The 71,662-nt window shown below is 35.6% G+C and overlaps 5 protein-coding genes and 1 long non-coding RNA gene across 13 annotated transcripts in view; 3 read left to right on the forward strand and 3 right to left on the reverse strand.

Moving 5' to 3' along the window:
* Positions 1-1,703: 1,703 nt before the first annotated feature.
* LOC133857702 (cytochrome P450 71AU50-like) lies at positions 1,704-3,592 on the reverse strand. Its single transcript, XM_062293022.1, has 2 exons — positions 2,496-3,592; positions 1,704-2,425 (listed from the first exon to the last, which is right to left on the reverse strand). The coding sequence occupies exons 1-2, from the start codon at positions 3,372-3,374 to the stop codon at positions 1,811-1,813; spliced, it is 1,494 nt and encodes a 497-aa protein (XP_062149006.1). The 5' UTR covers positions 3,375-3,592; the 3' UTR covers positions 1,704-1,810.
* A 3,855-nt stretch (positions 3,593-7,447) lies between these two features.
* Positions 7,448-9,863, forward strand: LOC133857009 (uncharacterized). The gene is made up of 4 exons (XR_009898280.1): positions 7,448-7,554; positions 7,632-7,697; positions 8,387-8,443; positions 9,727-9,863. It is a non-coding gene; the product is annotated as an uncharacterized LOC133857009 (long non-coding RNA).
* Positions 9,864-32,850: 22,987 nt separating this feature from the next.
* LOC133857308 (cytochrome P450 71AU50-like) lies at positions 32,851-39,110 on the reverse strand. Its single transcript, XM_062292524.1, has 2 exons — positions 38,147-39,110; positions 32,851-33,616 (listed from the first exon to the last, which is right to left on the reverse strand). The coding sequence occupies exons 1-2, from the start codon at positions 39,032-39,034 to the stop codon at positions 33,005-33,007; spliced, it is 1,500 nt and encodes a 499-aa protein (XP_062148508.1). The 5' UTR covers positions 39,035-39,110; the 3' UTR covers positions 32,851-33,004.
* A 2,356-nt stretch (positions 39,111-41,466) lies between these two features.
* LOC133856777 (uncharacterized) lies at positions 41,467-44,705 on the reverse strand. Its single transcript, XM_062291826.1, has 5 exons — positions 44,615-44,705; positions 44,370-44,505; positions 43,912-44,250; positions 42,390-42,424; positions 41,467-41,848 (listed from the first exon to the last, which is right to left on the reverse strand). Exons 2-5 carry the CDS (start codon positions 44,494-44,496, stop codon positions 41,681-41,683), a joined length of 669 nt encoding a protein of 222 aa, XP_062147810.1. The 5' UTR covers positions 44,497-44,505; positions 44,615-44,705; the 3' UTR covers positions 41,467-41,680.
* A 5,362-nt stretch (positions 44,706-50,067) lies between these two features.
* LOC133857710 (glutathione hydrolase 1) lies at positions 50,068-59,009 on the forward strand. 5 transcript variants are annotated; one of them, XM_062293033.1, is made up of 9 exons: positions 50,072-50,495; positions 51,820-52,115; positions 52,592-52,767; positions 54,441-54,787; positions 55,239-55,754; positions 55,893-56,128; positions 56,677-56,941; positions 57,231-57,368; positions 58,401-59,009. In XM_062293033.1, exons 3-9 carry the CDS (start codon positions 52,755-52,757, stop codon positions 58,641-58,643), a joined length of 1,758 nt encoding a protein of 585 aa, XP_062149017.1. In that variant the 5' UTR covers positions 50,072-50,495; positions 51,820-52,115; positions 52,592-52,754; the 3' UTR covers positions 58,644-59,009. The 5 variants fall into 5 exon arrangements, with proteins under 5 accessions (XP_062149016.1, XP_062149017.1, XP_062149018.1 ...); XM_062293034.1 differs by having other exon boundaries at positions 51,820-52,104; XM_062293032.1 differs by lacking the exon at positions 51,820-52,115 and having other exon boundaries at positions 50,068-50,495.
* Positions 59,010-64,799: 5,790 nt separating this feature from the next.
* Positions 64,800-71,662, forward strand: part of LOC133856869 (pentatricopeptide repeat-containing protein At2g22070) — a 7,391-nt gene continuing 528 nt past the window's right edge. The window contains exons 1-4 of one of the 4 annotated variants that reach the window (XM_062291908.1): positions 64,800-65,048; positions 65,415-68,159; positions 70,565-70,740; positions 70,896-71,662. The exon at positions 70,896-71,662 is cut by the window's right edge and continues 528 nt beyond it. In XM_062291908.1, the coding sequence (XP_062147892.1) occupies positions 65,431-67,788 (2,358 nt within the window). In that variant the 5' untranslated portion in view covers positions 64,800-65,048; positions 65,415-65,430 and the 3' untranslated portion in view covers positions 67,789-68,159; positions 70,565-70,740; positions 70,896-71,662. Of the gene's footprint in view, positions 65,049-65,414; positions 68,160-69,739; positions 70,101-70,564; positions 70,741-70,895 lie in introns of those variants that run through there. The other 3 variants (XM_062291909.1, XM_062291911.1, XM_062291910.1) reach the window with 3 other exon arrangements.

The raw sequence follows: 71,662 nt of genomic DNA on the forward strand, positions 1-71,662 counted from the left end.
TTATCATTAAGAGTTCAACTTGTAATAGACTTAAGAGTTGTATAGATAACTTAAGAGTTCAATTTATCTATAAGCCTAAAAATGAACATGATTTTTACTTAAGAATTCCTTTTTGGGTATTACAACTTTTATTATGATTATAACAAATTAGGTTGGGTTGGGTTGGGTTGGGTTGGGTTGGGTTGTTGTAATAAATTATGGTCTAGTTGGGTTGTTATAACATATTGGGCTCTTGGATGGGTGGTCGGCGTGACTCGTGAGGAAGGAAGAGGGAGTGTCGTCGGGTGATGAGAGTCGGACAATGGGGAGAGCGGATGGGAGGCGGATTAAGGGGGAGGGGGGGTTAAGTTTGGGGGGGAAAAAAAAAAACCCTAGGAAGTTACTATAGCTGACGTGGAAAAAATGACACGTGTGTCCTATGTGTACAACCCAAAACCGACGTGTTAAATCAAAATTTTGTGTTAATTTTTTTTTTTTTTAAAAAAATTACACGTGTCGGCCTCTGATTGGTTATGACGGGGCGGGGTAACGGCAACTGTTAAAATGGCTGACGGAAAACACGTTCAGGGACCTATTTGTTATTATGGTTTACTATAGGGATCCCCCATTTAATTTTGTTACCACATGGAGTTATTTGCAATTATAGCCAACCACAGGGACTAATGGTGCAATTTACCCGTCAATTTATGCACAACCCCACTAAATCTCATTGGATTGTAGCAAAACGAGTTTTCGTTATCTCAAAGGTTTAGTCCATCATGGATTATTTTTTGGCAAATGTTCCCTTCTTCTTGATGCATATAGTGACATGCTAAGGGTCTGTCGTTCCTCCCCCATTAGCGTGAGGGGGAATGTTAACACTCATACTACAGATGCTGTAAATCATGGTGCAGTAGCTGTCGAGAATCACGTTACAAATCATGAAGACACTGCAATGACAGCAATGAGTGCCATCCGTGTTGGGAAAGTCTCAACTAATCTAGTAAGGCAATACGCGGGATCATTGCCAGCCACCAATTCGTATACAAAATCGAATTGGATAGCTAGAAAAGGAAATTGATGCATGAAAGGAATTACTTGCAGAGCGTCTCAATCCTTACAACTTCCTTATAACGAGTAATCAGGGCTGGCTCAACAATAAGTTAAGTTAGGTAGTAGCCTAAGGCTCCCAAGTGGAATAAAGCCCTCAAAGACAAGTTTGTTCTGAAAAAAAAAAAAAAAAAAAAAAAAAAAAAAAAAAAAAGGTCATAATCTTAAACGGTTTTTTTCCAAAGGAATAAGGCCCCAAAGACAAGTTTGTTTAAAAAAGAAAAAAGAAAAAAGCCTAATCATAAGTTTGAACGGTTTTTTCCCAATGGAATAAGCCCCCAAATATAGGTTTATTTGAAAAAATTAAAAAAATAAAAGGCCAATCATAATTTGGAATGGTTTTATAAAAGAAAAAAATGAAGAAGCATAATCTATTTTTTGAAGACTCTTTAACTTCAAAAAAAAAAAAAAGTTAGAGGCCCAAGAACACAACAATTAATACCAACAAAAAAACAGTACATTTTTTCTCTTATTAAAAGACTCAATTAAAAATATGTGGACTACGAGGAAGCCAATGAAGAGAGTAAGGCCCACTAAAAAATATCTCGTTTAAAATTCTCGCCTTAAGCCCTAAAATATATCGAGCCAGCCCTGCGAGTAATACAAGCTTTGCCTTGCCAAAATGGGGGGATTATTTGATATAATTCATGAAGGAGTCTGATAAAGTTACCCGGGAAAACAGTATAAGTTTAGACAAGAAAACAAGAAAGAACAATAGTTTTCATTTGCGTAGACGATAAGTAGGAAATGCAAGTAGATGCTTGGCTCTTGGAGTTGTAAGACCAAACTCCTCAGTCATGTCCAATTCAGTTGGCAGCATGTTATCAGGAAGCTCCCAATCAAAGCAATGGACAAGTTGTGCGACTACTAGCCGAACCACAGTGAGACCCAATTGCATCCCCGGGCAGCCTCTTCTACCGGAGCCAAATGGGATAAGTTGGAAGTCGCGTCCCCGGACATCTATGTTACACCCAACAAATCTCTCCGGGAAGAACTTCTCTGCATCACTCCAAACACTTGGGTCTCGCCCAATTGCCCATACGTTTATAATCACTCTAGAATTCTGGGGTATGTGCAAACCATTGACCGTGCAGTCCTCCATGGCTAAATGAGGCAGCAACAATGGTGCTATTGGATGTAGCCTGAAGGTTTCCTTCAAAACCATGTCCAAGTACTCCAAGCTATCCAAGTCCGATTCCTCCACCATCCTCTCCAAGCCCACCACATCTTCCAACTCTTTTTGAACTTTCTTCATTACCCGAGGATGCTTCATTAGTTCTGACAGTGCCCACTCAATTACCGTTGCTGAAGTGTCCATTGATCCTGCAAGCATGTCCTACCAGAAAATGATTGTCAGAAAAAATTAATACTCTATTTGATAGGATGCAAGTTGTATGAATAATTACCAGAATTATGGCTTTGATATTAGAGCGTTCAATACGGTACTCAGATTCTTCAGATCCCATGAAGCTCAACATGACATCAACAAAGTCCTTGGTCTTATTTTCATCCTTGGATTGGACATGCTCATCGATGATCTTCTCAAAAAAGTCATCAAAGATCTTACTAATTGCCTTCATCCGCCGTGTCAGCCCCTGCAGGTCAAGAGGCGCAACGTAAGGAATATAATCACCAATGTTAGGAGTTGCTCCTAGATGCATGCCTTCTTGGATTACAGCCTTGAATCCCCTCTCATCAATATCCTTATCCAAGTACTTCTTCCCAAACACCATACGGCAACTCATATCTGCGCTGAGAGATGAAACCTTGCCACTGAGATCAACAGCAACACAATCACGGGCAGCCTCTCGAATAAACTTTATCAACAGGCCAAGCTCTTCCATTCTCATGGATTTGAAAGAATTGATTTTATGATTGCTAAGCAATTCAAGGGTGCACATCTTACGGATGTTGCGCCAATAAGAGCCATATGGAGAAAATGACAAGTTCTTTTGCTCATAAGAGATGTGCTTTGCGGCCTCGTGAGGTGGTCTACTAGCAAACACCAAGTCATGTGCTTTTAGGAACTGCTCAGCAGCCTGAGGCGATGAGACAACAATGGCAGGCACCAAGCCTAAGCGCAAGTACATGATGGGGCCATGTTTTTGGGCAAGTCGATGTAGATCGCGATGAGGTAATTCCCCTAACATATGAATGTTCCCGAAGATAGGGAACCCTCTTGGACCAGGAGGCAATTTCTTCTTGTTGTTACTTCTTTTCCATGCCCATCCTCGCAGGAGATAAGCAAGCATCACCAGTACGACTATGGTCCATGTCCAAGCCATGGTGGGCTTGTTTCATTCAGAGTATGGCAGGCAGGCAGGCTCAGCTGCGACTAGAGAGAGTATTTATCAATTATCCATGGCATGGGAATTGCCGACGAAATAATTAAAAGAACAAACCAACTTTTGCTGAATTCAATGTGCAAAAGAGAAGGGTGGTAAATGGATTGGCAATAGTCCAAAAAGGCGGCCATCAGCATTTACATGCATGCACCTTGCTAGCTAAAGGTAATTTTTGGTGAAAATTTACTTTGGGAACCTTCATCAGGGGTATGTTAGAGGGGTCTTCATGGAAATTCTGTATGAACAGTAAAGTTTGAAGCTCATTGAGCTTCAACATATATATGTGTGGATCGGAATATGTTGATCAAACTTGTAGCATGATTATATTATTTATTTAAGTTTTCCAACACCGTACGACCAACCGTTTTTGTAGAACAAAGTATAAGCTAAAGACAAAAAGTCACTGCAGGCGGCCATCGTCATGGACGCACAGTTAGCCAACAAACTAAATGGCTCAATTTACAAAAATTGGACATCACGTTATATTTATTATATTCTTTGCCTTGTTGTGGAGGTGGAGATGGAGATGGAGATGGAGACCCATGTGGTTATTGTTTTGCGATTAGAACTTAGCCGCGTAGCCGAGATACCAATATCTGTACAGTGTACACTGTCTATTATCCGCTGGCCTTGGTGCAGTTTTAGGCATCTATTGAGACTCTCAGTTTGGTTCTAATCATTGATGATTTTGATATGTGGGGCTGAATATTTTTACCACAATATCAGTGTATTGTGTTATTAGTAATTTAGTATCTAATGTCTTACCAAGATCTTTTAAAATTGCAGTGAATGAGATTGATTAGCAAGCCAAAAAAGCCCTGAAAAGGCCGAAAAAAAAAAAAAAAAAAAAAAAAAAAAAAGGCAAATAACATCTAAAGGGAGTCCTGTTGGAAATAATTTTGGATGGTGCACAAAGTTCTTGTTAATATAAAATAATACCAATCTGAAAATTAACAATTAAATAATAATTGTTAAACAAATAATTGGTTGAAAATATTATTATTGATACTAGACCATATTAATCCGAAATAATAATAATATAATATATATAATACAAGAGATTAAAATTAAAGTAAGGAAATATGTCACAATGCTATAGAATCACGTAAGAGCATTGTCTTTAAAGGTTGATTTGTACCTCCCAGAGTATATAACTCGGTGTGATCAAATCTTTTGACATGTAACCTCTCAGGATTAAACTATAGCGATCTTCATTAAGGACAGACTTTCAAGAACAAAAATTAAGTAGAACAACCTTTAATCTGATCAAAGTAGGCTAGGGATTTCAAAATATTTTTTTAGAAAAGCTAATGTTATAGAATATAGCTTTATGGCTCGAAAACAAATGTTTTTTTACAACACTTTTTACCCTCTTTTTTTTTTCAAATGCTCTATCCCAAGCCTTTTTTATAGAAGTGGAAGTTTGACTTGGTGAAGATAAGCTAACGTTTTTTTCACATAAAATCTAGGCAGTATCCAAATGTATTGACAGAAATTTATTACCAATAGTAATATGTACCAAACGGTCAAGACAATTAATGAAAAAAAAAAAAAAAAAAAAAAAAAACCTTTAAAGCCCAACTGTCAAAGCCATAAAATCAATTAAAATGTTGAGTGTCTGTTAAATGCTATGACAAAACGTTTGAAGATTAAAAAGTCATAAAACAATTTTTAATAACCAATAGTCACAAAATAAAAACTCATGAATATATTTCAATAAATGGTAAAACAATTAAAAATGACTAACATGGAAATAATGTTTGTAACACATATTACAAACAACCCTTCACATGTTACAAACACTAGAATATAAGGAGATTGAAAGTATGCATCAATGTGGTACCCGAAGGTCTTAACCGCTCTTAGGATAAATAAGTAGGAACTTAATGAATCGTGGTAGAGTTAAACTCTTTTAATCAAATTCAAAAGTTGACCAAACTTATCACCCACATAACTTTCTCCAAAAAAATTAGGTTGTTCTATAGCAGGAATTGGCACCTTATACAGGTCTTGCGCCCCTTGGTTTCATAAGTGTAATGTCCAGGACATTATTTAATACTTAAAGTATACATTTATGTAAATAATTGATTAAACTTAATTAGGAATATTTAAAATGCAAGAGAATGTTTTTAAAGACCAAAATTAATAAAATGAGTTTATTATGATTAAATAAAATAAATTTATTTAGTGTGGTTAAACAAAGTGTTTTATTTTTGTTTTATGAATTTGTAAATGGTAGTCCTGAAAAGAAATTATAAGTGATATTTTTAGGTTCAAAAGAAATTAAAATAGAAAAAAATGAAATAGCAATAGAAAATAGATAAAATATAATAAGAAACTAAATAAAAGAAAATTTTAAAATAATGGAAAATAATAGAAAAGAAAAATTAAACAATAAAAGAGAGAATAACTAAAGTGAAGAATAGTCAAACTAAAAGACAAAGCTAAGTAAAAGTGCATTCCTAGAGAGAGAAACTCTCGAGAGCCTTCTTAGAGAGAGAGCTTCTTCGTTGTGTTTGGTTGCCAGGGGGAGGATTCACGTCTCCCCCTCCCGGTGTTTGGTCTCCCCTAGCCTTTGAAAAAGGGCTAGGATGGTTGTTTTGTTCCTTCCATGGCTTGCTACCAAGGGGTTTTAGCTTTCACTCCCAGCCCTTTAAACTGTGGAGATTTTGTTCCTCCCGGTCTGGTCCAGTGGAGGTTGTGGTTCTCCTATCTTCTAGTTGTGGAGCTTTCATGTTCTTTTTTCTTGTAGTTGTGGAGCTTTCATGTTCTTTTTTCTTGTTTTTTTTTTTCTCTTTGTTCTGTCTTTTCTAGCAGAAGGTGTTTCAGGCTATTGGTTTTGTGGGTTTTGGCCACTCGTGGTGTGTCTCCAGCGAGGCGTTTCTAACTGTGCTTTAACAGTGTGGTTTTATTTGGCGCTAGATCTATGCATTCTGGCACGGATTTCTACGACACACGCCTCCCTGTGGTGGTCGCGGGCCTCCTTCGGTCCGGTAGTCTCAAGCCGTGGCCGTGCGTTCTCTCCCCTATTTGGTGCGTGGCCAGCACGCGCTGGGGAGCTTCCTCCCTGGTCCGGGGCGTGAAGGTCATGTACCTCGTTTCCAGTCTCAGGTGGTGATGTTTTGGACTGCGGAGGGTTGTCTGCTACAAGGAGGGATCCTGAAGTAGGCGCGTGCACAACACGCGCCGACTCCGGCGATGGCTTTCCCGGAGCTGGTGGTTATGGATTTTCTGCTTTGTACATTCCTATGTGTCTACTGTGGATCACAGTTTGTCTAATTGTAATGCACAAATGTTTCATGGGCTTATTTGGTGTCAGTGGTAGACGAGGCCAGTCCTCTTATGTTGTTTTATATGGGCTTTAACTGTAAAGAGGTGTTTTATTTGGTTTCTTGTAATATTTATGTATTGTATTTAGGTAACTGCTTCAAGTCAGACTTGTTTTTGACTTAAGGTTTAGAGGAGTCTTGTACCTCTATCCTTGTACTCGCCCTTGGGGCTTTCAGTAATATATGGTAGCACATGCTATCTTGTTAAAAAAATAAAAATAAAAAAAAAAAAATAAATAAATAAATAAATAAATAAATAAAAAGACAAACATATGTTAAAGGGTAGAATCGGTATGATAGAAAACAAGAAGAAAAGTCAAGAATTCAAGCAAATGGTCCACGTTGAAAAAATGAGTAGTTTTAGATGACTAAAAGACAAAAACAAAATATAAAGGAGAAAAGAAGAATTAGGTAACGAGGAAAAGTCAAATGGAATATCAAATTAGAAAAAGACAAAAAAAAAAAAAAAGAAAGAATGAAGATTGAAGGGCCATGCGGCCCTTCACAAAATGAGCTGGCCGTATGGCCATTAAGAAGGGACCGAATGGTCATTTTGGTTTCAAAGAGTGGGACAACCTTTTCAAAAGAAAAAATAAGACACGGACGGCACCTACATATAGAAGCCAAGTCTTTCTCTCGACAATTCCGGATTTTCTTAGTTTTTATCTTCTCTGTCTTTGGGTTTTAAAGAAAAACCCTTGATGAATGAAAATCTAATCGTCCGAACTCAATTTCAACTTCGAAAACGTGATTTACAAAGTTTGATCTACGTTTTCACCGATCGTTTTGAGGTAAAACATTAAACTCGTGTTTTTGAGATTTTGAATTAAAATCTTAAAATGTGAGTTTAATCTAGTGATTTCTTTAGGTAATGTGTTACTTGAAACTTGCTTGAGGCTACCCAAATCATGGGTTTTGATTTGGTGAAATTTTGGTAAGATCCCTAAAGCTTAACTTTCGGATATTTAATTTTAGTGGTGTTTTTATGTGATTAACTCCTTAGTAAATGTTATTGGGTTAATAATATTGTGTTTAGGGTAGTGTTTTATAATTTTTTGTTTATGTTTAGAAACTCTAATTTGATGGGTTAAATTAATTTAGGGTTTTTAAGTGTTAGAACCTAGATTGTTAATTTGTAAAAATAAGTATTTATGGGTTATGTTCTAATGTTAGTAAAACTAAATAATTATGGGTATTTAGTTTAAATAGTATTTGCAAGGTTAACCTTTAGACTTTCTTGTGGGTTAATATTATTTTAAATGTGTTAATGAATTAAATTAATAAGTTAGTAATTATTGCAAAGAGATTAGTGAAAATAATTTTAGGGCTAATATTATTATAAAAGTTTTAGTGAAAATAATTTATGGGTTAGTGAAATTAATTGCGGGTTAGTGAGTAATAATATGAGTAAATAGTTAAATAGCGATTTTAATATCTAAACCTTAGTAAATACTTCGGGTTAGTATTGTTTGAGTTTTAGTTAGTGTATAGGACTTATGAGTAGACGCTTGGAACCCTTAAAAATATTATGGGTTTTCCAACGGTTTAGCCTTGAGCGATTCAAGTGCTAATTAGGGTATTAATTATTTAAAGTGCTAAATAGTGCAATATGTTATTCCACAGTGATACATTGCAAGGTGGTGTCTAGGAGACCTAGTGCTTAATATCCGCGTAGCCAAGGTGAGTATTCTACTCACTGAGAAGTATTATTTTCATATATGGTGAATTGCAAAATGTATATTATTTTACAAACCTGAACCAACTATATGTTGATTATGACCTGTTTTGGATGATTTGAGTACTTTTGAGTATATTGAAATTATGATGATGTTTTGAAGTATGAATATGATATGTGGAGTTTAAATGAATGGAGTCACTGTATGTTATGGTTGGGAGTTTTGAAAACGGTGCAATGGAATATTAATATGATTTTAGAGTAAGTATAAAATGAGAGATTTAAGTTATGCAAATTGTTTAAGAAATGACATATTGAACTGTTTATATTTTATAAAGAAAGCATGTGTTATAAGCATAATTCATGAAATGAAATTTATTGATTTAAGGCATGAGGCATAAGCATATGAACGCTAAACGTGCATCGAAGTGAGGTTCATAGCCCACGGGAAATTATACATGGGTTAGATTCCTATGAGGTGCCTACTTGGGTTAGATTCCCTTCAGGTACTCACGAGGTACTTGGGTTAGATTCCCTTAAGGTTCTCGACCATGGGTTAGATTCCCATGAGTTGCCTACTTGGGTTAGATTCCCTTGATGTACTAATACTTACTTGGGTTAGATTTCCTTAAAATACTCACGAGGTACTATACTTGGGTTAGATTCCCTTGAGGTCCTCGACCATGGGTTAGATTCCCATGAGGTGCCTACTTGGATTAGATTCCCTTGAGATAATAGTGCTTACTTGGGTTAGATTCCCTTGAAGCACTATACTTGGGTTTGATTCCCAAGGCATAAAACCATTAGCATGAGCATGTATAGCATTGTTTTTATGAGTGATGTTTTTATGTTATGAGTAGTTTTGCTAAACGTATTGGTATGCATAAGAGTCTCAATAGAAACGAGCTTATGTATATTTCTATCGGATGGTTGCATGATTTAAATGCTATTGTTTTCTAAATTTCACTACATCAAAAGTATTATAGTAGGTGAGGATGTATGTAGTTGTTTCCAACAATGGAACTTCTACGTATAAGCCCAGCTGCGTAATATGCTTTGAATATTTTCTATTAGTCGGTGTTTGCTACATCAACTATGGGGGTTTTCAAACAAAAGTTTATAAAATTGGTGGTTGTTATAGTGTACGCATGACTAGAAAAGAAAAGTTGGTTCTTTGCGAAAACTCAGTGAATAGTATACCTCTGAGGTCTTAGTGTATTTATTTATACTAAGGCAGTGGGCTCATAATTCCACCTGTATGGATGCGACAACCCCCGCAACCGTACAGACGTTTATACTTTGGTTGCAGGTTTTGCGAATTTAGATATTGACTCATCCACTTAGCGTATGGGATGTTATGATTGGAGCATATCGCAACAATCATAAGTCACGGACTCATGGATAGTCCATATTTTGGGTATTTCATTTATGGCTCGTGTCCTACGTGACATATGTATTTGTTGAGCCTATATTTTAGTATGTAATTAGTGTAATATGTTTTATAAGCCTTAAATAGATAGACTTGTAAATGGCTCATGTTGTAATTAACTGTTATGTATTAGATGTATTTCCGCTGCACATTGATTATCAGGTGCATGTTATGGGGCATGTGTCATATGTTGGCTGAGCGACATGTAGTCGTGCCACTGTGAAGATCCGTTTGTATGTTTTCAAAAAAAAAAAAAAAAAAAAAAAGGGGTCATCACAATGAGCACTCGAGATACCTACCCTAGTCTTATAGGAGGCGGCACCACCTCCACGCTCACATAAGTAGCATCCATCAAGAGTGTGTTCAAAGTATATCCCATCCGAACATGTAAGGACTATATATGGATCCATTAAGTGTTTTAAACCCATCCTTAACCATTCTGCATCTTGTACTGTCTTACACTATAGGGATGGACTCATCACTATCTTCTCAACAAGATAATGGATAAACATAGAATGACAGTACCTTACCATAATCGCTTGTGACTTCGTTTCCCATTAAACCTCATTCATGGATTCTCCAATCACAAGGGTTGGGTATCAATCATAGTGTCATAATTTGAGTATCAGTCATATCCCCCTCGATGTTTCACTCACCAGCGTTCTTGCTAGTAGCTTGGTCAAAAGATTTGTAAAATTCCTTTTATACCAGTCTCAATAAGCTGCCTCACAATATTGTGCACTTTTCTCATTATAAATCTTGCTCATGCTAGAGCTATGGTAGCCTGTCAATTACAATCAAAACACAAATGGAACTGAATTAGTATACAAAGGCAAATCAATTGATTAATAAGCTCCTTAGCCATTCATCTTCTGGTCCTTCCTTCTACAAGGCAACTAACTCTAACTCCATAGTAAATCTTGCTATGCAAGTTTGTCTTGAAGACCCCCAAGAGATAGTTCATCCAACCAGAGTAAACACATAGCCACATATAGGCTTTAACTCATCTAAATCAGAAACTCAGTTAGAATCACAATATCTTTTTAATAAAGGAGAATAACCACAATATGACAAACCAAAATTAATTGTGTCCTTTAGGTATCTCAAAAATTTAGAGGTAGCATCCCAATGCTCAACACCATGATTATGAGTATATCTACTCAACATGCCAAAAACATATACAATATCAGGGCATATACAGTTTGTCAAACCATAAAGCTACTAATAATTTGTGCATATTTTTTCTTGCGTACACCATCACCGTGATTCTTAACTAAATATATTTTTTAATCATATGGTGCAGACATGGGCAGATAAACAAAGTGCTCAAATCTTTTAAGCATATTTTCAATTGTTTGAGCTAAAATAATGTAATCATTATCTCTAAGAACTTTTAATGTCCAATATGACATTAGTTCTACCCATTCATTTCATATCAAAATTAGATGCAAAAAATTTAGCTTCATGTACAATATCAATGCTAGTTCAAAAAATAAGCAAGTCACCTATATATATAAACAAATTAATGACACTTTCATTATTGTAAAACTTGCTATGCATTTACCTACATCATTAATCAAATATGCATTATACAACATCACCTTTTCAAACTTTTCATGCCATTGTTTAAGCGTTTGCTTTAATCCAACATCGATTTTACCAGTTTAAACACTTTATGTTCTTAACCGAGGATTACAAGTCCCTCAAGCTGCTCCATATTAATCTCTTCACCATTTAGAAAAATTATTGTGACATCTATTTGATGTACATCAAGTTTATATATAGAAGCAATGGAAAATAACATTATACAGATGAAATTCTAATAACCAGAAAATAAGTATTAAATAATCAATATTTGGCATTTACTTATAGCTTTTAGCTACCATACTTGCCTTGTACTTATCTATTGTATCATCCGGTTTAAGTTTCTTCTTAAACACCTAGTTACAACCAAGTGACTTGGCCGTATGAGGTAACTCAATGAGTTCTAAATATGGTTAGCCATAATCAATTCCAATTCATCATTTATAACTTCTAACCAAAACAAATGGCATCAAAAATATTTAATTGCTTCATCATAACATGTTGGATCATCATCAACAATATAAGCAATAAAACATTACCGAAATTCCTTTCTTTTCTAGTTCGCTTGCTTCTTCTCAATTCTTACACATCATCAATGAGTTTATTAGAAGCAACAACAGAAAATTCATGCAATAACTTTTTCTTATTTTTCAAAAGAAAATACATGCTCAAAGAAAATAGCATTTTTAGATTAAATAACAGTATTGTAATCTAAAACATCACTTTTAATAATAAGTAATCGATTGCATGAACTATTGCAACTATAACCAATAAAATCACAATCATAAGTTCTAGAACCAAGTTTCCTCATTTAAGGCTCAGGTAACATAATATTTGTCAAACACCCCCACACTTTGAGGTATTCCAAGCTAGGCTTAATATCTTTCCAAAGTTCATAATAAGTTTTACTAATTTTCTTATGAAGCACTTTATTATGGACGTGACAAGCCAAAAAATGGTTTCCCCCACACATTGGTGGATAACCCAAAACTAACAATTATAGCATTCATAATTTCTTTTCATTTGCTTGATGTAGCCAAGATTTACATGTATAAATCTATTATACTAAATATTAATGAATAAACTAAGTAAGAACAAGAAAATAAATTTTCATTAATAGCACACAAGTGCTCTAAGAAATGTAACTTTCATGAGCCCATCTTTCTCTAAGTATGATCTATAATTTTCTCTTCTTTCTTTTCTCTCAATTGATAGTTTTCTAAAGCATTAATTTTTTTAAAAATATATATATACTAATCACGACTTGTGATTTTCGAAGAAACTTCACCAAAAAAAATTATTATTGTTTATATGAATTTTCCCAAAGTTTTATCAAGATAGTAAACAAAAAAATCTTTTAACTGAAGCCCTAGTAAATATGTAACGTATCAAACTCAACAATATACTAGTCAACTAGTATTGGGTCTCAACCATATAATAATCAACTAGTACTAGCTCTTTGTTTTAAAAACACCATTGGTAACAATCTTACGATATGATAAATTTTCCCAATGTTAAATGAGCTCTAATAATAACATCAATACCAATATATATTTTATTCCTAATCAGCATATTAGGAAAATTGAAGGCTAAATCATATAGATGAAAAATTCGCAAATACTTTTAAAGTATTCATACTAATCTATCATTTCATAGCTAACATAAATGCTAGACGCTATTTAATTTTTCAAATAGATCAATCAACATATGTCGCTTATTAGATAAAATATTCATGTAATTAATTATAAATTTTCTCCAGCTTTAATTCAATCAAGGAGCACCTTCGTCACTTGATTTTTTTTTTTTTTTTTTTTTTAATAAATGAAATTGTATATCATGATGTCTTAAAAAAAAAAAAAAAAATCAAGGCATATGAATAAGAATTTAAAAACTCACAGCAGAGCCAACACTTTTACTTCAAGATCCTTCAAAATAGGCTAAGTCACCACACAACTAAGTGTCATAAAAACCGATCAATTCAGCATGCAATCATGGCTTCCTCCTACCATGTGCTTACCTGTAAGAATCTTCAGCAAAATGGTATTCTTTGCACACAATTAAAAATGTCTATTTTTTTTTTTTTTTTTTTTTTTTTTTACAAATAATCAAAAATTCTTTTAGACAAAATATTTTCAATTCCAATACCTACACATAAAATTAAACTATTCGTGTGATAAACGAATCAATTATCAAATATTTTTTCTACAACAAAGTCTTTATCTTTTCAACCAATAACTAATTTCATCTTTCTTGTATGCAAATTGCATACCGCAAACTCTATTAGTATTTGACTTCTCATAAGTTTAAATAGTACTATTATGGTCTTAATCAAAATATTTGTACAACCATCATGAACATTATCAACCTTTAAGATTGTTAGAAATAATTTTGGATAGTGCACAAAGTTCTTGTTAAAATAAAATAATACTAATCTGAAAATTAATAATTAAATAAATAATTGTTAAACAAATAATTGATTGAAAATATTATGTTGATACTATACCATATTAATCCGAAATAATAATAATATAATAAATACAATACAAGAGATTAAAATTAAAGTAGGAAAGATCTCACAATGCTATAGAATCCCGCAAGAGCGTTGTCTTTAAAGGTTGATTCGTGCCTCCCAAAGTATATAACTCGATGTGATTAAATCTCTTGACACATAACCTCCCAGGATTATACTATAGCGCCTATCTTCATTAAGGACATACTTCTATGAACGAAGATCAAATTGAACAACCCTTAATTTGATCAAAGTGGACGAGAGAATTCAGAATATTTTTTTAGAAAAGCTAATGTTATAGTATATAGCTTTATGGCTTGGAAACAAGTGTTTCTTTACAACATGTTTTACCATTTTTTTTTTTTCAAATGCTCTATGCCATGCCTTTTTTATAGAAGTGGAAGTTTGACTTTGTGAAAATAAGCTAACGTTTTTTTCACATAAAATCTAGGTGGTATCCAAATGTATTGAAAGAAATTTATTACCAATAGTAATATGTACCAAACGGTCAAGACAATTGATGAAAAAAAAAAAAAAAAAAAAAAAAAACAATGAAGACTTAAAGCCCAACGGTCAAAACAATAAAATCAATTAAAAAGTTGAGTGTGTGTTAAATGCTATGATCAAACGTTTAAAGATTAAAAAGTCATAAAACAAATTTTAATAACCAACAGTCAAAAAATAAAAACTCATGAATATATTTTAATAAATCATTTTTTTTTCCTTCGCCATAAAATTTCATGAATATATTTTAATAAATGGTAAAACATTTAAAAATAGCTAAAAAAAAATAATATTTGTAACACATATTACAACAAGTCCAAAGACCATGCCCAACACCCGTAATAACATAGGCGGTCTCTTCAAGGGCCAATAAGGACACGACTCTGATAAAAAAACACAGAAGAAAAAAAAAAAAACAAAAAACAAAACAAAACAAAAAAAAAAAAAATTTAATGTTTGCAGCTTTGGCCCCACCACTCAAGTCAATCAAACTTGTACAGGCTATTGAAAATCTTTTTTTTCTTCATAAAACCATACTTCTATGTGCTGCCATTGCTACGCATTAGCCTACTACTAGTCACTAGTGTCAGTGTATCAACCATCAAGAGTCCATCATGACATACTGACATTATCATTGCATATTTACATGGGAAAATAAAATGAAGAAGAAACAAACTTCTTAAAGACAAAAACTCAATCAATCATGTGGGTGGAAGGAACTAAGGAAGTGGATTCATTGAAACTTTGGAAGGCATTACCGACCCTGAGGCCTGAACCCAAGTGACTTTGCTAGTCATGTTGAACTGCTCGGTGGTCTCCGGAGCTACGTGGCCTATGTCTCTAGCTCCCCCGACTCCAAGTTTGCCATCCTTTTCATCTCTGACATCTTTGGTACCTACACATTTCTTTAAAATTGTCTTCTTTGCTTGCTTTCTCAGTTTCTTGTGTTCTAATTTCTCATCAAACTGTGATCTGGGTGTCGATTTTTGAGTTGTGATTCTTTTGAAGATGCTATATATTAATATCGGGTTAAGGCAATATATTGGTGAAAGAAATGGTTTTACAGATTTTTATTTTCATAGTTTTGGGTTATATATGAATCTTGAGAAAAATTTATTATAGCACATTATTACTCAGTCAAATTTTTACTTCTTGTGATGATTGCACTCAAAACAGGTTGTATTATAATTCATCTTTTATGATACACATTGTATGACAAATTACTCAATTTTTATTTTAAATTATGTTTATTAGCCCCTCCAATAACAAATATTTGGCTCCGCCACTACATAATAGGCTCAAAATGCCTAACTTTTAAAAGCAGTTATAGGTTTAATTAGGGCTATAAGCGAGCCGACTGGGCTCGAGGTCCCGCTCGGTACCCTCCCGATTTAGCCTGATCCGAACTCGAGCTCGGCATTGTTGAAACCCGCTCGATTAGTTAGTGATACCTACCTGACTTGCCCGACATAACTTGACGAGGGCTCGTGAGCTCGACCTGTTCAGAGCCCGAACCGCCCGGCTAGTATGAGGCCTCAAGAGCTCGGCTCGTTTAAGACCCGATCAGGCCGACTCGCTCGCCCGGCTCGTTTATGGCTCGAAATTTTCGACTCGAGTAACGCTTGACCCAACCCGACCCGACCCGATTGCCCGACTCGTTTAGCGCTCGAAATTTCAAAAATTCGAATCAATAATTTGGATATAATAATTTATTAATTATATGATTTATCTTATATAGATCATATCCTTTGATCATTATTAGATTCATATGAATACAACTATAAGTTTATAACTATATAACTATATAAGCATATGATCCGTTCAATATAATTATATACATATTATCATTAGATATGTTACATAACCTACATACGTAACAATGTGATTTATGTAATGATAAATTTGTCAAATTACTATGTTAGGATAATAGTATTATAATCAACAATGTGATTATTTAAAATCACAATTCACAATTCACAAATTTAATATTATCATAATTCATAACTCATAACTCATAAGTAATCAAATATGTTGGGATTTAAGTTATTTAACATTAGAATTTAAATTAACTTAGTATTACATAATCACTCATTCACTCAGTTCATATATTATCTTCATCACCTTTTCGAGTTTATCATCAAGTTTCTTGATTTTTTGCTTCATGTGCTTCAAATCTTTCCGATATTTGACATCCTGCCTTTCAATCTCCTTAAAATCTTCCTTACAACTTCTGAATTGATTGTCTTTAATTTCCTCTAAGACTTTCTCCTAATCCAGCAATAACTTTTGCAGTTTTGAAATATTTTCCTCAACTTTTGGAATCAGGTCTACAGAGTGCTTGAGCAGTCACACTCCTTTTATAACTCAATGTCTCAATGATCTTTGATGAAATGCTAAAATGGATAGCAAGAAGTTGACTTTCTCACATTTTCAAGTATATCATCAAGTTTCTTAATATTTTGCTTCATATGCTTCAAATATTTCTGATATTTAACATTCTTGCGTTTCAATCTCCTTAAACTCTTCCTTACAACTTCTGAGTTGATTATCCTTAGCACTACAACTTCGGATAGGAGAGATGATGATCATATATTCATATGAATTATATGATCATATTAGTATGATAGACTGATAGTATATCATTATCAATGTATCATATACAATAATACTAATATAATCATATACACATTATTACTAGATAAATTTATGTAATTCCAATTTAAGTTAATAGTATAAATGTATAATAGACTTAATAGTATTATAAATTATAATTAACAATGTGTAATGTGTTTGTTTTTAATTACAAATTAAATAATATCATAGATTCATAATTAAATTAACTTATATACTAATACATTAATACTATTATACTAAGTTACTAACATTAGGTAATACCTACATCTACATTAAAACCTTAATCCTATATATTTTAGTATTTAATTAATAAGGAATAAGTAAAAAGTAATAACTATACAGTTTATATGGTCTATACAAAAAAAAAAAAAAAAAAAAACACTACATCATAGATTTAAATAAATGTACAATTGTATAAATGTATAATGTAGATAATATGGTATATCAGTATTTAAAAAAATTAGTTAACAAAAAAAATACACTTATAACTCATAAATTATAACTTATCTTATAAAAATGAATTTTATTTTTTAATATTATTAACTCATTAGACTAACCTTTGTTAAGTACTTAAGTTGTTTGTTCTTTTGTTTTTACTTTTATTAATTTTAATAACAAATAATTTATTAGACATTTAGATATATATATATATATATAACATTTAGAGTCTTAGACAAATTAGACTAGTCTCCTTAAATTAACTTATATATTAATACTGCATCATATGTAGACTTGTAGTGATGTAGATAACATGGTATTTTAAAAAAATTTATTAACAAAAAAAAAAAATACACTTATAAGTTATAACTTATCTTATGAAAATGAATGTTTTTTTTAATATTATTAATTTATTAGACATTTAGACTAGTCTTTTTTAAGTTGTGTTTTTTTTTAATTAATTTTGGAAGACTTAGTTAAAAAAACGAAGAGAATTGTTCTGTTTTTTTGAGAAAAAAAAAAAACGAGGAGAGGAAGAGTCTAGAACCCCAAAAAATGGAGAGGGAATTTTTTTTTTTTCCCCCAAAATCGAGTTGGCCAGCATGTTTCTCGAGAATTCAAAATACAACGCCCGTAGCCGTCCGATTAAAAGTGGAATAAATTCTAACCGTTGGATTTGAAGATGGATGACAGCTAGAGCGCATGACTGAGGTGGTCCTAATTCAATGTTTCGCATGTCCACATGAGCTGGGTTCTTAACTGACCATATTTGAGATTCAACAAAATAATAATCGTAATCAACGGTTATAATAATTTTCGATGAAGAGATAACACCGATTCCAGCCATACCGCACCGTTGCACGCGCAAGGGATCATTTTTTTTTTAACCTAGGGTTCATCTCTAAAAACCCTCTTGCTGACAACCCTATTAAATGTTCTGCTCAATTTAGATCACCAAGGCTTGATCTAAGCCGTTCAAATGAATTGGTTTTACCCAAAAATCAATCCAATGGTGAAAAATGGAGAAAACGCCTGAAATGAGTATCAAAAAACCCTACCGTCACTCGATTCAATCGGCAAGCATTAATGGCAGATCAGAAGAAAATTGAATGCTCTTATGCTCTCATGCTCTCAATCAATTTTCTCAACGACCCGTTCATTAAGTTTCTCTATCCGCCGTTGATGAACAATCAAGGAGAAAATCCAATGGCTAATCTGCCGTTCCAATTTTCCATTTCATTCCATTTCATTTTTGTTCTTCAATATCGTCGAGTTCAAACTAGAAAAGGGTACAAGGCGATGGTCCATCTGCCATCCCATCCCATCCTCTCGATCCCGATCACTCCAAAGGCTAACAAGCCTCACCTCTCGCAGCCAGAATCTCTAATTGATCTGATGGATGTGCTACCACTACTAGACTATCTGCCTTTGTGTGTTTTATATTATTTTTTGTTGGTTTTTATTTCTCTAATCCACCCATTTGATATATCTGCTTTTTGTGTCTTCATTTGGTTGTTCATTCTTGTACCCTGGGTATGTGTTTTGAGTTTCAACTCTTTCGAGTACTTGAAGGCTGAATCCGACTACATCTACGTCTACAAGTATATATCTTGGCCCTTTTGGGTATGTAATCCTGGTCTCAATGGAGTTTCTTTTTTACATTTTATTTTTTAGTTTTATTTACTTAGTTAATGTTTGGATTTGTTTCACATTTCAGGTGACAGAATCATGGATTAGTTTTCAAATCTGCAAAATACAAACCCTATTAGAAATTAGAACAATATCCAGCCAGAGGTTTGTTTGACTGACTTTGACATATGCTCTGCTTTGTTTCACATTTCACATTAGTTAATGATGTTTGCTTTGGCTTGTTTATTGTTGTGTTTAGTAGCGGTGTTAGGGTTTGTTTTTGTAGGCTTGTTATAGTCGTGTCATGTTTAGCTATTAGTTAACAAAACATAATCTGCCATGTTCTTTCTTTTATCTATTATGCTTTGCTTTGTTGTATTATATAATCTTCCTTGCCGTTTGAGGTTAGACTAGTTAGTTAACAGCCTTAGAATCTGCAATTCTCTTTGATAGTCCACATTCTATTATCTGTTATGCTGGCCTTTGTTTGAGTAACTGAGTTGTTTTAAAAATTATGCTCTATAATCTGTTATGCTCTGCTAGAAATCTATAATCTATTATGCTGGATTGCTGGGATTTGTATAATTAAGTTGTTTAAAACAATTTGCTTTGCTCTGTTAGAAATCTGTAATCTGTAAAACAATATGCTTTGCTCTGTTAAAAACAGTATGCTATGCTTTGCTCTGTTATAACCTTAAAACACTAAATACTTAAACCATAAAACTCTCATACTTCACAATCTTAATTCTTAAACACTAAACCCTAAATCACAAGCATAAGAGACAAATCTCTAAAACTCTAAAACCCTAAATCTCTAATCCCTAAAACTTAATCCCTAAAACTCTGGAACCATAAATCCCTAATCCCTAAAACTTTAAAACCATAAATCCCTAATCCCTAGAACTCTAAAACCCTCATTGGCTAAATCCCTAATCCTTAAAACTCTAAAACCCTAACTCTGTAATCTATGTAAGAAATTTGACATAACCTTTAGTTAACAACCCTAGTTTTCTTTTAAAACAGCACATGGAGGACAGAAGGCAGCCTATGGAAGTCAATGAAGTTGTATTAGTCAATGAAGTAGACTTAGGTGATGATACAACTACTCATTCCATTACCACTGGAGTTGGTGACAGTGGAAATGCACCAGACCAACCAGTAACTGTTGATACTCCTCCATTGGATCCCCAAACTATATGTATTCCTGGTCCTACTGATTCTCAGCCTATGGGTAGTGCTCCTACTCCTGTTGAGATTAGTACCGGTACTAGTAGTAGTGCAAATGAGAGGAAACAGAGGCAAAAGACTTCTAAAGTTTGGGATGACTTCTCCCAAATTGAAGTGTTGAGTGTAAAAAAATCTCAGTGTAAATTGGTGTAAGAGGCTGTTTGCTGTTTCTAAATCTAGTTCTACCTCAACACTTGGTAGGCATTTGGTAGCATGTGTGAAGTATGTGGCGTCCAACAGTAAGCAAAAGATTCTGACCTATGATCACAGTCAGCTAGGTGGGGGGGCTACGTTGACAAATTTTTCTTGGAGTGAGAAGAAAGTTAGGGAACTTGCATCCCACATGGTGCTGTTCCACGAGTACGCTTTTAACATGATGAAACATGATCTTTTTAATAAGTTTTTGAAGGCATGCACGCCCCATTGGAAAAAGATTAGTTGTGCAACTGTGAAAAGCGATTGCATGTCTACATACCTTAGTGAGAAGAAGAAGATTAAAGCAATGCTTGGTGGGGTTGAGAAGGTAAACATAACAACTGATATGTGGACATCTTCGCAAAGGGTGTCATATATGGTTGTTACTTGCCATTATGTAGATTCGGATTGGTTCCTCCAAAAGAGAATTTTGAACTTTTTTAGTGTACCTCCTCCTCATAGTGGTGTTGTCATTGCTGATGCCCTTAGGAAGTGTTTTATAGAATAGGGCATTGAAGATAAGGTATTAACAATAACAGTTGATAATGCAAAAGTAAATGATTCTGCCATTAGAATCATTAAAGATGATTTTGAGTTGAGGAATGAGTTGGCTGTTGGGGGTCGATTATTCCATGTGCGATGTTGTGTGCATGTGACAAATTTGTTGGTGCAAGCAGGGCTTGCTAAAATTGGAGACATTGTTGATTCTGTTAGGCAGGGAATAAAGTATGCGGTTGCTACGGAGGGAAAGGTTCAAAGAGTTTAGTGGAATAGCTCAACGTTTGCATCTGTCATCTAAGAAACTAGTTTTAAACGACCCCACACGTTGGAACAACACCTACTTGATGTTGGCCACTGCAGTAGGGTTCAAAGAAGTGTTCCCAAGATATCACCAAGTTGATCAAGCATTTCAGTGGGTTTTGAATTTGGAACAGTGGGAGAAGGTGGAGAATGTAAACCAGGTTTTGTCGGTTTTTAATGAAGTTACAAACATGGTATCGGGAAGTGATTATCCTACCTCAAATCTGTTTCTACCTGAGGTATGGAGAATGAAGGAAATTCTGCAATTGAAATGTGTTGATAGGCATGACTACATTAGATCAATGGCAGGAAAAATGGCTCAGAAATTTGAGAAGTATTGGGGGGAATGGAATTTGTTGATGTCCATAGCTGCTGTCTTGGATCCGTGATACAAGATGAAGTTGATCAATTTCTGTTTTCCTCTTGTTTACCCTGATTTTGAGTATCCCCAGCATAAACAGAATGTGCTAGCCGTTCTGCATGAGTTGTTTGAAGTGTATGTCACTGCCCATAATTTTGCTGTTTTGAAACACACTGCTGCTGAGCAGGCTGCAGTTGTTTCACAAAGTGTTTCTACACCATGTGTCAGTAGAGTTTTCACAGCTCGATCAATGTATCAGGATCATGTTAGAACTACTGATGTCATTTGGCCTCTTAAATCAGATTTAGATATCTATCTTGAAGAGGATGTGTACGTAGGTGATAAGGATGACAGTGGTGAAGATATTGATAACGAATTTGATGCTTTGGGATGGTGGAAGTTCAATGCATTGAGGTACCGAATTTTGTCTAAGATGGCAAAGGACATTCTAGCCATACCCATCACCATAGTTGCTTCTGAATCTTCATTCAGTGCAGGTGGTAGGGTAATTGATCCATACCGAACATCCTTGAAAACTGAAACCGTTCAAATGCTATTGTGTGGATCCGATTGGGTGAGAGCACTCCATGGTCTCAAGAAAAAAACTTCTGAAACTGTAAGTGGCATTTCAAGCATATAATTTGCATGAAATTACATGTGTTTATCACTGATTATTGTTTAGGTATAAACTAACTTTATTGCCTGTCTTTGTGCTTCTTTTTGTAGAAACTAATTGAAGTTGAATTGCCACCATCTTCTTGGATTTGATTCAGATATTCGGACATTATTAACTTTATATATGTTTATTTTTTGTTAAGTATGTAATATGAATTGTTGGCCATATATCTGTTCAAACTTGAACTATTGGAAACTTGAACTACTTCCTGTTGGACAATCTGTTTAACCTAAGCTAATATACCCTTTGTCCATTTTTGCTGGAAAAGTTGGCATGACTCAAGTCATGAGGTATGTCTTAACCCTTAATTGATATAATGATATGTATAGTTTGTCTAGACAAATCGTAAATGATAAATCTCCCTTGACATGTTTATCAAGGTAAACAAAACTTTGATTAAATATGCAAGGGAGTAAAAATTGTTAACAATTCTTTTTGTCTTAGTGCAGTGTGGTCTTGTTAGTAGTGGCATTTGGCAAGTCACACGTGGCATTGTGAATTTGATCTCTTTGTATTTTGGCCATTTGGGTGAAGTGGTGAACATCACTCTTTGTTTGAGTAATTGAGTTCTTTAAAAAATTATGATCTGCTTTTCTTTGGTTTCTAAAGTTTTCTTTCATCTGTCATATCCCTTATTTTGCCATGTTTACTTTTTAGTTAATAAAACACAATTTGCCATGTTCTTTGTTATGCTTTGCTTAGTTAGAAATATGTAATCTATGATGCTCCATTGCTCCATATTCAGCCATGTTTATTTTTAGTTAATAGAACACAATCTGTCATGTTTTTTGTGATGCTTTGCTTAGTTAGAAATCTGTAATCTATGATGCTTTGCTTGAGGTTAGATTGTTTAGTTAACAACCCTAGAATCTGGAATTCTCTTTGATAGTATTAGTCCACATTCTATGAATCTATAATCTTAATTCTTAAACACTAAACCCTAACAGATTCTCATTTTCCTATAATCTTGAACTGTTACTTATAACTCTAAAGCCCTAAAACCTTAAAAACCTAAATACTTGAGCCATAGAACTCTCACATTTCAATCTATCATTAGAACCTATGTTAGACCTTTGGTGATGGGACTTGTATGCCAAGAGATTCTCATTTGCCTCTTATGCGCGTAATTCAAAAGAATCACAAGCATAGGAGGCAAGTGGGAATCTTTTGCATGCAAGTCACATTACCAAATGACCTAAGATATACACTAATGGTAAGATTGAAATGTGAGAATCTGAAATCTGTTATGCAATTTATTTTATCCCAAGAATGTCTTAGTGCAGTTTGGTTTTATGGCATTTGGCAGTAGCAATTCAGATTGTTTTTAACTTTTCATTTTTAAATTGTTAATATGTCCTAATTTAAGTTGTCTTTTAGTCCTTCACTCGAATGAGAATCACTCATCCTTCATGTAAACCTGATCTCTTTGTAAACTTGACCTCTTTGTATTTTATACCCTTTTTGTTGGAGAAGTTGCAGTTGGTATGTATAGTCTGTCTAGACAAATCTTAAATGATAAATCTCCCTTGACATGTTTATCAAGGTAAACAAAACTTTAATTAAATATGCAAGGGAGTAAAAATAGTTTAACAATTTTTTTTTTTTTTGTCTTAATTCAGTGTGATCCTGTGACTGCTTGTGGCATTTGGCAAGTGGCAACTCAGATTGTTTTTAACATTTTGCAGGCTGCAGTTGTGCTGTAATTTCAGTTGTCTTGTAGAGTTGTAGAATTGTAGACTTGTAATCTTTTTAATTTTGATCTCTTTGTAAATTTGATCTCTTTGTATTTGGGTAAAATTTGATATCTTTCAGAGTCTCAGATTATGTAAATCTGATCTCTTTGTAGTTTGTATGTTGGAATTTGTAAACTTGTAATTTAAGTTGTAGGTAGATACAACTTGTTTCATTTTTTGATTCATAGCTTATTAACTTTAGCCTTTAGATGAATCTTGATTTAAGTTTGTAAATTGCAGACTTCAAATTTCAAATTTGTCTCTTTGTTTTTTCTTTTTTTTTTTCTCCAATTATTATTGATCTAAACGAGCCCTAATTGGGCTGAGCTACCCAATTAGGGCTCGACCTGAACTCGAAGCTCGGGCTCGGGCTCGGATCGAACCTGGAAAAACTTTTTGGGTTTGATCCAAGCTCGAGTCGAGCACTCGGATCGACTCGTGAGGACTGACTTAATAGTCCCGAGCTCGGTCCCGAGTTAGGGTCTTAACCCAACAAGTCGATCCCGGACAAAGGTCCTTAAGCCCGGCTCGAGCTCGAGATCGACTCATTTATATTCTCCTTAAAACGATCCGGTCCGAGATTACCAAAGCTCGACTCGGACCGGCTTGTTTACAGCCCTAGGTTTAATAACCGCTAACCATCTAAGACTGCCTTTTCAGCCCTATTTTAAATCTGGAAAAGAGAATCTTCCAAACATTATCAAAAGATTCCATATCTTTCAGATCAAGAAAAAGAACAAGTCCTATATAGATCCTACAAATCTAGATTCTATATCTTTCAGATCAAGAAGATTAACAAATCCTATAGATCCTAGAAATCTAATGTCCCCCTGGCTTGGCTTTTACCATCAATGTTAGCAGAAAACGTCGAAAAACCACAATGACAACCCACGGAAACAAGAAGAAATCCCTACATATTTACACGAACTACATTAGTTAAAAGCAAAAGTGAAAACAAGCGGCAATTGACCACCCACCACCGAACGAACAATATCATGCGGTATTCTTTTCGTTCACTCAGGTTCGATCATTGCGATTCCTGCTATTGTTACCATGCAACCCTTTGTTGCTCCCCTCGGCTCTGTTCCTTTCTCGCTTCTGTAGTGACGAGAAAAATTGACCGAATCCGAACACAGATAAGGACTTGGAGGATCCCCATGCAGAGCGAAAAAATCGTTAAAACGAGAGGAAATGAGGTGGGTGTGGCTGTGCAGGGCTAGCTAGTGCTGAAAAATAAGATAGGTCATGAACCGTGTTGGTGTTTAACTTAAAACCCTAACGTTGTTTTGGTATTTATATATATATATATATATATATATGTTTTTTAATAACCGCCTGCCTTTTCAGCCCTACAATGAACCATCTTTCTCATACGTGCAAGGGGTCTTTTTTTCTGGATAAGATAAAATTTCTTTAAATTAGTTAAATACAATGCTGAAGATAAATTAATAACTAAAAATAAATCAAAGTATTGAGCCAATCAATAAAAAAAACTAAAAATAATTTTTTATGGTGCAGGGAGTTACTTGTTTCATGAAAGTTCGCATGCTTATTGATAGTCGTTCACTGAATCTATAAACTCGCAACTTTTTCACAAAACTAAGAAAAATCCAGGATTTTTGTAGGAAATTTGAAGAAAAATCTTCCGAGAGTGTTCTTTATTAAGAAAACTGATAATATGTATATGGATTAAATATTATTTAGCCCCCTAAACTAACAGCCATTTGTAATGTAGCACCATAAACTGACAACTCAAACTACCAATTTGATATGATTTAGCCCCCTCCGTCAGCCTTGAACGTTAACTTGAATGGAAAATCATATTAAACCAAAATGTTCTGAAAACGCTCTTATTTTTACCATTGAAAAACCAAAATTACCCTTTGTATTTATTAATTAGTAGAAAAAAAATTAAAAAGAAAAATAAAGAAAAAAAGTCTAAAGATAAATGTAAAATCATTCTTTATGGTTGGCTGAAATTACAAATCGCTCGTAATAGAATAAAAAATAATTTATAACTCTTTGAGATAGGCCAAAATAACAACTTAATCTCCACAGTCAAATTTCATAAAAACACTTAACAAATTCCATTAGTGAGCCGCATGTCATCACCGGCCAATAGAATGATGACACGTCTTATAAATATATAAAAATTAAAAACTTAACGAATTAATTTTTGAGATAAATGCAAAATCAATATTTGTAGTTGGCCTAAATTACAAATAACTTCTTAAGGTATAAAATAATTTTTATGTCATCGGAAAAAGACCAAAATAACAATTTAGTCCCTGTAGTCAAATTCTGTTAATACACTTGACGATTTCCGTTAGTATGCCATGTCATCACCAATAGAATGATGACATGTGTCACTCTTAATAAAAAAAATATATCAACATATTAAAAATATTATATATATATTGGCATTTTCCAGCCATCCACCCAAATAAGTCCATTGAGTTTTACAGGGATATACTCATTGTCACTAAGTCCATCCAAGTAAGACCTATTCGATGCCAGAGGATCTCTGGGCGTATTGCCTTTCATTCTCTGTTCATAATGAGGTTTGTTGCACAGAAGGATTGGGGAGCACCTCCTTTTGTCTCCAGAAGTCTTTCCAACAGAAAAGTTGGATACAGTTACCATGATTATATTGAGGCTTGGTACAAAGTTCTTTTGTATCAAAATGAAGATTTTTCTCATTCCTGGTTTATAAATTTTGACAGGAATTTTAAGGGTCCTATCCCCGTCATATATATATATATATATATATATATATATATATATATAATTAAAATTAAAAACTTAAAAAATTATTTTTAAAAAATAATAAAAAAACAAAGGGGTGGCCCTAACCACCTTTGGGTGGCTCGTACGCCACCCCTAGCCCATGGGGTGGCCTGCGAGCCACCTCAGATGGGCACGCCAACCCCACACGCCTGGGGTGCCGGCAAGTCACCTTAGAGGACATAGGCACCCCTAGCATTTTCTCTTTTTTAAAAATAAAAATAAAAAAATTATTCCCACAAGGGTAAAATGGTTCAAATTGGGCAAATTGGTCACATGCCACACACATGACCAATCTTCCATCCAAGAAGACAGAATCTCCTAATGGAGTATCTAAATCATATCAAATTGGTAGTTTAGATAACCATATCATGTGAGTTGTCAATTCATGGTGCTACATTACAAACAATTGTTAGTTCAGTGGACTAAATAATATTTTAACCTATATATATTAAATCTGGGTGTCCAAGCAGTTCTTATTGTGCTTAAATAGAAGTAGAATCACAAACCAAAAAATTAATTACAAAACTGCCCTGCCACCACTCAGTCAAATGACACAAAACATCACACGATAAAAAACCCTTCTAAAACTATAATATCTTGTTCTAAAATAGGGTTAAGAATGCATTAACAAAGGTTTAAGAGATAACAGTTATGGTGGAAATTGGGAAAATAGGTTTGAGGAACACTTAGTGAAATCTTACCAATTCCATTTTGTCGATAGAGATGAACTATTCGAACAGTATGAGCAAGATGCCACCTAGGATAAAGGAAAAACTCAACAGGTCGATCGATATGGTGACCATTCGAATGGTATGGTCAGAAGCCATGTAGAACGAAAAGGAAACCCTATTGTTACGATGATATAAAGTAACCATTTGAATAGTGTGGCGAGAAGTTATGTAGGATATTTTGATGTGGTGGGCAGTTATGAAGGTATTTTGAAAAACCTTAGCATTCAAATAGTATGAGGATTGTTCTAACAGTGATAGACGACATGCGATTTAAATAAGTCCAAAATTGACATACGCGGTGGGGGCTTATTTAAAGCCCTTTGATGGAACCCTAGTGACCATAAATTACCTCATTATATTACAACATGAACCATGAGTTCTAATACAATAAATACACTCAATGCAATAACATATGTGCCACATGCGGCACTTAATAAATAACTATTTTTTTATCCTACTTATCAAATATTACATGTCAACATAATATGTCTTAAATAAAATTAACATAATAATTCTAGTTGTTCCATCCTTCGTCCGAATCTGCATAAACTTGCATGTGAATGTGGTTATCATCACAATCTTATACTGTGATCAAGTAAGTCAACAACCTCCAATACTGAATTATTTAAAAGTACACCACACAACATGACAATGGCAGTTATATATATACACAATCTCATTTACTCGTTCTTGCCTCAGGACTTAAACCCTTAGTCTTTGCCTTAAAACTTTAACCTACAGTCTTATTCTTACATATTGCCTCAGAACTTAAACCCTGGTCTTATTAGTATTGGTGATTCACTTAACAGTGTCTGGGGACTCTAACCATCTTTAGACTTACTAAAACCTATAGTCTAAATCAGTGCTGCGTCGGGACTACAACCTTCGATCTTTACCTCGGGACGTTAACCCTCGGTCTACATGATTGATTGATGCATTGGGATATTAACCCGCAGTCTTCGCCGTAGAATTTTAATCATTGGTCTTTCTTATTAATAGTTTCATAATTCTCAATAGCATAATATGCAATGACAATTTATTAGCATGTTCATTATTCATGACAATAAACTACACAATATTCCAAACAACACATATTCCATACAACTCGCATACAATTAAATAAAACAGAAATCACAACATTACTAAAGATCACCATGTATCATCCCTAGTGAGTAAGAAATACTCACCATGGTGATATATGCAATTTTACGAACAACACATGTAAAATGCCAAACAACTCGTGTACAATTAAATAAAACAGAAAACATCACATTACTAAATACCATCAGGTATCATCCCCACTGAGTAAGAAATACTCACGATTCTTTCTTTGCTTCAAAAAAGTGTTCACACAAATATTAACTTCTTCTGGTCTTCTTCTTCCTTGTTCTTTCTTGTTGCTAGACCCAAAACGAGAGAGAGGCAAAGGGAAAAGAGTTGTTTTTCTAGTCTTTTTTTATATATTGCACTGTGAAGGAAGAAGATGCAGAGTTTTTCTTTAAATTCTCCTGTTTTTCTGTAAAATCCAAAATAGCAAAAGAGAGGGAGAGAGCGTGATTTTTCTGGGTTTTCTACAAAGCTAGATCAGTGGAGAAACAAGAGAAGATGAGGCTTTTATGCTCTGGATTAAGGAAGAAGCTGTAGGAAAATTCTGCAACAAGAGAAAGAGAACTACGGTTTCCTTTTCTTTTCTTTGATGTGAAGAACGATTGATGGAGCTTGCTGTATATATAGAGGTTTCGAAGGGTGCAGATCATTTAGCAAAAGCAATCTAAGGTCAAAGAAGCTGCAGTTGTTTAGGTGATTCATCGAAGCCATCATCATATATCAAAATATACATTATCCTTAAGTAACTAGAATTAAATCCTAACTAATTTGCTAACCAATTAACTCATTAGTTCTAATCTAATTAGAGGCTTCTCATACACGTTCTAGGTTTATGAATCAACTAAAAATATCAGTTTAAGTAATGATGAGTTCTTATCAAAAATCGTCGACATGTTACGCGCATGCAGTCTTCACTAGAATTCTAGGTCGATCGATCGACCTTGCTAGTGGATCGATCGACTGTGATAGTGCATAGTTACTTCCTTCTGATTCGACTAATGTATGTGTGTATATATATATATATATATATATGTATTATCCAATATATTTATTGCATTATCTAATACTTATATGCATTATTATATATAAACATTCTCATATATGCATTATCTTAAGTAGTTTATTTTTCCTAGGCGTTACATTAGGGATTGTCCTAACGGTGTCTACCGTTCAAGCAATGCTCGGGGACCATTATAACTGTACTTGACAGAATGAAGAAAAAACTACAGTTTAGGTGCTAGACTAGGGTTTAAAACTTAGAAGCTTTTATAATGATAATATACATTGCAGATGAGAGAAACGAGTACTACATGGGAGACCTCATTAAAGACTACTTCACGCAAGGTGAGTAAACTCACATGAAACAGTAAAAATGATTTTTTAGCATGCATATTTGGATATAAAATGTGTATCTGTGTACTATCATGAAATTCTTTGTGCTGCAATGTGTTTGATGGATAATCAAAGAAAGTTCTTTTTCTTTTTTTTTTATGAAATACGTTGCAAAGAGTTTATAACATATTGTAATCACAATCCAATTAATTTACAAGTTCGATTCATGTGTTTTAGTAGCCCTTGAAAATTGGTTTCAAGTTTGTGGCCTAGAACACATGATTGTTTTCAAAATTGTTCTTGATTGTTTAAAATATATATATATATATATGATAAGGTTATGAATCCTTGGCACTCTCAAGGAGAAGATACAAGTGTAAATACTAATATATATGTTTGGGTTAGGAGGGGAGACTAGGCTGCCCACATTTCGTTTCAACTAATTCTATGGATAAAACTGCATAGGGCTTTTCCACAAATTTGTACTCTGAATACTTTGCTTTCCCACAAATTTATTTCAACTAATTTAGGTTGTTTCGTAAAGGAGCTAGATCTATGTTCATTTTTTTTTTTTTAATATATATATATATATATATATATATATATACAAGGATGATTGGACTCCTCTTTAACGTTAATAATAGGATTAGGATCCCCTACAATTTTAATAAAATTGTAAATTTTCAAATTACGAAATTTTTGTTGTTTTTAAGCATCGAAACGCTTAGAAAATGTCACATAATAAAAATGTGGCATGTTACAGTTGAGAATTTAGTATATTTTTATCAAGTTCTAAATCTATATGTTGTAAAAAAGCTTTGAACCAAAAACTGTCTTTTTAGTTTGCAAAAGTGAAGAATAAGTCTTTTGGGAAGAAAATTATTTCTGGTTATCCCGATAACACGTCACTTTTTTAATATGTGACATTTTTTTAGCGTTTAGATGCCTAAAAATAGCATAAATTTCGTAATTTGAGAATCAAAATTGTAGAGGATTCTAGTCCGTTAATAATGTATCATTTTGCTGTTAACTTTCTTTCAACGTTGAAATGTATTAACTGTGTTTAGTTAACTTTCTGTCAAACCGAAGTAGCCTTATTGGGTCGGTATAATTTGATTGCTATCTCATGTTCTGATTTGGTTTCATTCCAAATTTCAAAAAATTTAAACCAATTATTTTCAAAATTGTTCTTGATTGTTTAAAAATTCTTTTACTGATTCTTTTATTATTCATGGCTAGAGCACCACTAACTAGAAGTGGTGGCTAGCAGCTCAAGAGGTTGCCGCAACCCCCTTAGGGAATGCTTGAAGTAGTTGTTCCCCATGTGATGGGTGGTGGCTACCACATGATAGTAGGGCTATGGTTTTTGAAACCCTAACTCCTACTTCTAACCCTAAACCTATTTTTTTTTTTTTTGGCGTTAAAATGTTTTTAATAGTCCCCAAATTTATTAAGGTAAATAATATTCTTGATGGGATTTGTTCAGATTACTGCCAAGCCTTAGACAATACAGATTCCAATTTGATTGGAATTTGGTCTTCTAATGTGATTAGGATACCTAATTGTTTAAGGTTCCCTAGTTTAAGAGGGTTATGATGTAGGGTTGTGTTTCCTAAATGGAATAGAGTATGACTCCTCAAACCTTAGACCAGAGGAGATTCCAATGAGATTGGAATGTGGTCTCCTAATGAGAAAAAGATTGACCCTATCTTCTTGCATATGATTCTATTTTAGGAAAGTGTTTCAGAAATGAAGGCATTCTAATGTGATTGGAATACCAAGGACCTAGTTCGATTAGGAACCCTAATGTGATTAGGATTCAAAAATTCAAGTTGGTTTATGTTTCCTAATGAGACTAGGATTCCTACCTAGATAGGAAAACCTAGTTGAACTCGAAATATTTATCAAGACTTGGATTCCTATTTTAAGATAGACTCCTGGTGAGATTAAGACTTCTAAATTAAAATAGGACTATTACGAGATGAGTTAATCTAGTACAACTAGGACTAAGGGAAGAGCAACAAATTATTAATGTTTGGTATGAGATACAAAGTGGCATTAATATTGCGAATATTTCTTGCCTAATCATAGTAGTTAAAAACACCTTGTATCGACCCATGAGTCTTTCTTTCTTCGGAGGATGTTTTCATTTGCTGGATTAGATTGCCATTGCATTTAAATATTATGCATTTTTTTCTTTTGTGTTTTCGTATTTTATTTATTCTTAAATGTATATGCACTGATATATTTTCATGGTCAAATATATCATATTAAAATATGGACTGGACACATAATAAGCTAACTGAGGCAAGGGGCTAAGGTTCTATCCTTAGCCTCCCGCCCGCCCCCCCGCCAGTAATTCCCACCTCCCTAAGTCATCCTAAGACTATAAATAAAGCAGCCTGCATGCATTAGATGCATATCACTATATACTCTTTTAAAAGCCCACTCCGTTGGTCATATTCACTCATTGGAGAGAAGACTTGAAGGTTCCAATAATTTTAGAGGCAACCGTGTAGTGTGAGAAGCAAGAAGAAAAATGAATTTGCCCAATCGCTAAGGAGTGGCCAAATTGCATTTAGGTGCCTCTCTCTTATTTATTTCTTTTTTTTTTATTTTTTTTAGCATGATCTTACCATGTCTTCATAAAGTAGATCTTTTGGATAATTCCGCATATGAGGTACAAGATCCCAACACAGGCAACAATTCTCAAATTGAGTTCTATAAAACCGAGGTTTAATTCATCAACACACATCTTTTCCTTGTGTAAAGAAAGCAAATTCTAGCTCAAAGAGTTGTGATAAGTGAATGCAACATAAAATTAGCAAATACAAGTTCACTAATCCAGGCAATGTATGGGCACATAGGTTTAGACAAGAAAACTAGTTTTCATTTGCGTAGGCGATAAGTAGGAATTGCAAGTAGATGCTTGGCCCTTGGAGTTGTAAGACCAAACTCCTCAGTCATGTCCAACTCAGTTGGCAGCATGTTATTAGGAAGCTCCCAATCAAAGCAATGGACAATTTGTGCGACTACAAGCCGAACCACAGTTAGACCTGATTGCATCCCTGGGCAGCCTCTTCGACCGGAGCCAAATGGAATAAGTTGGAAGTCATGTCCACGGACATCTATCTTACTTCCAACAAACCTTTCTGGGAAGAACTTCTCTGCATCACTCCAAACACTTGGGTCTCGCCCAATTGCCCATATGTTTACTATGATTCTAGACTTCTTGGGTATGTGAAAACCATTAACCACGCAGTCCTCCATGGCCTCGTGAGGTAGCAACAGTGGTATTGGATGTAGCCTAAAAGTTTCCTTCAAAACCATGTCCAAATAATCCAAGCCATCCAAGTCTGATTCTTCTACCATCCTCTCCAAGCCCACCACATCTTCCAACTCCTTTTGAACTTTCTTCATTACCCGAGGATGCTTCATTAATTCTGACATTACCCACTCAATAATCATTGCTGAAGTGTCCATTGAGCCTACAAGCATGTCCTACAAGGAAATGATTGTAAAATAAAATAAATAAATAAATAAATTAACACTATTTGAAACAATGGAAAATAATTAGAAGCTGTTTTGAGTGCTCTTAGATACACAAGATTTTATAAGGTACAAAATTCAACTCTAAATGCACTCAAGAAGAATGAAATTTGCAATATGATCTGAAACAACATCTAAAGGGTAGGTAAATAGGTGTTTGAAGACAATCCTACCAATTCAAAATCTCATAACCACAACAACTATTACCAAAATTGTATAAGCATAAAATAAAATTGACACAATTAAAAGTAGTCCATACTAACAAAACGTTTGAAGTTGCTACTATTCTGTCTTTGGTTCCTAAGAAAACCAATCCTACAACAATGGGGGATTATAGACCTATTGCATGTTGTAATGTTTTGTACAAATGCATTACTAAAATTCTTGCCAACCGTATGCTGCCTATCCTTGATTCTTTGATTAGTCGAAATCAGTCTGCTTTTCTTCCTGGCAGGAGCATCTCTGAAAATGTTCTGTTGGCTCAAGAATTAGTCAGGAATTATCATAGGAAGGAAGGGAATCCTAGGTGCACTATGAAGATTGACTTGATGAAGGCTTATGATTCTGTTGATTGGGAGTTTATTCTCCATTGTTTAACTTGTTTTGGCTTTCCTGCTAAGTTCACAAATTGGGTTAAGGTTTGCATTACTTCTCCTCGGTTTTCTATCTCTTTAAATGGCTCTTTGATTGGCTATTTTCCTGGAGGTAAAGGTTTGAGACAAGGGGATCCTATCTCCCCCTATTTGTTTGTGCTTGCTATGGAAGTGTTTTCTCGGATTATGGATGATCTCACCCGAGATGGTTCTGATTTTAAGTTTCATTTTCGTTGCTCTAGATTGAGGCTCACTCATTTGTGTTTTGCGGATGATCTCCTTATCTTCTCGGAGGCTAATCTTTCTTCCATTTCTATTATCAAGATGGCTCTTTTGGAGTTTGAGCATCTTTCTGGTCTTAAAGCAAATCCTTCCAAGAGTTATTTTTATTGCTCTGGGGTTTCAGCTAGGTTGAAGGTTCTTTTGTTGGATGACCTGCAGATGAAGGAAGGTCAGCTCCCTGTTCGGTACTTGGGAGTTCCTCTAATTTCCTCTAATCTCTCTGCTGCTGATTGTAGTATGCTTATGGAAAAGATCTCTGGCCGTTTAGACTCCTGGACTTCTAAGAAACTCTCTTTTGCAAGGAGACTTCAATTGATTTCTTCTGTCTTGTACAGTCTTCAAGTCTATTGGATGGGCATTTTTATACTTCCTAAGAAGATTTTGAAAGACTTAATTCAGAAGTTTAATAGGTTTCTGTGGAATGGTAAGGAGGGTTCGTTTGCTAAGGCTAAAGTGGCTTGGAAAGAGCTTTGCTTTCCAAAGAAAGAAGGTGGGTTGGGTTTGAAGGATTTGGATGCTTGGAACAAGTCTTCTATGTTGCGTCATGTCTGGAGTTTATTTGCTTGTTCTGGTTCCATTTGGGTGGCCTGGATTCAGAATTATATGTTGAAGGGGAGGAGTTTTTGGAGTGTGAATATTCCCCAAACCTGCTCCTGGAGTTGGAGGAAACTTCTGAAGTTGCGTGGTATTGCAAAGAATTTTCTTAAACATGAAGTGGGAGATGGGAAGCACATTCATTTGTGGATTGATAATTGGCATCCTTCTGGTGCTTTGGTGGAGAAATATGGTTACAGAATTGTGTATGATGCTCAAAGCAGGTTGGATGCTAGGTTGGAGACGGTTCTTAGAAATGGAAATTGGTGCTGGAAACCTGCTCGTTCTGACCATCTTGTGGAGATCCAAAGTAGGCTTCCTGAAGTCCGGCTTGGTGTTTTTGATAAGCCTATTTGGACTATTTCCAGAAGTGGATCTTACACTTGTGCTGACACTTGGGATTTCCTGAGACAGAAGAAGATTGTTGTTGAGTGGTGGTCTATTGTTTGGTTTAAGTTTGCCATTCCGAAGCAGGCTTTTCTTCTTTGGCTCACTGTCCAAAATAGATTAACAACTGGAGATAGGTTGCTTACTTGGGGTTTTATGGGAGACACTCAGTGTGTTTTTTGTAGACATTGTACTGAGAGCCGGGATCACCTTTTTTTCTTGTGTAGTTTCAGTGCTAGAATCTGGAAGGAGTGCATGACGCGGTGCAATATCTTGAATCCTTGTTTTGATTGGCAGGATGTGATTGCAGAAGGTTGTAGAAGTTGGAGAACGAAATCCATGTTTGGTGTTGTTTGCAGATTGGTTCTTAGTTCTTCTGTCTATGGGATTTGGAGAGCCCGAAATGAGATAAAACATTCAGGCCATCCCTGTACAGAGGAACAAATTCTGAAGATGATTATCTGGGAGGTTAGATCTCGGATTGCTAGCATGGGGAAGTTTCAGAGGAATGAGGAAAATATCAGCCTCTGTTTTAGATGGAATGTTGATGTGTCTATTTTGTTTTGAGTTTCCTGTTGTTGGTTTAGTTTTGTTTGTTTTGGGGACTCTTTTGTCTGAGTTCCTTATGTTTTTGTGCCTGTAAGGCTTTTGGTTGTATTCTGGATTTTGTTGAGTTATATAAATTCTTTTTCATCGAAAAAAAAAACGTTTGAAGTTTAGACACTAACATGTAACCCAGCAAATGACCAGTTTGTCTTCTGCCGCAACAGCTCTAAAACTTTGGCCTTTCTTCTATACCTAGAACTTTGATAGTTGAAGGTTTTGTGGTTTAAAGGAAACCATGGAGACATTTGTGTTTCAGTTTAGGCTTAGGAAGGTTTGGTATCTCTCCATGAACAAAGAACAATAGCCTCCACACCTTGTGAAAATAATGGCTCAAAAGGCTTATATAGGTAAAGTGAAAACTGGGTTTTAAAAGCTAAGTCGATTAAAGAATAAAACTTATTGCAGTCACTTCAATCGATCAAAGGTCAAGTTTGATCGATCAAACTTTAGGGTTTTAGAGATCACATGTCTTCAATCAAACGAACTACGACCAAAGCTCTCGAGTTTTTGTATGCAAACATGATGCACACTTCAATCAATCCAATTGTCATCAATCTTCTCCTGAATTTGTATGAGACATTGTTGCACCACTTCGATTGATCAAACTTGCAATCGAACCTCTCTCGTATTTGTTTGGGACTTTGTCACATTGGTTCGATCAATCCAATTGTAGTCTAGTTTATGATCGAAGTCTTCGAAACTTCAATTCCAACATTTTCTTGAATCTCATTTTACACCGACTCAACTCTAAACCAAAACCTACAACTTTACAACTCAAATCACATGTTTTGACACTAAATTTACCAACATACTAAAACTTAATAAACTCCCCATTTTTAAATTTTGTGACAAAACCTAACGTAAATACAATTCAAAGAAAATTCATTGAATTACTACTAAAGTAGGATTACTTTTTACTTCACTGATCAATTAAACTTGTGTCTTGGAAACATGCATAAACACATTAAACGTACAGAGAACAGGTAGGAAAATAATCGAATAGATACATATTTGAGATATTAAATCAATGGTAAGAGGACAAATATAAGACTATTAAAATGACTCAATTAACATAAAAAAAAAAAAAAAAAAACAAACAAACAAACAAACAAACAAACAAACAAATATACAATGTCAAACTCATCAACTATGTACATAGACATAGACGATCAACAAAATATCAAGTCCATCCAAAAAAAAAAAAAAAAATCTATTTCAAATATCAAAAACATCAAAACAACTAGTACCCTCTGACTCTCAAACCACTCCTGTTGAGATCGAGCTGAGCCAAGTATGCAGGCCCATATCCTTATATTAGCTCAACGACCCTAGAGCCCATTCAAGTGCAGGGCGGCCCACCCTTCGATTATCCGTGAGCAGGAACAACTCACCCCCAGATAAATCTGGGGAAGCATCATAAGTGGGCCAAGGTCAAGTATCCGCCCATTGGTTTACGGTGATCACCAGGAAGTCTGAATGGATTAAAGCCCCTTTGCAATTGAGATTGAGCTCTATCTACAGCCCTGTACGTGTTACGAATGGAGGGCTCCTAGTGTCAATTAAGACGAAGTACACGAAGAATATATACGAACCCAAAACAAAAGTTTACGACTGAAGTCTTCAAAACTTCAATTCCAGCACTTTCTTTCTTGAACAGCATTTTCCACCGACTCAACCCTAAACCAAAACCTATAACTTTATAGGGACATGATTTTTATACAACAGTTGTGCAAGAATCAAGAGATATGAGTAAGTCCCACATGGTGAGTCCTATCACATAGGTCCTACATAGAACTCATTTCATGTCTCTTATCTCTTGCACAACAATTACATAACTGTTGTGCAATAAACATTTCTCAACTTTATAACTCAGGATCACGTGTTTTAACTTTGAATTTGCGAAAACATACTAAAACCTAATAAAGAATTGATTGGACTAAAAATTAACTCAATAATTTGATATAATGATATTTGGACTCCCTGCTAAAACAATGCAAGTAAAGTAAGGACATATAATTACCAGAATTATGGCTTTGATGTTGGAGCGTTCAATACGGTACTCAGATTCTTCAGATCCCATGAAGCTCAACATGACATCAACAAAGTCCTTGGTCTTGTTTTTGTCCTGGGATTGGACATGCTCATCGATGATCTTCTCAAAAAAGTCATCAAAGATCTTACTAACAGCCTTCATTCGTCGTGTCAGCCCCTGCAGGTCAAGGGGCGCAATTAAAGGAATAAAATCACCAAGGTTTGGAGTTGCTGCCAGTTGCATACCTTCATGGATTAAAGCCTTGAATCCCCTCTCATCAAGATCCTCGTCCGTGTACTTCTTCCCAAACACCATACGGCAACTCATATCCGCGCTGAGAGACGAAACCTTGGCACTCAGATCAACAGCAACACAATCACGGGCAGCCTCTCGAATAAAATCTATCAAAAGGCCGATCTCTTCTTTTCTCATGGATTTGAAAGAAATGGTTTTATGGTTGCTAAGCAATTCAAGGGTGCACATCTTACGTATGTTGCGCCAATAAGAGCCGAATGGGGCAAAGGACAAGCTCTTTTGCTCATAAGAGAGGTGCTTTGCGGCCTCAAGCGGTGGTCGACTAGCAAACACGAGGTCGTGTGCTTTAAGGAACTGCTCAGCAGCCTGAGGCGATGAGACAACAATGGCATTCACCAAGCCCAAGCGCAAGAACATGATGGGGCCATGTTTTTGGGCAAGTCGATGAAGATCTCGATGAGGTAATTCCCCTAACATGTGAAGGTTCCCAAAGAGAGGGAACCCTCTTGGACCAGGAGGTAATTTCTTCTTGTTGTTACTGCTTTTCCGTGCCCATTCTCGCAGGAGATAAGCAAGCATGAGCAGTGCGGCAATGGTCCATGTCCAAGCCATGGTGGGCATGTTTCATTCAGATGCAATCATAATTATAGATAGGAAGGTAGATCTAGATGTGGCCTTTGACCCTGCATTTTGGCTCAAATGTACGTATGGACAATACATATATAGGATAAATTAAGACAAAAAGTCACCCACCGCCCGCCCCCGCCCCCCACCCCCCCTCATATATTTGTTTTTCTCTGTGCCACTGGGGCCATCGACAGATAGTCGGCCAATAAACGGATAATTTTCGAAAATCGGACGTCACGTTATATTTTATAGGGTTACACACTTTTTAGTCCAGTTTTGACAAATTTATTTTTTTAGTTCCTGAGTTTTAATTCACATAACAGATGGTATCTTAATTTAAAAAAAAAAAATTAAATTAAGTACTTCAGTTAAATTTTCCGTTCAAAAACTAACGATCTGTCACGTATGAACCTTAGAGGTTGACACGTGACACTATATAAATTAAAAAATTTTTTAAAAAAAAAAACAAAACAAAACAAAACAAAACAAAAAAAAACAAAACAAAACAAACAAACAAAGCCACCCCCTTGGCCGCCACTCCCATTTTGGCCAAGGGCCTTGGCCGGTGCCATCCCTTGACAAAAAATAAATAAATAAATCAAGATCAGTTTTGGCCCTTGGAGGTGACCAAACCTAGGGGTGGTCCGGCCACCCCCAAGGGCCAAAACCGATCTTGAATTATTATTATTATTTTTTTGTCAAGGGGAGGGGGTGGCGCCACACCCTTTTTATTTTTATTTTTTTCAAATTTTTTTAATTTTATTATTTTTTAATTAATTTTTAAATATTTTTATTTTTTTATATAGTGCCACGTGTCAACCTCTAAAGGTTAATGTGGCAAGCCGTTAGTTTTTGGGCGGAAAACTTGATTGAGATACTAATTCAGTCATTTCTCAAAATTGAGGTACCATCTGTGATGCGAATTGAAACTAAAAGATTAAATTGCCAAAACTCAAGAACCAAATGTGTATTTAACCCTATTTTATATTGTGAGGGAGACACTTACGGTTAACGTACATCAAGTCTTCGAAGAAAAATGTTTAAAGAACGCATCCAAGTGAGAAGATCGATGTGATCATGATCATATATATGTGTATACATATATAGTGTAACAATTTGTATTTTCCGAAGGCAAATTGAATGATACGATCGATGGATCATTATGGGAGCTTCATGACCCATCAATCTCTAGCTTTTCTGTGGAGTCTCCAAACCTGGCACCTCTAATTTCCTCTAATTTCTAAGTCAGAATCTCACCTTATTTGCAAACTTTCAAAAAAGAATGGAAGAAGAAGAATAAACTGTTAAAGCATGTTGGGTTTTCTAAGTTGGAAGGTGTGTTTGGTTTGAATAAAATGTAGAATAATATTCTACTTTTTTCAAAAATAAATTATATTTTATTCAACTTTTCAAATTTTATCTCACAAAGTCAAATTTTGTAGTTCGCACCGTAAATTATAATAATATTCTGATTCAAAAAAATTCAACACCCAAACGGACCATAAGCATTCACATTCGCCTCTTTTGATTGCAACACACAGCGCCGACACATCACAGAACCAAGTTTAATACTGTGAAGATTTTCAGGGCATATCACATAACATCCTGCAACGTGCTTTTTAATTTCTCATAATATTGAATATAGAAAAGGGATACAAAATGGATGAAGAACAGAAATTGAATGGATAAAATGCAGAAGATATATTGATTGAATCAAAAGAACATAGGCCTGAGCAATTTGAGAAGCTCAGTTTTCTCCCAAATCACCAAGAACTCAAAACAAGCTAAAACTCTCAATACAGATTACAAATTCCAAAGGCTATTTAAAGCCCACAGATGGGGAAATGCTAAAGAGAAGACTCTCATCCCCCCTTGTCACCCTCTTTTCCTTAAAAAAATTGGTTTTTATTGACATCAGAGACAACTTTTTAATAAAAATCAATTTTTTTATTATAAAAGGGTGATAAGGGGAGGATGAAGGGAGGATGTGTAAAAGCTCTCCTCAGCATGACACCCCCTAGTGGTACCAAGAAGAATCGCATGGAGCCACCCAAATAAGAAATACAAGACTTTACTCAAAATCTCGATACAAAGGTAACTGTAAATTGAAATAAAACAACAATTTCAGCCATTGGAATAGTCATTGGTACAATGACAGAAGTACATTCAAGCGGTCTTGGGTTTGTAAGTATTTGCATATTCTTGAACAATGATTGACCAAATGAATTGAAGCCGGTCAGCCCTCTTCTGACTCTGCACAGCAGTTCACACGTCAGAACAAAACTAGGAGATAATGGGTTCGGTTGATAAATGATAATGATCTTCGGGTTTGCTTTTTTCTTTTTTTGTACTAACAAACAACTTCAAACACAAAACAGTTAAAACTACTTTAACATTTATGATACGTAAGACACCTTTTTGATCAATTAAACCAATCCAATAAGCCCGAATTTAATGAAGCAATGTCCCCACCAGTACATTAAACTAGCACACTCAATTCACATTGATAAGGGGCACACATTTGCCACAGCATCAGTGAGGTTAAAAAAAACAAAGAAGCTAGGTGAATTTGGTGTTTCTTAGACAATATCAAATTTCTTGATGATATAGCAAGCATGTCTCCTCGATGCAGTGATTAGATCATGAATAAGGGCAGATATAGATATTCTTCAAACCACGTATGGCTTCCATGTTATCTTCCTTGTAGACACCAAGGGGTGAGCCATGGACAGATAAAAGCATCTCACCAGGCTTAGGCAGCCTCAGTGTTTTCGGTGTCATCCCAGCAGACAGCCTTTGGCTACTCCCCTGAAGAAATGATCATATGTAACTTAGCATCTCATGCTAATTTGGTAGACATCCACCAAAAAAATAAAACAATAATAATTCAAAACCTAGATGACAAATACTCTAGAAACAAACTCAGCCCATAGCAAGATTTATTTTTCTCCCTCAATTCCAGTCACTAGCTACCTATCCTTATATATTTCTCCGTGTACAAATGAACTGCTTTTGTTATTTCTAAGTCATAGCTTGCATTGGGATAAAATCTCAAACACCGACACCAACTAGTGATAACAGACACAACACCCATAAAGGTTTTGTATGTACTTTCATTGGAGTATCTATGGTGCAATGGTTATTGTTGGCAGGCACTTTGTTTGCATCAGCTGAAAAGCTTCTTTGAATTCGAACTAACTAGTGCCCTTCAGTAAACTATTTGGCCCTTCTACTTCTTTCAACAAATGAGACAATAGTTTGGTTCCAATGTGTTACACAAGTTACGTTTTAGTAAGAGTGAAACTTTATGCAAAGCAATATACACCAAAGTGACCAAGAAGAGACAAACCCCAGGAGTTCGTAGACCATCTTGCATCCCAAGCACTGAGTATCACATGGCTCCTCCAAAACCTACAAAACAGATATTTCACTAAGATAAAAAAAAAAAAAAAAAAAAAAAAAAAAAAAAAAAAAAAAAAAAAAAAGAAAAGAAAAGAAAAGAAAGAAGAGAAAACACGGCATTTTTTATGATATCAAAAAGTCTAGGGATTGTGCTTTAGGGTCGGTTTAGTTTTGTGGTTTCAAAAAAATATGTAATTTCAAAATTAAAGATTTCAAAACGGGTGATTTGAACAATTTCTTAAAATGCGGCTGCTCCGTTTGTTTTAGTGTAAAATGGTTTCTGGAAAATGATTTTGGCATTTTCAAGTGTTTGGTTGGGACAAAAATAATGGTCAACCGAAAAATAATTTCCGTTTAACTAAAAATGTTTAGTAAATTTCGTAAAATGATTTACGCTTTTTAAAAACGTAAATTATTTTTCGTAGATGTTAAACATAGTCGACCATCTTTTAAACAACGCAGTCGACCTTTACGTTCAAGCAGTCGACTATCACCAGATTCTGACACTGGTCGGTGCCAAAATTCGGCGACATCCGGCTACCGTCACCGAATTCCGGCTGTATTGTGCCAGATTCCAACCAGTTTGACTGGAATCTGGCCAGAACGGCCGGATCCCCGGCCATCAGGCCAGAACGGACAGCCGGATTCCGGCCACTTTTGCCAGAATCCATATGCGCCAAATATAAATATATATATATATATATATATATATATATATATATATATATATATATATATATAAAATAAATTATAATATTATTTTACATTAATATTTTTTATGTTATGAATAAAATTTGATTTTTATAAATTAATATGATTGAATAAAAATATAAAAAAATATTTGTAATTTTCCGTACGCACCAAATACCCAAAAATAATTTCGACGGAAAATATTTTTCTGAAAAATAACTTCTCTGAAAATGTTTTACAACGGAAACCATTTTACACCGAAACAAACGAAGCATAAGCTTCCGGGAAAATTTCAGTTTAGCCTTTAAAATAACAATTTGACCTTAAAATCATACATTTTTAAAAATGCATTTCGTTACCTACTACTTGACAAGACGGATTTTTACACGTTTTCAAACCACTATTTTTCAAAAGCGACCTTTTAAACAAGACATTTTCTGCAATTTTGTTTAAAAACGCATTATTTGCCAACGAAATTGCAGGGCCAAACGACTTTTAATAAGTTTATGGCATGAAGTGCAAAAGAAAGACAATTTCAATTGCATTTAAACAAACTCAAAAGAAACCATCCTTTGTTTTGGTAATCAGTAATATACGCATCCAGAAACCCTTAAATATGTTCAAATCAAATATAGAAAGCAAGAGAACATACAAAGTCACTTATTTGCAGATTACCAGCACCCAAAAGGCTTGTCTTCACTGCCACCAATCAAGCACTCTTGTGAGATACAATCAATCAAGGAAATCTAATTTCAGCTTCATTCATCAAAAGATAATACCCGCTTTGCTCGAAAACTGAAAGCCACCCAATGATGCAATAGCAGCAGAGCAGTCCGAATAAGCCATGGACAAGCGGCGCAGAAGAGACGTGTGTATGTCTCTTCCATCACCTTGGTTCATGGACAAATCACCGTCTTCATCGTTCCATTGCACTTCGAATTGTTCGTTTCCTTCATTTCCAACAACCGAAAGGTTCGGGAGGTTTTCTTTGAAAAATTTCAGCGCTAGAGTTCGCTGTTGTTCCTTGCTGAAATAAGAGCGAAGCAAACGCAATTCCGTCAGCAAATGTTCGATCTCCACATCACGAACAGCCCTAATCGCAGCACTCTGTCGCTCAACTGTTAAAACATCAAATTCAGAAACAAAGATAACAAACTGAGAAACAACTCTACCATTTCTTCCATGTATTACTTAATTAAAAATATTATAAAAAAATAAAAATAAAAATAAAAAATACCTTCCTGATCTGTAAAAGCAGCTTGTTGCTTATCAATTTGGGCCTCTGTCTCAACGGCACCGTTTACATCATTCACAAGAGACGACGGAGATTTCTTAACAGTTTTCTTGGCTCTTCGTCTTGCCATGTTAATTTGCTGCAAAGCCAAATGTCATTTTAAGCCAACACGAAACCATAATTTTAGGCGCTAAATTTATAACAAATAATATTATTAAAAAAAAGGGGTGGATGGCTCGGATGGTTACCGGTCGCCGAGGCTTGGTCGGAGGGACCGCAAAGGGGAGTTCTTGCTTACTCTGTTTCCTTCGGAACCAAAACAATATTTGAAATTGGGGACGAAAGCTACAAATAGAATAGGAATAATTGTCTTATTGGTTATGGGTATTTATAATTACGAATTATTTTTTATAGTTTAAAAAGGTCATGAAAGGTCATTATAGTAAATTATAATTACAAATTAATCCTTAAAGTTAAATTCTATTAAGAAAATTAACAGATTCTGTTAAATGTCACTTCAACGCCACATCCAACCAATAAAATGGCAACACGTGTCTATCTGAATAAAAAAAATATAAATTTACTAAAAAATAAATAAATAAACTTATTTTTTTAAAAAAAAATAAAAATAAAAAGGGAAGGGGTGGCCTTCCTTTTTTTCTTTTTTTTCCTTTTTTTTTTTTTTGAATTTTAATTTTTCTTTAAAAAAAATAAGTTTATTTATTTATTTATTAATAAATTTATATTTTTTATTCATATGGACACATGTCGTCATTTTATTGGTTTGATGTGGTGTTGACGTGGCATTTAACAGAATCTGTCAAAATTTTTAACGGAATTTGACTCTAGGGATCGATTTGTAATTATAGTTTACCACAATGATCTCTCATGAACTTTTTAAACCATAGGGAGTGATTCATAATTATAACATACCACAGGGATCAATGGTGTAATTATCCCAATAAAATAATTGAGTGGTGGGTCTGGGTCAAGTTGATTTCGATTATGACTAGCTCAGTAAAATTTGCAAAAATTCAATTATACATTGAATTTTTATTTTTTTAACCATCTGAGCCCTTATTTTCTTTTTCTTTTTTATGGTAAAATTACAAAATCAGTCTTTTACCTAATTTATAATTAACTTCAGGTGGTATCAAAATGAAACCAGAGATTCTTGAGTTATACCAAAAAAACAATTTACAACATACAGTCAAATTACGTCTACGAAATTAACAAATTACAATAATGTATCACGTCAAAACCAATAAAATTATAATACGTGTCCTATTTAAATTAGTATCATACTAACGGAATCTATTAAGTTAGTAGACGAAATTTGACTATAGGGAGTAAATTATTTTTTTGACATACCTCAGAAACCTTTGAATTCATTTCAATACCTATCGAAGCTAATTACAAATCAGGAAAATCATAGGGACTAATTTTACATTTTTTTTGTTTTCTTTCTTTTTATTTATTTTTTTAACATTTTCAATTGCACTTATGGATTACTTCTTGTAACTTTGACGATTAAAAAAGGGAAGGAAAACCCATCTAGCTCTCGGGGAAAGAACGAATAAACGTTTACCTTTTAAGGGGATTTTTTTTTTTAATCGAACTTAATCTTAATTGATCAAAATATGGTAGCCCGCATTAAACGCAGGTCGAATCTCACCTACTTGCACACTTAAACCTTTACCGATCGATCGGCCTAGATGTTCAAACGAAGTATTCAAACCCTTTTAATGTGTGGATCATTTCTCACCTACCCACCTGTGTCGTTCTAGCAAGTGGAGATTCAATTTCGATTGATTGACCCCACGCTTGATCAATTGAGGTTGCCCCCATAACTACTTTAATTAATTAAAAACGAACACTCAATGTTGATAATCCTAGCGATCAAACACCTACGAGTAGGTTTGGCAATTTGGGTTGCCGTGTCAACTCATCAGATTAGCGTGTCAATCCATTTAACTAATTTGGTAAAAAATATGTAATTATCACATCATAAATATATTATAAACAGGTCATAAACAAGTTATAGCATAAACCCAAATCCTATATATTCGTGTCGTGTTTGTGTCGAATTCACGGGTCGTGTCGAAATTGCCAAGCCTATCTACGAGCTCAATTTTACTTTATCTATTCACACCATAATTTCTCTTTATTTCTGTCACACTATATATATTTATTTATTTTTGTATTTTCTTATTGGGGGGGGGGGGGGTGGGGGGGAAGCTGACAAGCCCAAGAAAAAAGGCTTTAGTGTGTGCTTGTAATGTGCCAGTGACTGGAGGCGCGTGAAATGGTGAAAAAAGGTGATTGTGTGTAGTGTGTGACAACATGCGATCTAGTTTTTGTGGCGGAAAAAAATGGATTCCGATAGATCAAATACTTCTAAGGAAAAATTACACATAACTCTTTTTAAATTACTACTTAATTGTTAATGTACCACGTAAACTATTAATTGTGTTAATGTTCCCCTCTAAACTACCAAAAAATGTCAATGTCTCTCTAAGACCAACAAAAAAATAAAAATGGCCCTAATTTTTTTTAATAAGACAAAAATATCCTCGTAAATTCAAAAAATTAAAACTAAAACTAAAAAAATTACAAAAAAAAATAATAAAAAACTAAAAAAAAATTTAAAAAAAAAACGAAATTTTTTTTTTTAAAAAAAAAAAAAAAAGAACAAATTTTTTATTCTTTAAAAAAAAAAAAAGCAAACAAAAAATAACAGAAATTTATTTTTTATTTTTTAAAAAATAAAACAAATGAAAAAAAGAAAAACCAGTTTTTATTAAATTAAAAAACAAAAAAGAACAATTTTTTTAAAGAAAAAAATAACTGATTTTTTTTTAAAAAAAAATATAAAACAAATGAAAAAAAAAAATCAGTTTTTATTAAATTAAAAAAACGAAAAAGAACAATTTTTTTTAAAAGAAAAAAATGAAAAAAAACTGAAAATTATTATTTTTTTAAAAATAAATAAATAAATAACAGTTTTAATTTTTTATTATTTTTTTGGAATAAAATTTTGTTATTTTCTATTTTTTTAATAATTTTTTTTAGTTTTTATTTTATTTTAATAATTTTATGAAGGACATTTTTGTCATTAAAGTGACATTGACATTTTTTGGTAGTTTAAGAAGAGACATTGACACAATTAATAGTTTGAGAAGTACATTAATAATGATGTTGTAGTTTAAGGTGGTTTAGTATACTTTTCCCTACTTCTTTTTAAGTATTGTTGGGGTAATCACACTTGCCCGATCTACATCGAGAGCTACAAGCTCACCTTAGCTCATGGGTCTTCTAAATGTAAACCCTCTCTTGAAGGCTTGTCCAAAAGGTCTTGGGCCCCATGGCCTGGGCTGGCCCATAAAAAAGCCATGGGCCACAAGCCAATGACTTCTGAGTAGGCCCAAGCCGGGGAACACACAACAGGCGACCCATTCTAGGTCCGAGCGTATTTGGCGGCGCCGAAAGCATGAAGCAACTGCAACAATGCAAAAAGAATATTGACGTCTAGATGCTCCTTATAGTGTAGGAGTGCCGAGATGCCTCTTGTGGTAAAGGGACGCAGGGATACTCCTACCAGTGCAGAGAAATGATAGTAAACGGTGTCGAGATACCCCTGCAGGTGCACGAGAAAAATAGCAGACAAAGATGCCTTCCTTAATGCGGAAGAAAGATCAAAAACATGGAGCCAGTCCCGACCAAGGATCTCGAGGGATTTCTTGCTCCCCACTCAAATGAAGGTCTATATATACCGATTATTCCAGGTATGAAGAAGGATCTACTTTTTCTTTGAAATGACCTCTTATCCTCTATCCCCTCCAACTATTAATCGTAGGGAAAAAAAAAAACTTTTTGTTAGCCGATCGCATTAAACCAAATAGAAAAATGAATACGTTCCAATTTTTTTTTTTTACATAAAATGCCTTAAATTTAAAAACTAAATCTACTTAATACCCTTGAAGTTTAAAAAAAAAAAAAAAAAAAAAAAAAAAAAAAAAAAGAAAAAAAGAAAAAAAAGAAAAAAAAGAAAGAAAAAAGAAAGAAAGAAGAAGAAGAAGAAAAGAAAAGAAAGAAGAAGCAAAAAATGGTGGTTATTGTTGGATCACTGAGTCACACTAGGAGTGGTTGAGCAACTCTCAAATTACATGAGGGTGGATCAACTCCCCCCCCTTCCCTCAAACATGTTTAGGGGTGGATCAGCCACCCACAAAAGTTTTGTGGGTGGCTGAGCCATCCGAGAGTACTTGGGCGGTTTAACCACCAATTTTATTTTATGTATTTTTTTAAAAGTTTTTTTGGGTTATTTTATTTTTTTTTTTAAGGATATTTTCATGATTTCAAGTAAAAATAGTAACAAAAAGTAAAAATGAGATAATGTATTTCAAGGTTAAATACATATTTGTTCCTTGTGCTTTACGACCTTTATTTTTTGCCTCCTCAGTTTTACTTTTTATCAATTTTGGTACCTGTGGTATATGAAAAGACGGAAATGGTATCTCCGTCTGATTTCCCGTCCAAAACTAACGTTCACTTACGGCATTTTCTGTCATGTTGTTTTCTGGATGTTGTTGGAAACGATGTGTAAAGAATTGGGTTCTGCGCTTCAAATTTTTAGGTACCCAATGACGTGGGTGAACGTTAGTTTTGGACGGGAAATCAGACGGAGGTACCATTTCCGTCTTTTCATATACCACAGGCACCAAATTTGATAAAAAGTGAAACTGAGGGGGCAAAAAATAAAGGTCATAAAGCACATGGAGCAAATATGTATTTCACTTGAGCTTTTTTTTTTTGTCGGTCAAATTTAACACACTCGACTAACGTTTTTTTCTTTTTTTTTGGCCAAACAATTAGTAATTGAAGGTGATTAAGTAGGGATTAACATAATATCCGATTGTCACCTATCGACTTATGATGGTCGATAGTCGAAATAAAAAAATTGTTTCAAAGTCAGTTCAGTTCGATGGGCAGTAAGATTTTTATTTCGTTGGTTAACTGAATTGAACCGAACCAAACCGACTTCATTGAACCGAATCGAATTGTCATCACTTGTTTAACAAAAAAAAAAAAAATTGGGCCCAATGACAACCAATTTTGCCCATAAAAATAAGCTTAGCCCAATATAAAAAGCTCACAACTAACTAACTTTTAACCAACCAATATCTTTCTGAATTTATCGACTAAACCAAAAGAATAATGATTCATTGCCACATTTTTATACAACTTTTCACTATCTTGCATATGTGGCAAGGTGATCCCCTATTACTTTTTGAGTTTTAAAAATAAAATAGAGAAATGATCCCTACACTCATTTCTCACAACAGCCCCACAACAAGTGACGTGGCTGGTAATATTTTATTATTATTTTTGTTTTGTTGTAAAAAAATAATAAAATATTACCAGCCACGTCAGCTTGTTGTGGAGCTGTTGTGAGAAATGAGTGTAAGAATCATTTCTCAATAAAATAAGGTAGGGGATCACCTTGCCATATAGACAAGATGGTAAAAAGTTGTATAAAAAAGTGTCAACGAAACATTACTCTAACCAAAATAGTAAAAATTTATTCATGTCTTAACGGATTTTTTAGTCTGGGGGTAATATATAAATAAGTGATAGTCGTGTGAATTAAGTATAATTAACCCTATTTTATATTTTACATCATAATTTTTTACAATCCGATCCAGGCGCTGCATGCCGAAAGATTGACGACAGCTCCAATGCACAACCCCGTCTCTCTGTGCTTGGTCAATTGCAATCCGCCAATCCGACGATCTCCAGTCTTCACTCCGAACCCGCAACTTGGTTCGGAACCGGAAATTCGAACCAAAATCTTAAGAAAGCGTGCTTCAAAAAAGTCTTACGAAAGCGACAGAGCATTGAAATACACCATTCGACAAGACAACGAAATGAAATGAAACCAATTGTTAATATCTTTTTCCACTTCCCTCTCGAACCATACTGTTATCGCCAAATGGGTGGACGAAACTTGTGCATCGGTGATGCTTACGACACCTTCCGTTCCAGGAAATTATATGACGCTGAAAACGAAGAAGAAGAAGAAGAAGACGGAGGGTGTGAGCCGATTTTTCCAAAGGAGGCTCATGTCATGTGAGTGATTTTATCGTTTTTGTTGTTTTTAATAATGGTTTTTGTTTAGTATGGATTTTTAGGATTGCTCGGAGAAATTGAATGAGCATTAACATTGTTGTGTAGAGAAATGGCAGGTAAAATACAGGTAAACGAATTTGAAAATTTGGGTTGTGAAGTTTAACGACCTTGGTAGCATTTCAGTTCCATAAATAGTTCAGCTAAGGTGTAAGTTTCATTGAATAAGAAACTTTAATGACAAAGGTTAATGGGTTATGTTTGGATTTGGTTTGCAATATCCTCGGACATGATATTTATAGATGTAAGATTTTATGCTGTTTAGAATTCATAATCTCCCAGATTACAGAGTTTAGTGATACGTATTTGTCGTATTTGCCAATTAGCTTTATCTCAAATGGGACATCCTCCTCTCATAAGAACAATGTGAAGGATGAGGTCCTGAGTTCAAGACTCATTGGCTGCGTGTGTGAATTGTCATAAATCTGGGGTATATCAAACTTGTGGTGCACCTTCGACACTCAAAAGGAAATATAGGACGGAGATTCAACTTTTACCGCTGGACGGTCTGCCAAGATGGGAGATACTTTTGTTTAATTTAAAGAGATTCTGATGCTATTTAACCAAAAAAAAAAAACTAACTATTCAGGTGGGGCCACATCCCGATACTGGTGTTGCTTGAAGTGGGAGTTTGGTGGTAGAACTGGGCTAGGACTGGTGGCTTTTGATCATAATGATTTTGCCCATTGCTGAGCTTCATCCACCTTCATTGCCTGGTGTTATGTGCTAATACATAGATTTGAGTTCATTGATTTAAGATTTTACTCTTCAGACACCATAAGATTTACAAGGGCGGAATCTGGATATGGTTATGGTGGAAACAATAACTATGTAACTCATTTTGACGATGGATGCTTATTGAGTTTTGTGCTACTAAGTTCCACAACATTGTATGCTAATCCACAGATTTAAAATCCCCATGATTAAGATTTCTGTTTGTGGAAAGGATCCACAGCAGGATTAGGATGTGGTAACAGATATGGAACTATTTGGAGGTATTGTTGGTGACACTACTTATAGTTATCATTAAAAGTTTGTTCAGTTATATCTACCAGACTAACATGGACTTATGTGCTAATTAACGCTTAATGATTGGGACTTACTTATGTGATTCACATAAATTGCATGTCTTTAAATCCTAATCATGTGTCACCATAGCATTGAATGAAGGGAGCATTTATTTTTTGAATGTGGTTGGAGAAAATGGTTATGGAGAGAAGTGATGCTTAAATGCTTTGTTAACCCCATTTGTTTTGGTTGGGATCAGGTTGTGAAGGCTTGGAAGGGTAAAAAGATACATAGCATTGTTTGCAAATTGGCTTTGTGTGCAACCGTGTACAACATTTGGAAGCATCATAATAATATCAAATTTTGTAATCGGGTGAATTCTGAGGAGCAGATTCTTCAGGTTATTTGCTGAGAGATTGGTACAAGGATTATGGGGAAAGGCAAAGGGATGTTCAGATACACTACCGCTAATGCCAAGCTTTGTGAAAATTGGGGTATTCCTTGGAGTATTATGGATTTAAATGGCTGAAGGGTTGCTGCACTGGTAGATGGACAGTTGGGATTCTTTGCTTTGTTTTTCTAATTGTATAATTTCGGGATATTTGGTTTTTTAAAAAAATAAAAAATAAAATAAAATTATATTGTTTGTTTTGCTAAGTATGTAGGTTCGGTGGTTTATTTTTGTTGTGGGGATTGGCTGTGAATGTTTAGTTGGGCAGTTTTTTTTTCCTTGTGTGTTTTTTCTTGTTGTAAAGAAACTGGGATCCAGCTTGGTGTTTCTAGCTTGCTGGAGTGTTTTTTGTCTCTTTGTGTTGGAATGAAAAATCTTAGTCATCCAAAAAAAAACCTAATCATGTGAAAGTTAATTTAATTGTAGACTAATAACTTGGTTTATGTTACCTAATATTCCCCACTGTGCTAGTTGAGATAAATAATATAGAACTCAGTCTATTGCGGGAGAGATTGCTAAGAAAAATATTTATGTATGGCATTGACTGAACTCCATTATACACACCAATCCTGTTGTGCAGGAGCAGAAAACAAGCCTCATCTACTGGCCCTTCACTGTTTGACCTTGAGAGCAGTCAAGTACCAAACCACCAATGTTACAAAGAGAGCCAGTAACAAGCTTCTTCTTGACCGTGTAAAAGCAAATCTTCTTGCAAAATAATCTAAGATAGTTTGCTGTACTTGATGGCATCTACATGTAAGCTGTCTAACTCCCTTTGATGGAAATCTTTTGTTGGCTGTTGCATCTGATTAGGACTGTATTATTGTTGACATATTAGTGGCTGGTTTAGATCTATAATTGTGAAATGTCTTCTGGATCTTTCAAACAATAATGAATGTTTTGCTTTGCAGCATATGAAGCAGTGCAAAATGAAGCTGTGCACAATGCTAAAGTAGACATGCAATTCAAGTTATTTTGCCAAGCATGCATTAATTTTTGTAAAATCTAGACCACTTTGGTGTGGGGAAACTTTGCAATGCATGGTTTGAAGGCTGGGAGTTTGGGGTAGTTGACTTAAGATTTGTTGCTCACTTTAAAATCTTGAGGACTGTAGGAACCTTGGAATACTCTCCTTTGTCAGTTCTGCAAGGAGAAGGGAGCCTCTATATATCCTCATCAGAACTTCCAATCAAATAGCTTAACCTTCATCCTTAATGACCATATCTATCCTCAATGACCATTTTGTACCTTTAGGAACCAACTTTACGAATTAGTTTGCACTCATTCATACCAAATTCTGTAAGTAGAGCACTAAATCTCTTCCCTTACAACCAAGGAAATGTGCTAGCCATATCTATGTTATTACCCCAAAAAGACTAGGTCAATATTACAATTGGATCTCCCTAGAGTCACTTATATAGCGTAGTTTCACCTAGTAAGAAACAAATGTAGGACTTAACACCCATCTAACACCTTCAATCTATCTACTCAATATGAGACTTCACTATTTAGGGTGCCATAATATCTACCAATCAAATTCTTGATGTCCTCATTAGGGCCCATGTCACGTTGTAGTGCTCCAATGCCACAAAGTATTACCAGGTTAGTTCTGATACCATTTGTCACAATCCAAGAAAATGTGAGTAACATTTGTGCTATTAACATAAAAGGAGTAGTCAATATTATAATTGAAAATCCACAGAATCACTTATATTGCCCAATCTCACTTAATGAGGAACCAATATGAGACTTTGCACCTATGCAACCCTTTTCAATCTATCCAACTAGTGTGGGACTTAACTTTTTGGGGTGCTACGTTATCTACCATAAAAACCCATTTGGAGCTACTATATCATTGTAGAAATACTGCAAGATCTCATACAGCTGTCATTTATCCATGTTAGACCAAAATAGGGTCACTGCAATATAATATTACTAAAAACGTTATATCTTTCACCTATCTTTCATTTGGTCCCTACAAAAGCAATCTCAGAAAACTGAAGTTTAACATAACCTTTTCATGTCTGCTGAGGCATCCTTAAGATTTATGAAAATTAGAAAGGAACAAAAGAACTTGTAAATAGCCTTTTGGTTTCATTAAGAAACAGAAGTAAACTATAGAGAAGACTAAATATATAGCATTAACCTTTAATTTGTATCGAATTTATGAAGTCCATTTAAAAATTCTTTAAATGTGAATGGTAAAATTTTTCTTATAAAAAAACTGTTATCTATCTCTGTATCCATTATCATGCTATTAGTAACTCACTAACTCATCATCCCCACCCTCCCGCATCAGTCTCCTTTAAAAAAAAAGGAAATTCCCTCTAACTGACCTTTTATATGTATATATCAGAAGTTGTTGATCAGAACATGTTTTCTTTATTTGTTTCCTGGGAACTCAAGAATGTTGTATCTATTGGTTGCAGCTCTGTTGTTCTTATGTCCTACCATTACATTTCTCTTCTTTATATTGTTGCCTCCGACCTCAAGCCTTAATCCTGTCAGTGGTCCCACCAAACATAGAAATGAGGTAACTATAGCACCTCATGGTGCTGTTGCCACCGATGATCGCCGATGTTCCAGAATAGGGATGAAAGTTCTTCGTGAAGGAGGTCATGCCATTGATGCGTCGGTGGCTGCTGCGCTTTGCTTGGGAGTTGTAAGTCCAGCATCAAGTGGCATTGGTGGAGGAGCCTTTATGCTTCTCAGGTTAGCCAATGGGAAGGCAGAAGCCTTTGATATGAGAGAAACTGCCCCCATGCAAGCTTCTGAGGTATTTTAAATCACTTTAACTGTATCTTTTCTTTGAATATGTTTTGAACGTGAGTGCAAACAGTTCTTATTCATCGCAGTACGGTAATGAAGAATCTTTTCAGGGCTTGTTCCTTTTGTATACTTCCTCCATGGTTGCATTATGTTTGGCACTTTTCTTACTTACCAAAAGAGCAAAAAATAAAATAAAATAAAAACAGAACGGAGTTTAGCATATGCATGTCCAGAGATATGACCCAATAATTCTTATGAAATATTGTTTTTCTTTGCGACTAAAACAGATCTGCATACTTAATACACTAATGTGAAGATATATCTGGAAACTTTATCATTTTAAGTTGTGACTGAAATTGACAAACGTTAGATTGGTACCTATTATATTGCTTGCTGAACTTCATGTTTCGTGTAAAAGATTCTTTAGATCATTCTCTTTCATAATTATTCATTTTCAGAATATGTATGCTGCCAATGCTGCTTTGAAAACAGAAGGTGCCCTCTCCATAGCAGTTCCAGGGGAAATTGCAGGCCTTCACAAAGCTTGGAAACAACATGGAAGACTTCCTTGGAAGAGGCTTGTAAGGCCAGCAGAGCGTCTTGCTCGTTTGGGATTTAAGATATCACCATATCTCCACATGCAGATGGTCAGGACAGAGTCAGGGATCTTAGCAGATAAGGGACTCCGTGGTATATTTGCTTCAAATGGAAGTCTCTTGCAGCTAGGTGATATCTGCCGCAACAAGAAACTGGCACAGACACTAAGAACAATTTCAAAATTTGGCCCAGTGGCCTTCTATAATGGGTCAATTGGATTAAATTTGATTAGTGATGTTCAGAAGGTTGGAGGGATACTGACAATGAAGGACTTGCAAAGATATCGAGTTAAATTGAAAGAACCAATCTCTGCTAACATTTTAGGGCTTAAAATACTTGGCATGCCTCCTCCTTCAGGGGGTCCTCCATTGATACTTGTAAGTACATTTCTGTCTGCTTTGGTTATATTCTTTTTCTTCTTTTAATATTTTTAGGAAAACAAATAACAAAAGGAAAAATAAAAAAGAAAAAGAAGCTTTTTTATTGACCTAGCTTTATTTATTTCATCACAACAGATGCTAAACATTCTTGCTCAATATGCAATCCCTTCGGGTGTTTCTGGCCCCCTTGGGGTCCATCGAGAAATTGAAGCTTTGAAACATGTATTTGCTGTTAGGATGAATCTTGGTGATCCTGACTATGTTGATGTCTCCAAAGTTTTATCTGATATGCTCTCTCATAAGTTTGCCAAAGAGTTAAAGAAAACCATATATGACAATATGACATTTGACCCTGGACATTATGGTGGAAGGTAAGTTGCTTTGTTGGTAGAGAAGCAGTTCGTCTATAAGATCATTATTGAGTTTTCTCTGTTTCATTTTGCTGCTGATGCTCCTCAGAAATTGAATTAATTCTTTCTGTGATCTATCTTGTATGCATATCTTAAACAATAATGTTTGTGTGCATCTGAGAAAGCATGAGTATGAAGATGTAGTAAATCTAGCGGACGAGTGCCAAAATGGTTTGTAAAGCATAAAATCATATTACTGTGCATGCAATTTATTCTATTCAGGCATTCAATATTTCTTTGATTGGAATTTTTTCATCAAAACTCAAATTGATAGACTTTTTTTTTTTTTTTCCAGAAAGTATTTTCATTCATTTGGGTAGTTGAAATTGGAATAAATATATCTACAACAAAGGCTGCAATTTTCATATTATGGGCAGATGTTTGGTGCTTAACTAAGACCATACATGACTTGTCCTTACCTCTTTATGTCTCTTGCGCTTGTAGATGACACATCATAATTATTCCAATTTATAACCCTATTATTTATACTGAATCTTGTTTTCTAACAGATGGAATCAGATCCATGATCATGGCACCAGTCATATGTCCATCGTAGATCCTGAGCGAAATGCTATTTCCATGACTAGTACAGTGAACTCATATTTTGGTTCTCAAATACTGTCACCAAGTACGGGGATACTCCTGAACAATGAAATGGGTGATTTCTCCATTCCTATGAATGTTTCTGCAGATCTTCCACCTCCAGCACCATCAAATTTTATCAAGCCAGGAAAAAGGCCATTATCATCCATGGCACCTATTATTGTCTTAAAGGTATGCTCTAGGAGTGTTTCCACTGAACTATGCTCTAGGATTGTTCTCCTCTTAAGTGAGGACTGGCACCATTTTGAAATTACTGAATAAATTATCAGTACTGCCCAAGACTTTCCTATTTCTCATTGGATCCTTCAGAATGGGTTGCAGAGAAGTACAGTAGCATACAGTATGAATTGGCCCGAAGATATTTTTTCATTAAATTCCAATATTTGGTCATGCTATTTATTATATTATGCAGTATATTCCTGTGCAATAAATCATGCGATATTTTTCTATGCTTCTACAGAATGAGCAACTGAAAGCTGTGGTAGGTGCTAGTGGGGGAGGCATGATTATTGCTGGAATTGTAGAGGTTTTGTTGAATCATTTTGCCAGGGGAATGGATCCCCTCTCTTCTGTCATGGCACCGAGAGTCTATCACCAGGTCTTTATCTAAGTCCATCTTTCTAACTCTCTCTGTCTCTCAATATACCCTATATGATTCACACTGATAATAATAAGCTCTTGCATGATGCATACACATGCTGTGAGGTGAGGGTTGTAAGTGCTAATGCTGGCATTTAGATCAAGAAAAGGTTGCTGCGTAGGTCTAAAGACATCCGATTGGATTGGTTAATCCTTCAGTGAGTTCGTGAGTTAGGTTCTCTTAGTTTGAGAATGGAGCTGAATTTTGGGGCGTGTTTGAGATTCTTGACGAGGTTTCTGAAAGATTTTGGAGAAACTCTGATTTGGTTGCTTCACCAAAACCAGAATAGTTCATTCGTGTTTATAGCCAAAGCTTAGTAAAAGCTGAATTACAAAAGAAGTAGAAACTACAAAGCACAAAAAGGAAAGCTTACAAGTAAGCTAATATTCGGAAGACTAAAGTAAGACCAACTATGGAATATAAGAGGACTTCTATCTTTGGTTGTCATGAGAGAACACAACTGTGAAGAGCAATAATTGTTGCAGAAAATCTGGAAGCGCAGGAAACATGGTTTGCGTGAATTGAGGGAGTTTGAGCTGTCCTTCAGCTTGAATCATGGTCGGTTGTGGGCTGTTATTCAACCTGTGTGAAATATGGGACTGCTGGCTTGCTAGGGTCTGCTGATGTGTTAGCAGCTGAGAGGTTTGCTGTCTTGTTGAGATTTATCCTTTAACAAAATATTCCATCTAATACTGTAGGACTGCATCAATGCCTATAGAAAAGTTTGTTTTGGAGAGCAGGCTGTTTTATTTTGATTTCGGGGTTCTGGTTCCCATATTAATCCTGCAGGGCTTCGCCAGCCTATTGTCACTCTCAAGAAACTTATTTTGCTATAATCCTGCAGCCAAATGCATTAATTTTACCAATTTTTAGCTTTTGCCTTCTCTTCTTTTTCTTATTCTTCTATAGAGTATTGAGGATAAGTTTTTTTTTTTATCATACAAAAAGTAGCCACTATAACTTATATTTTGATACAATTTGTTTAACCAGCTGATACCTAATGTTGTATACTATGAGAACTGGACGACTGTGAGTGGCGACCACTTTGAAGTTCCTGCTGACATCAGGGTAGCCCTTCAAAAAAAGGGCCATGTCCTACTGGGCCTAGCTGGCGGGACCATTTGCCAGTTTATAGTTCAAGATGCAAGGACTTCAACAAAGGAAAATAGGGGCGCTGGAAAGCTTGTGGCCGTGAGTGACCCAAGAAAAGGTGGCCTTCCTTCTGGTTTTTGAACTTCTTGAGTAGCATTTGGCAATTCGGTAACGTTTCTGCCGCTGGAAGATGATTCTCGTTCCCTTTTTTGTTAATGCGGAATTGACATTGTAAGAGGCAAATAAAATGGATGTTGACAAGCTGTCAGAGGTTTCTGAAGTAGCTTCGCTATGTTGGTCAAAAAGCTGCTACTCTCACACCCATTTATCATTCATTTAACATTGGTTGATGTAGCGTGTTTTAATTAGTTTTTTTTTTTTTTAAAGTGGCTGACATAAAAAGCTACATAAAACACGTCATGTCAGTCGATATGAAATGAGTGTGAAGAGTAGAATTACTTATTAAACAAAACTCAAAATCTGAATACAATTGGAGTTGTGCCTCAATCTTAATCTAAGCTTAACCAATTTGAGCACTGTTGTGTACGGATCACTATAGTGACTTCAGGCCACTTCCTAAGGAGGAGCTCCGTCTATAAAAGAAGGCAGAGGTTGTTATAAGCCCCCTGGTCCCAGAAGACCGGAGGGACTCTAATGCCCAAGTCAATAAAGGGTTCTAAAAGGAAAGGTGTGTGGTGTTTGGCATAGTCATTGAATGTGTAGAATAATGTAGAATGCTTACCTCAGGCCTTATATACACACGTTTAGAACCTTCTAGAGTCCTCTAGGGTTTTCTGTAGAAGACATGGCCTGATGCCCCTCTATGACATGCCTCTTCTTTGAGCCCACAAATGAGTATCTTTTTGATTTTCCGATGGTGAAGTAACCGAGCCTTACAAGCATTGACGCCATAACTTCAATTTTAGATGTTGAATCTCGATTAAGGAAGCAACAAAAAAAGCAAAAGCAAAGTGGGAGCAGGCAATTGACCCCTAAAATATAGAAGTGAGAGATTTATATATGAGGGTAACTATATCCTACTAACATTATGCTGTCATTAAGTATAGGTAATTTCTATCTAAAATTGATAAGTTCATATAAGTCTTATAGTATAAAGCCTCGATTCAAATATTGAAATTCTTGTATCGCCATGTACAATTTGTCCTTTAGCATATGATATAAAAGCACTATGTCGTATTAAAGACGGTTAAAGCCCTATCTCTTCTACACCGATAGAAGACGAAAAGCTCAACCTTATTTAGCACATGAAGGGATAAGATAAGGTTATCGTAAAGCATGTACAACCTTGTAAAAAGCAAATATTCTACGATTTGGAAACAATAATTCAAGTTAAAAGCAAACACATAAAGCTTCATTCACAGAAAGTGTAAAAATGCTTTTCTGTTTGATGTTGTCTTCCTCGTTCTACTATAAAATAACAACAAACTTTTGAAGAAGGATCATTGAAGGTATGAGTACAAGTGTAAAAACTTCCAGTGATATAGCATAAGAAATTAAGAATGTTTCTTTTCTTGAATGCTACTCAATTTTGAAGTGAATGAGTTATATATGAGCATAACTATATTCTACTTACATTATGCTATCACTCAAGTATAAATTGGCCGTGATTTAGAGAGAGAGAGAGAGAAAAGAAAAGAAGAAGAAACATAACGGCAAGAATTATAACGTGTAGAAAGATCGTAACGTCAACTCCAAACGGGAAAAGATCAGACAAAAAAGGAAAATCAATAACATCCAAAAAAGACTCCCCCAAAACGTAAAGGAATCATTATATAAAGTCCCCTAGCAGAACACAGAGGACACTATGAATTCTCAGACAGTCGTACCTTCGTCTAGCTCTCACTCATTTTCTGTTACTATTTGCTCATTATTGTCTATTGTCAATTTGTTCTTATCCCAATTAATCTGTTCACTGAATTTAGCATAGGAGGTGGTTTCGCCACCATCTCCTTGTTGCACGGCACACCGCATCTGATTCTTTACTTATCTTGCAAGATCTCAAGGTCTTCTTCAACAGTAAGGCGTGACACCTGAATTAACAATTTCTATTTGATTTACTGTACGATTTGTCTTTATTAGTAGATGACATAAAAGTATCATGTCATATGGAAGAAAATTAATGCATTTTCTTGGGTTGTCAATTTTTGACACGATTCGCGAATCTGACACGAACACAACACGAAGTTATAAGGTTTGGGTTTATGTTAAACGGGTTCGAGTCATAAACGGGTTAACCAGTTTATGACACGTTTATAAACGGGTCAACTCGCAGGTTGACCCGTCAACCCGTTTAGCTAGTTGTATTGGGTTCGGGTTGGCTGGTCAACCGAATCGACCTAAACCCGACACGATAACTCATTTTGCCAACCCTTTTCTCTACTCCACCGATAGAAGACAAAAAAAATAATAAAATAAAATAAAATCTCAACTTTATCATATGGAAAAATGAGATAAGACAATCCTGAAGCATAAAAAACTCTTGTGAAGAGAAAAAGATTCTCCAAGCTAGCAACAATAGTTCTTTTTTTTTTTTAATAGGAAAACCGATCTTCATTGATATATCAAACGCCCGAAGGCAAATACAGTAAATAAAGATACAAAACTCCCTACACATTAAGCCAAAAAAAATTTTGATTTGGGTGCTGCCTACAAATACCAAATATTACAGGAACAGACATATGAGCCAATCTTTAACAATAAAGCTTCACAACAAAGGAAAGATGATTGATCTAACTATCAAGCCATTAAAAGTCCAATAATATCTGAAAATTTAACAGACAAACTTGCAAAAAAAAAAAACTACACTAAAACACCGAAAAACTAAAACAGAAGACACCAAATCACAGATCTGGCGTCAGGGGAGATTGCCGTCGCCTGAGACAGCACGTGTAGATCACATGTCGTCCCTAGGAACCCCACTGCAACAGGCGTCGCCAGGAACCACCGGTCACGACCAGGAAGATGGAGCATGGCCCACACACGCGGCTGCCCAAGGAGAAGATCCTTGGCGCGTGCTGGCCACATGTTAGGCACTAAAGTTTGACGAGGTCGTGGCTTGAGGCGGTAGAATCGGAGGAGGCCAGCAAACACCATAGAGGGGCGCGTGTCATGTTTCGGCAGATAGACACAGATCTGGCTTCAACAGTAGATGGAGAAAGAAGAAAGCCCCGCCAACTATCATTGATGACACGCCGGCGTCGCTTCCCAATGCCTTTCTGCCTGAAAAAACCGAATAGAAAAAACCAACAATAACACCATAGCCCTTAGAGGACTAGGAGAAGATCCAACTCCACTAGATCTATCCGGGGAGAAACAAAAACTTCATAGCCCAAAACGGACGAGGAGATAACCAAAACAAGAAACCTAAACCACCATGGGAGGAGGGAAGCATAGCGCCTCCCTCCTCCCCAAACACCAATCTCGCCCTCCTCTCTATATAAGAAGCTTCCTTTACAAAAATTTAAAGTACTCTCTAAAATAAAATAAAATTAAAAAAACAAAAAACAAAAAAACAAAAAAAATCTCAAGTTGTGAGAACTTCTAGTATAGCATAAGAACCCTTTATTTTTTTTGTTTTTTGTTTTTTGTTTTTATTTTTTTATTATTTTATTTGGCTTCTTTGTTGTACTTTAAAAGTACAATATATGTTTTGTAATTTGATGAATGGCTATGATTGTTTTAGAAGTTTGTTAACCTAAACATCACCATTTTAAACTCGAAAGGAAATTGAACCACACGTCTGAAGCACTTGATGTTTGACGCTATTTAAGAATAGTGAGGACTAAAGAGCGTCACTTTCCAGTGAACTTGGACTCCAATTGCCAATCACACATGCTGAAGTTCTTTTCAAACCAAAAAATCTTTCGCTCTCTCACGTCTCTCTCCCCCTTTGCGTAACGACCGATTAGAAGAAGAAATTTGAGGCATTTGTCTCTCTTCCTTCTCTCTCTCTCTCTCTCAAATTTTCTTCCTATGTTTCTAATTCAAAAATCAATAAATGATAAAAGAGTTGCTTGATTTTTTATTTATATTACTACCCATAGAATTTATGGTTCGAATGATAAACCCATCGAAGGATTTGGTTAATTTTAGGGTTAAATACCTCTTTGCCCCATGTAGTTTTAAAACTTTATTTTTTGCCCTTTCAATTTTCATTTTTTTTATATGTGGTACATGTGCTATATGAAAGACAGAAATGATACTTTCGTCCATTTTTTCTTCTAAAACTAACGGATTTTCATGTCAGTGACACGTGACACCATTAAAATTGCGACACGTGGCCCCCATATATATATATATTTTCATACTAGAAATGTAGGGGTCGCTCAGCCACCCTTTTAGGCCACATGGGGTGGCCAACCACCCCCATTTTGGCTAGTGGGTGGCTTAGCCAACCCCTAGGCCAGTTTTGGGGGTGGTCGGCCAAAACCTTTTTTGCTTTATATATATATATATATTGGCTTAAAATTTTAAAAAAAAAAAATTGAAAAAACTTGTGTAGCCATGTGTTGCAATTTCAATGGTGCCACATGTCGCTGACGTGGAAATCCTTTAGTTTTGGACGGAAAAATTGACGGAGGTACTATCTCTGTCTTTTCACATAGCACAAGTACCACGTATGAAATAAATGAAAACTGAGAGAGAAAAAATAAAGTTTTTAAACTACAGAGGGCATAGCGGTATTTAACCCTTAATTTTATTTTGATGTTGAAGATTTTGACGAAGATTTTCTATTTTGCTGTTACGAGTTTGGGATTTCTATGAGTATATCTAACTAATGAACAAAATATTTGGTAAATGGTGGTGGGAACCTTTTTTCTTTTTTCTTTTTTCTTTTTCTCGGCACATCTCGAATTGGCCCCAAATGGTTAAATGAGTTCTGAAATGGATTGAGATTAAATTGATGATTTGTTGTTTTTAACTTTTTGTTATACCCATTAGTTGGTTTAATTGAACTTTGGTAAATCCTAAAAATTAAAATTGGTTGGTTGAAGTTTGCTGAGATTCTGGGTTAAAGGAAGCTTGATTGTAATTTCTGATTGGGTTGTTGAAGTAGCCAATTGTGGTAAATTTTTGGTTGATTTTGTTGGTTCGGCTAAGTATGCCAAATGGCCAGTTGGTCTGCTATGGCCAAATGGAAGAAGAGGGGATTTTGGAGTTTTGGTTTTGTTTTTCTGGTTTGGCTAATTGGGAATGCTATTCTTAAACGGCGTCAAACATTAAGTGCTTCAGACTTTTGGTTCAATTTCTTTTCGAGTTTAAAACGGTGACGTTTAGGTTAATAAAATTCTAAAACAATCTTAACCATTTATTTTTGGGGGGCGGGGGCACTACAAGTGCACAACTCCAAGGCACATTAGGGTGGGACCCACATATTGTAATTTTAGCATTTCCTTTAGAGAAATGTTAGGAATACTTAAACTTTTACAAAGGGAAGCTTACAGCTGATGTGGAGCCTCTCATAATAAGTTAAAACAAATTTTAGTACATAGACAAAAATACCCTTTCATCTCTGTTGAATCCACCTCGCCGGAAACCATCACACCACCGGAAACTCAGCACGCTGGCCACCACGACTTCGACCCCAACCATTGGAAACCCTACACCTCGACCCACCGAAAAACCTAGCACCCCAGACAATTCGGGCTCGACCACGACCCCGACCACGCTTCTAGTCGAGGAAGGACCAGATCCGGGCCAGCTGGCCGAGATCCGACCATTCTGGCCTGGTATGGGCCAGATCCAAGACAGACAGTCGGGATCTGGCTGTTCTGGCCGGGAACGACCAAATGACGCCACTCGAGAGTACGGCCAGTGCTTGAGGGGAGAGCAGTCGGTCATCCTTACATGGGTTCGGAAATGGGTTCAAAAATGTGATTCTCTGCAGATTGGCCATGCTTCTTCAGTGAGGGGAGAACGGCCGGCAACATGGGAAAACGGCCGGTGAGAGGGGGACTTCAGTGAGGGGAGAACGGTTAGCGAGAGGGGTGAGTGTTGGATAGAGATTTTGGGCTGGTGAAGGGAAGGGCATTTTCGTCTTTGTATAAATGTCGCTTCAGTTTGTAAGCCTCCCTTTGTAAAAGTATAAGTACCTCTAGTATTTTCCTTTCCCTTAAGTAAAACCAAAATAGTTGTTCCTAAGGAGTAGCTCAATCGGTTGTGGATCACACCTCATTAAACGGAGGTCACTATTTTATTTTATTTTTGAAGAAACCAAAACAGTTACTTGCTATTAAAGCGGGTGCTTCTCCTTTTAGTTGACCGTTGCCTAAAATATGGCTCTTTAATTTGTGCCCTAATTCATTTCCCTCCAATTTAGGAATTTACATCTTTCTCAAACTAAAGACAATATTATGTATAGGCTTCTGGCCGTGAGTGGTGCAAATTGAAGCACGGTGGTTGGGCCACCGTCTTCGTGCAGTGGGAAACGGCTGGAGCAGCGGATATCGGCCCTCTTCCGGTTTGCTCTACCTGTCCGTTTGGTCCCCAGTCTCTCGGTGACCAGACCAGAATCAGCTGAGAAAGGTATTATTTCTAACAAAACTTCTTGAGTTTTAGTGGGTTGTTAGTGAAGATTTGGTTGAGATTTGTGGGAGGGCTGGATTGGGGATTTTCTGTTTAGGCTCGAGGGTTTGTTTTGATCTTGGCCGTGTGGTTGCTGGCTGGGTTTGATTTTGTTCGTTGTGGTTTTCAAATGGCCGAGATTGGCTTGAACATGTTGTTTAATTTGATTGTGAATTTCATTCAGTACATAAAGGGTTTAAGTTTTGTTAAAATTTCTGTACGTAAGTATGATTGTGGTTTTCAAATGGCCGAATGGTAAGGTGTTTTTGATTGAGGTTTTCAAATGGAATGATGGTAAGGTGTTTTTGATTGTGGACAATATGTAAGGTTTTCAAATGGACTAATGGAGGCCCTGAGCCCACGCTCTCCCACCTCTTCTTCGGATTTCTACGCGTATCTCCTCCAGACAAGCCTCAAGTCCAAAGACCCATTTTCCGGAAAGTTGATTCATGCTCGAATAATCAAAGCTGGGCTTCACCTCAGCGTGTTCTTGATGAATAGTCTCATGAACTTCTATGCAAAAGTTGGGTCTACTTCCGATGCTCACCGCGTATTTGATGACATGACTGTGAAGACCACATCCTCTTGGAATACAATACTTTCAGCATGTGCAAAACAGGGTAGGTTAGATAAAGCATGTCGTATTTTTGAGGAAATTCCTGATCGTGACTCAGTTTCGTGGACTACTATGATTGTGGGATATAATCAGATTGGTCATTCTGAAAATGCGATTCAAATGTTTGTAGAAATGATTGGAAGTAGAATTGCACCGACCCAGTACACCATGACTAATGTTCTTGCTTCATGTGCTGCAATTGAAGCTTTGGATATTGGTAGGAAGGTTCACTCATTTGTCGTTAAACATGGGCTTGGTAGTTGTATTCCCGTGGCAAATTCCTTGCTAAACATGTATGTGAAGTGTGGTGATTCAATAACAGCAAAATTTGTTTTTGATAGAATGAGATTGAAGAACACGTCGTCATGGAATGTTATGATTTCATTGCATATGCTGTCTGGTCGGGTTGACCTGGCTCTTGCCCAATTCGAACAGATGACAGAACGAGATGTAGTTTCATGGAATTCCATGGTTGCAGGTTACAACCAGCATGGTTTTGACGTTGAAGCACTGGAAATCTTCTCAATCATGTTGAAGGATTCTTCATTAAAGCCTGATAAGTTCACACTGGCAAGTGCTTTGTCGGCCTGTGCCAATCTTGAGAAGTTAAATCCTGGGAAACAAATCCATGCCTATATAATGAGAACCGAGTTTGATACCTCTGGGGCAGTCGGGAATGCTTTGGTTTCAATGTATGCCAAGTCTGGTGGGGTTGAAATTGCAAGAAAGATTGTGGAGCAAAGTGGGTCTTCGGATCTCAATATTATAGCTTTTACAGCCCTGTTGGATGGCTACATCAAGCTTGGGGATATAAACCCGGCCAGACAGATATTTGACTCATTAAGGGACCGCGATGTGGTTGCATGGACAGCTATGATTGTAGGTTATGTTCAGAATGGCTTGAATAATGAAGCTTTGGATCTTTTCAAATCAATGATTAAAGAAGGCCCCAACCCAAACAGCCACACTCTAGCAGCCATGTTAAGTGTCAGTTCAAGCTTGGCTTCTTTGTATCTTGGCAAACAAATTCATTCAAGTGCCATAAGATCATGGGAAGCATCATCAGTTTCTGTGAGTAATGCTCTAATAACCATGTATGCCAAAGCTGGGAGCCTTAACAATGCAAAGCAGGTATTCAATCTAATACGGAATAATAGAGACACTGTCTCTTGGACGTCCATGATTATGGCTTTGGCTCAGCATGGTCATGGAGAAGAAGCCATAGAACTTTTTCAAGAGATGCTGGCAGTTGGTATTAAGCCTGACCATATAACTTACGTTGGTGTGCTCTCTGCCTGTACGCATGTGGGATTGGTGGAACAGGGTCAGAGATATTATCATTTGATGCAAGATCTACATAAAATTGAACCCACCTTAAGCCATTATGCATGCATGATTGACCTGTTTGGGCGTGCTGGATTGCTACAAGAAGCACATGATTTAATAAAAAGTATGCCTCTTGAACCAGATGTCATAGCTTGGGGTTCACTTTTAGCTTCTTGTAAGGTTCATAAAAATGTGGAGCTAGCAAAAGTTGCAGCAAAAAGATTGCTCCTTCTCGAGCCTGGCAATAGTGGGGCCTACTCATCCCTTGCTAACTTATATTCAGCTTGTGGGAGATGGAAGGACGCTGCTGAAATTAGAAAATCAATGAAAGATAGAGGAGTGAAGAAAGATCAAGGATTCAGTTGGCTTCAGATACAGAACAAAGTCCATGTCTTTGGGGTTGAAGATGGGCTTCACCCACAGAAAGATGCTATATACAATATGATGGCAAAGATCTGGAAGGAGATAAAAAAGATGGGTTTCATTCCAGATACTGAATCAGTACTGCACGACCTTGAGGAAGAGGTGAAGGAACAGATGCTTAGACATCACAGTGAAAAACTTGCAATTGCATTCGGGCTATTAAGTACTCCAGAGAACACTACATTGAGAATCATGAAGAACCTTAGAGTGTGTAATGATTGTCATTCCGCCATAAAATTTATCTCCAAGCTTGTGGGCAGAGAAATAATTGTGAGAGACTCTACTCGTTTTCACCATTTCAAGGATGGCTCCTGCTCTTGTCAGGATTATTGGTAGGCAACAAGGATGGGATTTTTTTTAAAATCTGATGGTGAAGTGGGAAAAAATTTCATGTATGTAGCATCCAAAAAGTTGATGCTCGATGTAGAAATCAGGTGTTGCTTTCCTGATATGTTATTCTGTAATGCTTTTGGCCGCCTACTTATATGACATATACCATTCGAGAAAGGCAACAAAATTAAACCAATTGTTAATATCTTTTGCCACTTCTCTCTCCAATCATACTGTTATCGCCAAATGGGTTGACACTACTTGTGCATCCGTGCTGCTTACGACACCTTCCGTTCCAGAAAATTATATGACGCTGAAGAAGAAGAAGAAGAACACAGAGGGTGTGAGCTGATTTTTCCAAAGGAGGCTCATGTCATGTGAGTGATTTTAAAGTTTTTGTTGTTCTTAATAATGGGTTTTCGTTTAGTATGTATTTTTAGGATTGCATGGAGAAATTGGATGAGCATTAACATTGGTTTGTAGAGAAATGGCAGGTAAAAGACAGCTAAACGAATTTGAAAATTTGGGTTGTGTAGTTTAACAACCTTGGTACCATTTCAATTCCATATATGGTTCAGCTAAGGTGTAAGTTTCATTGAATAATTTAATGACATAGGTTAACGGGTTATGTTTGGATTTGGTTTGCAATATCCTCGGACATGATATTTATAGATGTAAGATTTTATTCTGTTTAGAATTCATAATCTCCCATATTACTGAGTTTGGTTCTCATGTCGTAAATCTGATGATGTTAGTGACAAATATTTGTCATATTTGCCACTGAGCTGTATCTCAAATGGGACATCCTCCTCCCATAAGAACAATGTGAAGGGTGAGTTCCTGAGTTCAAGACTCATTGGCTGCGTGTGTGACTTGTCATAAATCTGGGGTATATCAAACTTGTGGTGCACCGTAGACACTCAAAAGGAAATATAGGTAGGTAGGAAGCTTGCATTTGAATGCTTGCCTGCCACATGCAGGAAACTAAAAAATGCAATCTTGCCTGCTACATGGGGAAAAAAATGCAGCATGTTGTCCGAATTCAGCTTTCATCACAATGCAAATTTCTTATTGGTGCCTTGATCGTCTGAGCCCCACCTGGTTTCCAGGCTTAGACAGTATATGTTCTACACTAATCAGATTTTGAATTTGAGTCCTTAATGTAGGACGGAGATTCAATTTTTACTGCTGGACAGTCTGCCAAGATGGGAGATACTTTTGTTTAATTTAAAGAGATTCTGATCCTATTTAACCAAAAAAAAAAGCTAACTATTCAGGCGGGGCCACATCCCGATACTGGTGTTGCTTGAAGTGGGAGTTTGGTGGTAGAACTGGGCTAGGACTGGTAGCTTTTGATCATAATGATTTTGCCCATTGCTGAGCTTCATCCGCCTTCATTGCCTGGTGTTGCTAATGCATAGATTTGAAGTCCATTGATTTAAGATTTTACTCTTCAGAGACCATAAGATTTACGAGGGTGGAATCTGGAAATGGTTATGGTGGAAACAATAACTATGTAACTCATTTTGACGATGGATGCTTATTGAGCTTTGTGCTCCTAAGTTCCACAACATTGTATGCTAATCCACAGATTTAAAATCCATTGGTTAAGATTTCTGTTTGTGGAAAGGATGCACAGCGGGACTAGGATGTGATAACTGGTAACAGATATGGAACTACTTGGAGGTATTGTTGGTGACACTACTTACAGTTATCATAAAAGTTTATTCAGTTATATGTACCAGACTAACATGGACTTATGTGCTAATTAACTATTAACGATTGGGACTTACTTATGTGGTTCACATAAATTGCATGTCTTTAAATCCTAATCATGTGTCACCATAGCATTGAATGAAGGGAGTATTTATTTTTTGAATGTGGTTGGAGAAAATGGTTATGGAGAGAAGTGATGCTTAAATGCTTTGTTAACCCCATTTGTTTTGGTTGGGATGAGGTTGTGAAGGAAGGTGTGAAGGCTTGGAAGGGTAAAAAGCTACATAGCATTGTTTGTAAATTGGCTTTGGGTGCAACCATGTACAACATTTGGAAGCATTGTAATAATATCAAATTTTGTAGTCGGGTGAATTCTGAGGAGCAGATTCTTCAGGGTATTTGCTGAGAGATTGGTATAAGGTTTATGGGGAAAGGCAAAGGGATGTTCAGATACACTACCGCTAATTCCAAGCTTTGTGAAAATTGGGGTATTCCTTTGAGTGTTGTGGATTTAAATGGCTGAAGGGTTGCTGCACTGGTAGATGGACAGTTGGGATTCTTTGCTCTGTTTTTCTAATTGTATGGTTTCGGGATATTTGGGTTTTTTTTTTTTTTTTTTTTTTTTTTTTTTGAAATAAAAATTGTATAGTTTGTTTTGCTAAGTATGTAGGTTCGGGGGTTTATTTTTGTTGTGGGGATTGGCTGTGAATGTTTAGTTGGGCAGTTTCTTTTCTCCTTTTTTTTTTTTTTTTTTTTTTTTTTGTGTTTTTTCTTGTTGTAAAGAAACTAGGATCCAGCTTAGTGTTTCTAGCCTGCTGGAGTGTTTTTTTGTCTCTTTGTGTTGGAATGAAAAATCTTAGTCATCCAAAAGGAAAAAAAATCATAATCATGTGAAAGTTAATTTAATTGTAGACTAATAACTTGCTTTATGTTACCTAATATTCCCCACTGTGCTAGTTGAGATAAATAATATAGAACTCAGTCTATTGTGGGAGAGATTGCTAAGAAAAATATTTATCTATAGCATTTACCGAACTCCATTATACACATCAATCCTGTTGTGCAGGAGCAGAAAACAAGCCTCATCTACTGGCCCTTCACCGTTTGACCTTGAGAGCACTCAAGCACCAAACCACCAATGCTACAAAGAGAGCCAGTAACAAGCTTCTTATTGACTGTGTAAAAGCAAATCTTGTGGCAAAATAATCTAAGATAGTTTGCTGTACTTGATGGCATCTACATGTAAGCTGTCTAACTCCCTTTGATGGAAATCTTTTGTTGGCTGTTGCATCTGATTAGGACAATATTATTGTTGGCATATTAGTGGCTGGTTTAGATCTATAATCGTGAAATGTCTTCTGGATCTTTTAAACAATAAAGAATGTTTTGCTTTGCAGCACATGAAGCTGTGCAAAATGAAGCTGTGCACAATGCTAAAGTAGACATGCAATTCAAGTTATTTTGCCAAGCATGCATTAATTTTTGTAAAATCTAGACCACTTTGGTGTGGGGAAACTTTGCAATGCATGTTTTGAAGGCTGGGAGTTTGGGGTAGTTGACTTAAGATTCGTTGCTCACTTTAAAATCTTGAGGACTGTAGGAACCTTGGAATACTCTCCTTTGTCAGTTCTGCAAGGAGAAGGGAGCCTCTATATATCCTCATCAGAACTTCCGATCAAATAGCTTAACCTTCATCCTCAGTGACCATATCTATCCTCAATAACCATTTTGTACCTTTAGGAACCAACTTTACGAATTAGTTTGCACTAATTCATACTAAATGCTGTAAGTAGAGCTCTAAAGGGATGTTCAGATACACTACCGCTAATGCCAAGCTTTGTGAAAATTGGGGTGTTCCTTAGAGTGTTATGGATTTGAATGGCTGAAGGGTTGCTGCACTGGTAGATGGGCATTTGGGATTCTTTGGTAGTTGTTTTGCTAAGTGTATGGTTTCCGGATATTTGGTTTTTTTTCTCCCAAGTATGTAGGTTCGGGGGTTTGTTTTTGTTGTGGGGATTGGCTGTGAATGTTTACTTGGGCAGTGGGATTGGTGGAACAGGGTCAGAGATATTGTCATTTGATGCAAGATCTACATAAAATTGAACCCACCTTAAGCCATTATGCATGCATGATTGACCTGTTTGGGCGTGCTGGATTGCTACAA

The sequence above is a fragment of the Alnus glutinosa genome, chromosome 14 (genome assembly GCF_958979055.1).
Source record: "Alnus glutinosa chromosome 14, dhAlnGlut1.1, whole genome shotgun sequence".
NCBI lineage: Eukaryota > Viridiplantae > Streptophyta > Magnoliopsida > Fagales > Betulaceae > Alnus > Alnus glutinosa.

Coding starts and splice junctions, on each gene's coding strand:
- LOC133857702 (XM_062293022.1), bottom strand. CDS start 3,374: ATGGCTTGGACATGGACCATAGTCGTACTGGTGATGCTTGCTTATCTC. Junction 2,426..2,495: donor ATATCAAAGCCATAATTCTG/GTAATTATTCAT, acceptor ATTTTCTGGTAG/GACATGCTTGCAGGATCAAT.
- LOC133857308 (XM_062292524.1), bottom strand. CDS start 39,034: ATGCCCACCATGGCTTGGACATGGACCATTGCCGCACTGCTCATGCTT. Junction 33,617..38,146: donor ACATCAAAGCCATAATTCTG/GTAATTATATGT, acceptor ATTTCCTTGTAG/GACATGCTTGTAGGCTCAAT.
- LOC133856777 (XM_062291826.1), bottom strand. CDS start 44,496: ATGGCAAGACGAAGAGCCAAGAAAACTGTTAAGAAATCTCCGTCGTCT. Junction 42,425..43,911: donor TCAGTTTTCGAGCAAAGCGG/GTATTATCTTTT, acceptor TGTGATACTCAG/TGCTTGGGATGCAAGATGGT. Junction 41,849..42,389: donor ATGGTCTACGAACTCCTGGG/GTTTGTCTCTTC, acceptor TCATTTCTTCAG/GGGAGTAGCCAAAGGCTGTC.
- LOC133857710 (XM_062293032.1), top strand. Junction 54,788..55,238: donor CCCCCATGCAAGCTTCTGAG/GTATTTTAAATC, acceptor ATTCATTTTCAG/AATATGTATGCTGCCAATGC. Junction 56,942..57,230: donor CACCTATTATTGTCTTAAAG/GTATGCTCTAGG, acceptor ATGCTTCTACAG/AATGAGCAACTGAAAGCTGT.